The sequence below is a fragment of the Scardinius erythrophthalmus genome (genome assembly GCF_964197995.2).
Source record: "Scardinius erythrophthalmus genome assembly, chromosome: 24".
Classification (NCBI taxonomy): domain Eukaryota; kingdom Metazoa; phylum Chordata; class Actinopteri; order Cypriniformes; family Leuciscidae; genus Scardinius; species Scardinius erythrophthalmus.
In genome coordinates, this window is record NC_138244.1 from 26,673,250 (window position 1) to 26,729,898 (window position 56,649).

Genomic DNA, 56,649 nt, shown 5'->3' on the forward strand with positions numbered 1-56,649 from the left:
AAAGGTGCAATCATACACATTTAAAAAGCTATAAGTCATTCTTGAGAAAATTGAGAAATATGCATTTTATTGGGTTTTACAGTGTAGGTGTGTTGTCTTCCAAGGCGTCCTAGTGATCAGGTCTGTAATAGTTAAGGTAAACACATGCTACAAAACCGATTCATTAACATGTAAATGTTAAATGTGACCACTGACCAGTTATAGGAGTATTTTAGCAAAACGCGATCTGAGGCGCTCTCTAATAATTTCTGTTCCACTCGCCTGTTGCTACTCGCCTGTTGGTCGCCCCGTCCGCGATTTGATCTCATGAATATTCATGATAGCCCCACCCACTGGAACCAAATATTTCAGAAACCGAATATATTGTAACACCGTTCTCCTTCACAACGAACGCGACCAAAGACTGTTCACGCCGAATGTACTGGCTCGCCGCCAGTGGTTCGTGCGTGTATGTCTGTGACGCACTTTTAAATAAACTCGAACGATGTCACGCTTAGCCAGCAGTAACTCAGTTCAAAGTCCACTCTAATATCCTTGAGATGAACTATAAAGCTTAAATTTTTTCACACAATTCACACTTTCCAGAGAATTGTCTCGCCGACATCTCTTCTTCTTCTTCTTCTTCTTCTTCTTCGATTTTCTGGCGGGTAGCACCAACGTTAAGGTGCATTATCGCCACCTACTGTATTGGAGTGTGAACCAGAATGTAATAAAAAAAAAAATATATAAAAAAAAATAAAAATTCTCTTAATCAGCTCTGTTCTTTTGAGATAAAGAAATAAACTCTCTAAACCATACGTTATTATATTTTTAAGCTTTAAATCCTCCATTCCCTTCTTTCTAAGTTCATTTTCCATGATTTCTCGCTCATTATTATACTTTTGACAAACATAAATAACATGTTCTACTGATTCCTCTAGTCCACAATTTTCACATAATCCTGTCGGATGTTTATTTATTATGTATAATGTTTTATTCAGCATAGTATGTCCAACCCTTAATCTTGTTAAAATATTTTCCTCTTTGGTACTTCTTTTAGTTATCCTCACTACTCCTACTTCTCTTTGTATTTCATAAAGAGGACGTCCTGTATTTATTGTATCCCAACTATGTTGCCATTCTTTCTTAGTATATACTTTAATTACTGCTTTTGCTTCATCTTTACTAAGTGAGATATTCATGACCTCCTCAATTTCCAAAGCCTGTTTTGCTAAACTATCAACCTTTTCATTATGTTTTATCCCTCTATGAGCCGGAATCCACATAAATATTATCATAATGTTCATATTCTTAAATATATACAGATGTTCATATATCCCATTTACTATATCCTGTCGACTGTGAGATGTGAATGACTTCAATGACTCCAATGCCGAACATGAATCTGTACAAAGTATAACCTTTTTGATTTGAGTCTCTTCTATCCACTGTAGTGCCGTTGCTATTGCCATCATCTCTACTGTATATACTGATAAATGATCTGATGTTCTCCTATTAACAGAAATGTTAAAGGATGGAATACTAAAAGCAAAACCTGTTCTACCTGTATTAGGATCTTTAGATCCATCCGTATATACTGGGACAAATGCTTGATATACAGTTTGTAGTCTATCTTCAACAACAGCCACAATGTTTCCAGATTCTTTCATTACCTCTAGCATATCAAAATCTATGAGTACTGGAGGAAACAACCAAAGTGGAGTTATTGATAATGGTACTGTTGGAATATATGTTTTCTGACTTTAAATCGTTTAAATCAACTTCTTTGTCACTATTCCTTGCAAAACACTTCCGTTTAGATCTTTCCTTTTCCCAACATGGAGAGAGTACCTTTACTGTTGGATGACGGTCTTCTGTATGCCCCTGAAGATTTACCCAGTAGTTCATCATTAACTGCTTTCGTCTGATTTGTAATGGCATTTCACCCATTTCTACCTGAAGAGCAGAGACAGGAGTCGTTTTAAAAGCACCACAACAAAGTCTCAAAGCTTGAGCCTGTAACCCATACAACTTCTTCAACAAAGTTTTTGCTGCCGAGTCATAAACAATACTTCCATAATCTAACACTGACCTTATCAGTGCTATATAAACACTTTTCATTGCATCTCTACTCGCTCCCCATTCTGATCCTCTTAAACATCTCATCACATTTAAAATCTTTTTACACTTAGTGTCAATCCTTTCAATATGCTCATTCCATGTTAATTTTGCATCAAACCACACACCCAGAAATTTAAAAACTTTAACTTGTTCAATAGATTGTCCATACATCTTTATTTCTATATCAATACCTCTTTTCCTAGTGAACATTATTGATTTTGTTTTATCTACTGAAAACCTAAATCCCCATGCATATGACAATTTTTCTACTACTTCAATTGCCTCTTGTATTTTTCCCTTGATATGATTTATATTCCTTCCCCGTTTCCACAATGCCCCATCATCAGCAAACAATGAACGCCCCATGTCTCCATGAACTTGAGAAAAAACATCATTTATCATTATTGAAAAGAGTATTGGACTTATGATGCTGCCCTGAGGTGTGCCATTTTCAACCATATATCTTCCAGATAAAACTTTCCCAATTCTAACTTGAATAAATCTATTAAATAAAAAACCTTTAATCCAATTATAAATTCTACCTGTTATTCCTATCATATCAAGTTTAATCATTAAGCCCTCTTTCCAAACCATGTCGTATGCCTTTTCGACATCAAAGAAAACTGCCATCACTGATTCCTTATTAACTTGAGCTTTCCTGACATCTGTTTCCAAACATATAATTGGATCCATAGTTCCTCTTCCTCTTCTGAAACCACTCTGATGAGGTGATATCATTCCTCTACTTTCCAAATAAAATGCTATTCTCTCTGTAATCATTCTTTCCATTATCTTTCCTATATGTGAGGTCAAAGCTATTGGTCTATAATTCTTTGGATTTGATGGGTCCTTTCCAGGTTTCCTAATCGGAATAATCACTGACTCTTTCCATCCAGTAGGTAACTTTCCTTTTACCCAAACTTCATTATAAAATCCTAACAATTTTATAGACGCCAAAACACCCAAATGTTGTAACATTATATAGCAGACTTCATCCTTTCCAGGAGATGTTATTCCAGCTCTTGCTATTGCCCTCTTCATTTCTTCCATAGTGAACAGTGCATCCCTGGTACTATTAGTTTCTTTCCTCTCAGTTCTTCCAGAATAACCTAATTTTGTTAATTCCCTTCCTCTCTTTCCCTCCTCAGTTAGATTATTTGAGCTATGGACTTCAACAAGTGCCTTTGCTATCATTTCTGCCTTCTCTTCATCCGATACTGCTGCCTTTTCCCCCACCTTCATAACAGGGTATTTCCATTCTCTTCTGATTCCTCTCATGCTTTTAATCATGTCCCATACCTCTCCTACGGGTGTTGATCTACCTATTTTATTTCAAAACTTTTGCCAACTTTGTCTTTTTGCATTCCGTATAATCTTCCTTACCTTTGCCTGCATTTGCTTATATTTAATTAAATTCTGAAAATTATGAGTTCTTCTTAAAATTCTTAAAGCTCTATTTCTTTCTTTACTGCACTACATTCATCTGTCCACCAAGGGACCACCTTCCTCTTAATTTGTCCATTACTTTTAGGAATTGACTCATTAGCCGCTTCAATCAATATTGTTTCAAATTTTGTACTAATCTCTTCAATATCTTCATTTAAATCTATTTTCTATATTTCCCTCTCTCAAATAAATCTAAACTTTTCCCATTTAGCACAACCAAATATCCACTTCCCTATTCTTTTCTCTTGTTGTCTATTTTCCTGTAGTAATATTTCACAAAAAACTGGATAATGATCACTTCCTACTGTTGTTTCATAATTTACATCCCATTCACATATCCCTGCTAAATTACTTGACACCAAAGTTAAATCCAATACTGACATATTTCCTGTGTGTACATCCAGTCTGGTCCTTTTCCCATCATTTAAACAAACCAATTCCTTTTCCTCTAACAGTTGTTCAATTACCACACCATTTACATCTATTTTTGTTCCTCCCCATAATGTACTATGTGCATTAAAAATCTTTTATTTCCATCCATTCCTTCAATTTGTATTAACCCCTTCAGATCTGATTTCTTACACGGATTATAATAATTAATAATTATGAGCTCTCCTTCCTTCGTCAACATCTCTATGACTATGTATTTATGCTCATTTCCAATTCCAATTTCTCTAAAACCAATACCTTCTCTAACAAATGTTACACATCCACCCCCTTCTCCTTCCCTCCTATCACACCTAACACAATCATATCCACCTAGTCTAAAATCTAAATTTGGTCTCAACCATGTCTCCTGAATACAAATAACACTGGGTTTACTAGCTAGCTCTTCTATATATTTTTTAAATTCTTGTCCATTGGCCACCAAACTCCTAGCATTCCATTGCATCAAGAGGATCATTATTAGTATTATCCAACCCATGGTTGCTCCTGACTTGCTTGGACACTGAGATCATTTCTTACTTCCTCCCATGTCAATCCACTGATATTTAGATGATGAACTGCAGCTTTCACAATTATTTGTATTCTTTCTGTTTTAGATTTAATCTCCATTGTGGCATTAACTACACCTGCAATGAAAATAACTAGTTTCTTTAAGTCAACCAATACCTTTTCTTTATTTACCTCTTCTGTTTCTTTTGAGATTTGATTCTCCACTCTGTCTCTTTCATTTCCTCCTTCTCTTGGATTCACCATCCTCACCGCTTCTGCGTATGTAATCTTGTTCTGAATTCTTACCTGTTGTATTTCCCTTTCCTTTTTCATCACTTCACAACCCCCATAAGCTACACTGTGATTCCCTCCACAGTTACAACATTTAGGCTGTTCATGATTACATTGTCCATATTCATGATCTTCTCCACACCTAGCACATCTCCTTCTGCCTTTACAAACCTTGGCTGTATGTCCAAATCTTTGGCAGTTGTAGCACCTCATTGGCTTTGGAGTGTATTCTCTAACATTATAGCTCAAAAACCCTAACGTCACTTTTTTAGGTAGGAATTCATCTTCAAAATCAAGTACCACATATTCACTGTCTTTTCTCACCCCCTCTCGGCTTATTTGTATCCTTCGAGCATCTTTCAGAGTTCCTCCTTTTAAGTTTGATTTAATTTCATCCATTGAGACTCCTACCGGAACTCCCCAAATCACTCCTTTACTCCATTTACCTTCCCTTTCCACACGACTTATGTTTATTACTTTAAATTGTCCTATTTCCTTAATTCTTCCAGCCCTCTCCCTCTGCTCTTCATTTCTACAAACAATCAGTAGATTTCCATCTCTCAAAACCTTCGCCATATGTATATCTCCAATCTGATTTCGCAAAATTGTTGTCAACTTCACAGGACTCATTGATGATATTCCCTTCTCTTCACCAAATCTCAGTATCATTTTAAATTTCAAGTCTTGATCATTCTCCTCCACTCCTCTTTCACAGCTTCGATTACGTCTGGTTTTCTTTGCTCTAATCTCTTCAAAATGATTTTCTCTTTTCTCCCTCATTCTTCCGCTTCCTTGACTTGTTTCCATACTACCATCACTATCCACTATATCACCATCTCCCCATTCTGGTCCATTCACAACACAGCTGTGCTTACCCGCCACTGCTTTCTTCTTTTCATTTGACTTTCCCATTCTTATTATTTTTCCGCTTTTCCAACCTCCAGTTGATAAGCATGATTCTCTTCCAAGATCATCTATTAAATTTCCACTATTTTTAAAAATGTTCTCCTCTTTCAGTGCCTTGCCGACATCTCACATCTTCCTTTCTATCTCGTGCATTCTCTGCCTCTCCTTCCGCTTCTCGTCCCGCCCCTCCTCATATCCTGATACCTGATAGGTTCACAAAGGATATTCACAAAGTACCCATTCACATAATAAAGAAAGAAAATAACAGGCCCTAACAGTTAAGCCCAAGCGTGCCGCACAAGCCCTGAAAAGTGATGCCAAAATGACTTCCGGTTGAAAGGGAACGCTGGCTGATAGACTGTTGACACCGCCCTGGCCGCCCGAGGGGTCTTCACCGTCGTGGCCGCCGGAGGGAAAGTCTCCGCCCTGGCCGCCAGATGGTCTGTCGTCTCCGCCCTGGCTGCCAGATGATCTGTCACTCCCTGTCCCCGTTTCCCTCCTTGGACCTGGCCCTCCATCCCTCCCCCTGATCCTCCACCATTCCACCTCCCTCCTGGACTCTTGTTTTGTTGTTTATTGTGTCTTGGAGCGTCTGGTAGCCGCTCCGTAGAAGGGGGGTTATGTCACAGTGTCTGGTTTATGTTCCCTGGGTCACCACTAGATGTCCTCCTTCCCCACGGTGTCTGTCACAATTCTGAACTGCATTTCCCACAATTCCTGTCTGTCACTAATTGTTCATTGTCTTTCAGCTGTTTCTCGTCACCTTGTCAGCACTTGTGTATATATACCCTGTCTGTTTTAGTGTTTGTCACGGAGTCATTGTAAGATATCACACCACTTCTGTATTCTGTTCCTGCCTGTTCCTGTCTTTGTGTCTCATTGTTTGGATTGCTTGTTTGGATTATGACCCCTGCCTGGACTGGATTTTGAGTACGGATTTCCCCATTAAAATTCAATTACTGCATTTGGATCTACCTGTCTTCTGTTCGGTGTGGTTCGTGACAGAATGACTCCGTCACACATAGATCCAGCGGTATGAGTTTTCATGACTATTCCACAAACACTAAGAGGGAGAGGAGGCAGCTGAATGGGAATTCTTGAGCTGAAGAGGAGGAGCCGCGCATGACTTTATATGAATGTTTTGCGTTGGTTGCTCGTATCAGGGAGGAGAGTGCTGCGATCCCGGTTAATTCCGGGGAGAGAACAGCACCCAGTCACTCGCGGACACGAAGGAGAAAGAGGAAGACTTCCTCCATGCCAGTTCCGGGGGTCCTGAGTCCGGTGGTCCCTGTTCCGGTGGTCCCTGTTCCGGTGGTTCCAGTTCCGGTGGTTCCAGTTCCGGTGGTTCCAGTTCCGGTGGTCCCAGTTCCGGTGGTGCCAGTTCCGGTGGTCCCAGTTCCAGTTCCGGTGGTCTCAGTGCCGGTGGTCCCAGCGCCGGTGGTCCCAGTGGTCCCAGTGCCGGTGGTCCAGAGTCCGGTGGCTCCAAAACGCAGGAGGAGGAGAAAGGCTCCCTCCGTAACTGTTCACGTCACGTCTGTCCAGCCAGAGACTGTTCACGTCACGTCTGTCCAGCAAGAGACTGTTCACGTCACGTCTGCCCAGCCAGAGACGGTTCACGCCACGTCTGCCCAGCCAGAGACGGTTCACGTCACGTCTGCCCAGTCAGAGACGGTTCACGTCACGTCTGCCCAGTCAGAGACGGTTCACGTCACGTCTGCCCAGTCAGAGACGGTTCACGTCACGTCTGCCCAGTCAGAGACGGTTCACGTCACGTCTGCCCAGTCAGGGACTGTTCACGTCACGTCTGCCCAGTCGGGGACTGTTCACGTCACGTCTGCCCAGCCGGAGACTGTTCTCGTCGTGTCTGCCCAGCCAGAAACTGTTCACGTCATGCCTGCAGACCCGGTGTCCCTGGACAAGATGGCCGTACAGCCGGTGCCTGTGTCTGACCCGGTGATGTCTGTTCCTGAGCCCTCTGTGACCGCGACACTGGCCATTATGGCCACAGCCATGTGGTGTGTGTGGGCTACGCACACACTTGAGCCGGTGGTGTCTGTTCCTGAGCCGGTGGTGTCTGTTCCTGAGCCGGTGGTGTCTGTTCCTGAGCCGGTGGTGTCTGTTCCTGAGCTGGAGCCAGTGTCTGTTCCTGAGCCAGTGTCTGTTCCTGAGCCGGAGCCAGTGTCTGTTCCTGAGCCGGAGCCAGTGTCTGTTCCTGAGCCGGAGCCAGTGCTTGTGTCTGTTCCTGAGCCGGAGCCAGTGCTTGTGTCTGTTTCTGAGCCGGAGCCAGTGCTTGTGTCTGTTTCTGTGTCTGTTTCTGAGCCGGGGGAGTCTGTTCCTGAGCCCTCAGTGACCGCGACACTGGCCATTATGGCCACAGCAATGTGGTGTGTGTGGGCTACGCACACACTTGGACCGGTGGTGTCTGTTCCTGAGCCGGAGCCGGAGCCAGTGTCTGTGTCTGTTCCAGTTCCTGAGCCGGAGCCAGTGTCTGTGTCTGTTCCAGTTCCTGAGCCGGAGTCTGTGTCTGTTCCTGAACCTGAGTCAGTGGGGCCAGTTCCAGTGCCAGTTCCGTTGGTACCAGTTCCAGTGCCAGTTCCAGTGGTGCCATTTCCAGTGCCTGAGCCGTTGGTGCCAGTTCCAGTTCCTGCGTCGTGGCCGCCCGAAAGGTCTTCACCGCCGTGGCCGCCCGAGGGAAAGTCTCCGCCCTGGCCGCCCGATGGACTGTTGACACCGCCCTGGCCGCCCGAGGGGTCTTCACCGCCGTGGCCGCCCGAGGGAAAGTCTCCGCCCTGGCCGCCCGATGGACTGTTGACATCGCCCTGGCCGCCCGAGGGGTCTTCACCGCCGTGGCCGCCTGAGGGAAAGTCTCCGCCCTGGCCGCCCGATGGACTGTTGACACCGCCCTGGCCGCCCGAGGGAAAGTCTCCGCCCTGGCCGCCCGATAGACTGTTGACACCACCCTGGCCGCCCGAGGGGTCTTCACCGCCGTGGCCGCCCGAGGGAAAGTCTCCGCCCTGGCCGCCCGATAGACTGTTGACACCGCCCTGGCCGCCCGAGGGGTCTTCACCGTCGTGGCCGCCGGAGGGAAAGTCTCCGCCCTGGCCGCCAGATGGTCTGTCGTCTCCGCCCTGGCTGCCAGATGATCTGTCACTCCCTGTCCCCGTTTCCCTCCTTGGACCTGGCCCTCCATCCCTCCCCCTGATCCTCCACCATTCCACCTCCCTCCTGGACTCTTGTTTTGTTGTTTATTGTGTCTTGGAGCGTCTGGTAGCCGCTCCGTAGAAGGGGGGTTATGTCACAGTGTCTGGTTTATGTTCCCTGGGTCACCACTAGATGTCCTCCTTCCCCACAGTGTCTGTCACAATTCTGAACTGCATTTCCCACAATTCCTGTCTGTCACTAATTGTTCATTGTCTTTCAGCTGTTTCTCGTCACCTTGTCAGCACTTGTGTATATATACCCTGTCTGTTTTAGTGTTTGTCACCGAGTCATTGTAAGATATCACACCACTTCTGTATTCTGTTCCTGCCTGTTCCTGTCTTTGTGTCTCATTGTTTGGATTGCTTGTTTGGATTATGACCCCTGCCTGGACTGGATTTTGAGTACGGATTTCCCCATTAAAATTCACTTACTGCATTTGGATCTACCTGTCTTCTGTTCGGTGTGGTTCGTGACATTATTCATGTTTTCTATCGTAATGTGGAATCGCGCAACAATCATTGGACTGCTGCTGCTATCTTTGAGTGGTTGCAGGACCCAGGACTTACACAATTGTGATACTGTTATTTGCGTGGACTACGCTACAATGGCCATAAGGTACACTTCTCGCCAGCTGCTGAACCTTAATGGGAAACATGCTTTGGAGACTGAACCTCGCGCACTTTGCAATACCTATGGAATTCTTCGACCAAAACGCTACCTACATCGATCATCACGATGTGGGTACCTGGGTTCGTCACAAGAAAATGTATTTTATCCAAGAGCCTTACGTAAATCGCTGATAATGCCATGGAGACCAACAAGGGCTGATTTAAATAATTTGTCAGTTATACGTGAGGAGGCTACACTTGGCATGGCCGTTTCGGTGCAATTGTTGAAATTTGCACTGATAAATGTGCGCTCAATTAATAACAAAGCCCTGACTGTATGTGACCTAATCATGGATCAAAACTGGGATCTCATTTGCTGCACAGAAACCTGGCATAAAGAATCTGATGGACTACTTTTTAATGAACTGACTCCTGAGGGTTATGGATTATGTGATCTCCCGCGTTCAACGGGTAGAGGAGGTGGTATCATTGTGCTGTATAAACAGCCACTTGGACTATCTTCTGTGGATATTCCTTCTTTTACCTCATTTGAATGCCTTGCTTTGAGTGTCTCTTCATCGTCTACGGTCAGTGTGGCTGTGTATAGACCTCCCAAGGGTAGCAAAGAATTTACATCTGATTTTGCTGAATTAATATCGGTGTTGATTTTAAAATATCAAAAAATTCTTATTCTTGGTGATTTTAATATTCACATGGACAAAATAGATATCTCATCAACAAAAGACTTTACATCTTTATTAGAGTGCTTTGAGTTACATCAAGTTGTAGATTGTCCCACGCACAACAAAGGGCACATGTTAGATCTCGTGATTCAAAATGATACACTTGTGTCTGGGTTGTCTGTATCTGATTTTGGGCTATCTGATCACTTAGCTATACTATTTAACTTGGAGCTACCTGTTATACCTGCTACCACTTCCCGTATTATTCACTACCGTAAGTGGCGATCTATTGTGCCCAAAGACTTCTCTGACTTTATTCACTCTGCTACTAGCTGTATCCTACCATCTGATGCATTGGAAGACAAAGTAAATATGCTGCACACAATTCTTTCATCCGGCCTGGACACCTTTGCACCTTTGAAGTCACGTACTGTATCTTTTAAACGGTCTGCTCCGTGGTATAATGACGATCTGCGTGCAATGAAAACTCAGTGTCGCAAAATGGAGCGCAGGTGGCGCTCTACTGGTTTAACTGTGCATCATCAGACCTGGAAAGAAAGCTTGGGTGAATATAGGACTGAAATGGTATTGATAAGGTCTGCTCACTTTGCTCAAATCATTGCAAGTGATCAAGATAACCCTAAAAGGTTGTTTAATTCAATTAACAATCTTTTAAACAGAAAAAATAATTCTAATGTTTCTTCTTCTGTTCAATTGTGCAACAAGTTTCTTGTATTTTTTAGCAATAAGATTGAGGGGATAAGAGATCAGATTAATACTACAAAAACAACTGCTATCTCAAAACTAAATAGCATAGAATTTTCAGGTGTCTATCTTAAAGAATTTCTCCCGTTAGATTCTCAATCTTTGTGTAATGTGGTCTTAAAGATGAAAGCTACTACCTCTCATGTTGACCCCATACCAGCTAGGTTGTTTCAGTCATGTTTTACTTCATTGTGTTTGCCCCTTCTGAGTATTATAAATGATTCTCTGTCTTCTGGTGTTGTGCCTTCCGCACTTAAAATTGCCGCTGTAACCCCGGTTCCAAAAACAAATAGCTGTGACTTTGAGAATCTAGGAATTTTTCGTCCCATCTCTAATCTCTCTTTTATTGCTAAGATCTTAGAACGTATTGTTGCAACAAAATTGTTATCTCATTTATCTGTTAATGAACTCTTTGAGCCTCTTCAATCTGGCTTCCGTAAAATGCATAGCACTGAGACCGCTTTAGTTAAAGTCACAAATGATTTACTGATGGCTTCCGATTCTGGATGTTTATCAATACTGATTTTGCTTGATCTCAGTTTTGCATTTGACACTATTGATCACTGTACTTTACTTACTCGCCTGGAGTCTGTCTTTGGTGTATCTGATTCTGCCCTGAGCTGGTTTAAATCTTATCTCTCTGATCGCAAACAATTTGTTGTGCTGGGTGGCAATAGATCGGAGGTTGGTATAGTGAAATATGGTGTACCTCAAGGTTCAATTTTAGGTCCTTTGCTTTTTAGTCTTTATATTTTTCCTCTTGGCCAACTCTTGAGGTCTCTTGGTCTTGATTTTCATTTATATGCTGACGACACCCAGATATATATTCACTCAAAGCCGGATGTAAATGTAGCTGTTACTCACCTTTCTAACTGCATTACAGAAATCAAAAATTGGATGACTGTTAATTATTTATGTCTAAATAGCAATAAAACCGAGGTGATGCTCATAGGTTCGACTCACCAGTTACGCAAAGTAACATCTGTAGCTTTAAATGTGGACGGCTCAGACATAGGCTACAGTTCCAATCTAAATTAAAAAACTTGGGAGAAATTTTTGACTCAAACTTAACATTTGACCTGCATGTACGTAATACTGTTAAAGTTTCATTTTATCATCTTAGAAATATATCCAAATTACGACCCATGCTGCCTATTTCTGTAGCAGAAAAATTAATAAATACTCTGTTTTTTTTCTAGAATTGATTATTGTAATGCCTTGTTGGCGGGAGCATCTAAATCTATTCTGAACCGACTTCAGTGTGTACAAAACTCTGCTGCACGTATTCTGACTAAGACCAAACAAAGAGACCATATAAAACCTGTTTTAGAGACATTGCACTGGCTGCCTGTTGAATATCGTGTTGATTTTAAAATTCTTATGTTGACCTACAAGGCGTTAAATGGACTCGCTCCGCAATATCTTTCTGACCTCTTAGTACCGTACTTTCCTTCACGTAATCTTCGCTCAGGTGACGCTGGCCTTTTAGTTGTCCCGGTAACGCGCCTAAAAACAATGGGTGATAGGGCGTTTTCTTCAGTCGCCCCAAAGTTATGGAATTCCCTGCCCTCCCAGATTAGAAGTGCTCCATCTTTGAAATTATTTAAGTCATCCCTTAAAACGTATTATTTCAAAGAAGCATTTGGGTGAAACGTGATTGCTGTGGTTCTCCATGTGATATATTTTATTTTATTTTACGTTTTGTTTACTGATTTTAACTTGTCTTTTAGGTTTATAACATTGTTTGTATGCATGTTTTGTAATAGTTGTATACTATGCTGATTTTTCTACCGTGGTTTTATTGACTATGTAAAGCGCTCTGAGAATTGACTTTTAAAAGCGCTATACAAAATAAAGTTATTATTATTATTATTATTCAAAATGTCTCGATCGCCCCCTGGTGACTGGTCCTAGTATAGGTCATAAGCCCCGCCTCCCCGTGTTATTCAACAGGATGTGAGACCAACTAAACAATTAAATTACACTTCAAATATCTTTTTTCCAAACGTGGTTTCTTTTGCTGTCGTTTTTATCACGCTGATGTAAGTTCTGTTTCTAAAATAAGTTGGTTTTTAGTTAGTTACGTGATGCGGTGGTGTAACGTCATGATTGACAGCTGTGATTGACAGGTTCTCTGAGCGAAGTAGTCACTGAAGAACCAACGGACATTTTTTCGGGATCTTCGGAGGACTGAGGAATTTGTATTTACTTTATTTTAACAAGCCTCTTGTCGTACTGCAATCTTTTTTTTAAAAAGTGTGCTGAATCCCCTCTCCCTGAGTGCATTCTGCGAGAGTGAGGGCGGAGCGTTGATTTCGCGGCTTTAGGCTACTTCCTGCTCACGACTGCGCAGGTCTGGTCCCGAGATCGCTACTGCGCAGACTCAAGTTCCAAGATGTCAGTGCCATATCGGGACACTGGCGGCTTTAGTTCTCATCAATGGAAGAGAGCGAAGGGGCGTCGTCCATCTTTTTTTACAGTTTTTGGTTAAGCCCTGTTCACACCGCCAGTGACTTTGTCGCTGTATGTCGCTAGTCTCTGTACTGTGAAGTCGCTTGTGGGCGTTCGTAGTGCTGTCGCTCTAATGTTATTGGTAGACTGCACGTCTGGCCATATCTATACAAAATACCATCACAAGTGATATACAACTAGCCTATATCATTTTAATTTGACTAGGAGTTAGGCTCAAAAGAAACAGTATGCTGTTGGGAGAGTGTTGTTATATTACCACAGCAGTGGATTAAATCATTTAGCCTACTGGATTAACGATCGATCAATCAACAGATTAACTCATACTGTCATAAATTACTAAAACGTCATTCGAATTTGACAAATAATCAATTTTATTGTCCCTAATAGTCAACATAATGCAGGGGAAACTGTAAAATGAACTGCAGCAGTGCTAAACTTGCATCATAAAATTACAACACTCGAACTAAATGTGTGAATTAAACTCACTGAGACTGTCGACTGTTTCTTTTCCATGCATCATTTTATTATATCCATGTACTGTGGTTACAGTCAAATCATATTCACCTTATTTTCGAACGCGGAAGTAAACATGTGTCCAATATCCGGTTTTTGTGCGGCACTTCCGTTTCCTCGCTTCCCTGGGCTAAATAACATATCGATCGCGAAGGATTATGCAGAGTTGACAGAAAAATGTTACACATGCCGTAGCAGATGAATACTACAAAGAACTAAAGCCCCGCCTCACTCAGATAGGGTACCGGACCTGGTTGAAAACACTCATGCATCTAGCTGGCAGAGTGCCAAAACTTCGAGATGGTCCTCAATGCAGAGCATAAAATCCAGGGGGAGGAGATGGATAAAATCCAACTCCTCCCACCTTACATATACCTAAACCTACCCGTCTCCACCCCCTGATCCCTAAACCCACCCCTAAACCTACCCATCTCCACCCCTAAACCTACCAATCTCCACGCCTTATATAAGATCCGACTCCTCCCCTCGGATCTTGTGTACTGCATTGAGGTGCTACTGAAAACTTCACCGGCGCCTTCAGCCCCGCCCTAAACATAGTCGAGCCAACGCTGGACTAATATGGAGGTATTTTGTCATGTCAAATGTATTAATAATGCCATAAGAATGCAACCAAAGCATAGGATGGATAGCAATAAGTAGATGGCTATAAATAGTTGTAAATCATACAAAATAAATGCCATGATCATGCCATTATGCCATGATCACTAGATTTTATACAGGGGTTACTATAATGATTTTGTTTCTCCTTGGAGTTTTTATCATGGTTTTTATTGAGACTTCATAGCCCAGCCACTTTTCTGGTATCGGGTGGTCTTCTATAGGTGCTCACGAAATGAAAAGAACAAACATACGGTCGTTTTGATGGTTTCTTCAAATGTAAAGCTTTTAACCACAGGCGAAGGGATTCCTCAGGCCGTCGACACACTGGCTGCGTGGTGTGTCTGTTTTTATTTCGGCTCCCATGTTAACAGGTTAGAACGTGCACACTGCCTGCGTGACATGCGCGTCTCACAGGCGCGGAAAACGCGTGCATGCTATAAATAGAATCGACGCCTATTTTTCACGCGACACGCAAGCGTTTTGGAAGCGTTTCCAGACAAAATAGAATAGGAAAAGATCTTTGTATTTAATTTTACATGAATACATATTAATAAATTACATTTTGATGTTTGAAATTTTAGGTTTTGACAAATGCAGATATAAATGCAATGAAAAAAAAAAAATCGATTTTCTAATATTGCACCTGTCAATACAACGCAAGAACAATTACAGCGCTTTGCAACTATAGGACAGGAAGAGTTAAATAAACTTATCATTGCATCTAAACCAACAACGTGTTTATTAGATCCAATACCAACTAAACTACTGAAACAAGTGTTACCTGTAGTGGAAGAGCCTCTTCTCAATATTATTAACTCGTCTTTATCCTTAGGTCATGTTCCAAGAATATTCAAGTTGGCAGTTATAAAACCTCTTATTAAGAAACCACAATTAGATCATAATAATCTAGCAAATTACAGACCCATTTCAAATCTTCCATTTATGTCTAAAATACTAGAAAAAGTTGTGTCCGCTCAACTGGGCTCTTTCTTGCAAGAAAATGATATCTATGAAAAATTTCAGTCAGGATTCAGGCCGCATCATAGCACAGAAACTGCGCTCGTTAAAATCACAAATGATTTACTTTTAGCTTCTGACCAAGGCTGTATCTCAATACTAGTTTTACTTGATCTTAGTGCTGCGTTCGATACTATAGATCACACAATACTCTTAGATCGACTACAAAATTATACTGGTGTTCAAGGACAGGCATTAAGCTGGTTCAGATCATACTTATCAGACCGTTACCATTTTGTCTGCGTAAATGGGGAAAAATCGAAGATAACGTCAGTAAACTACGGTGTACCGCAGGGATCTGTGTTAGGCCCTCTGCTATTCTCAATATATATGCTGCCACTTGGAAATATTATAAGAAAACATGGAATTAATTTCCACTGTTATGCTGATGACACTCAATTATATATTTCATCACGACCAGATGAAAACGCTAAATTATCTAAATTAACAGAGTGTGTTAAAGATATAAAATACTGGATGACATGTAATTTTCTGCTATTAAATTCAGATAAAACGGAGGTATTACTTATTAGTCCAAAAAACTGCCCACAAAACCTCTTACAATACAACTTTAATTTAGAAGGGTGTCCTGTTACTTTATCCTCTACAGTAAAAGACCTGGGTGTTATATTAGACCGCAACTTGTCTTTTGAAAATCATATTTCATATGTTACAAGAACAGCCTTTTTCCACCTTAGAAACATTGCTAAGCTACGTAACATGCTATCTGTTTCTGATGCAGAAAAGTTAGTTCATGCATTCATGACCTCGAGACTAGATTACTGTAATGCTTTATTAGCTGGTTGTTCTGCATCCTCAATAAACAAGCTACAGTTAGTCCAAAATGCCGCCGCTAGAGTTCTTACTAGATCAAGAAAATACGATCATATAACACCAATTCTGTCGTCTCTACATTGGTTACCTATAAAGTTCCGTATCAATTACAAAGTATTGCTACTGACCTATAAAGCCCTAAATGGTTTAGCTCCCGTGTATTTAACGGAACTTCTATCGCCCTACAATCCATCGCGCTCTTTAAGATCACTAAATTCGAGGCTTCTGGTCATTCCTAGGATATCTAAGTCCACTAAAGGAGGGAGAGCATTTTCACATTTAGCTCCTAAACTGTGGAATGGCCTTCCTGATATTGTTCGAGGCTCAGACTCGCTGTCCCAGTTTAAAACTAGATTAAAGACGCATCTCTTCAGCCAGGCATTCACATAATACTTACATTTTATACTACAGTTGAATCAGATTGAATGCATTAATATTGCGAACAGCAGCTACGCTAATTATTTCCCATATGCTTTTCTGTTGTTATCTCGGGACGCTAGTCCCGAGGTAAATACAGATCGTCAGCTCCAGTTTGTATCCAGCCTCTCATGGAAACTACAGATTCTCCAACACCCGTGCAGAGACGACTCGGCGCCTGTGAAGAGACGACTCGACGCTGGCGATGTTTATGCCCTAAATCAATACATGATTAACTAACTGTATTTCTCTGTGTACATTTCTGAAATGCACTTTCTGTAAAGCTGCTTTGAAACAATATGTATTGTGAAAAGCGCTATACAAATAAATTTGAATTGAATTGAATTGAATACAGAACGAAATATTCTGTAGCCTGTTTTGCCGTCAATACTGCCGACGTTGTCTTTGCTGCTATATATATGTTTAACATTAAAGGCCTTCCACAACTCTCTCCCCATTATGTCGAATATAATCACCAATGAATGAGGATCATATGTCACCTAGCAGTGCCGCGTCAGACACGTTTCTGGTGTGCAAAGACATGTAAAACGCCACGCAACAGAAACGCCACGCAGCCAGTGTGTCTCTGGTCGTAGGGCGCCTGATTAAAATGTCAATGATTTCGATGATTAAAACACTCCTGCTCCAAGTAAACCTTTCTTTTGTATCAGTTTATGACAACCTCTAACTGCACAAACAATCCCGGTCTTCCCCGAAGCCATGACGATGAGTTAGTTGTTAGGAACACTTGTTTAATTAACCGATATGGTGAAAAGTGATCAGCGCGCCAGTGACCGGAAGTGCCTGACCGGAAGTCTCGCACAAAATATCGTCAACTGGCTGCGTCCGTATTTCCGTTAAAAATAAGGTGAATAAAACAGTGAAATCGCCCTCGAACTCTTCTGTCTTGCCTGCACTGACTGCACTCGAGACGGTGACGTGAGCTGAGCTCCACTGAAAGTCTTCTTTCCTATTGGTTGTCGCTCGCGAAAATCGCTTCTCATTTGCATAAAGTTGAAATTTCTGAACTTTTGTCGCGCGTCTCGTGTCGCTTGACACGCCCACATTCTGTCGCCAACGGTCACTGTCGCTCGTGTCGCCGGAAGTCGCCAGCGCTCCATTGAAATGAATGGGATCATGTCGCTTTGTCGCTGCGTGTCGCTGGCAGTGTGAACGGGGCTTTAGGTTATCTCTAAACACATTTTTCCACAGTACATTTTAACCAAACTTTATACATTTTGTATACAACTTTGTAGAAACTATTTAGATCTAAAACCTCTAACAGATTCCCACTTGGGCTACAGTTGTCTTTCAAAACAAAATAAAAAATGCAACAGTCAAAAAGCAGTCATAACTGGGTTACATTGTTCCTATGCAGTTTCTTTTTTTTTTTTCCAGAGGAACTAAATCATGTGACATCAGCCTTCTGTTGCCTCAGTCAAGGAGGCTCTTTGTAAGTGTGTGCATGTGTAGGCTTATGTATCTGGAAGTGTATTTGTAGGTTCATAATATCTTTCAAAATTCAAATAATTCCCTACACAGGGCTGTTGCCAGAGAATTGCGGAAGTTTAATTAATTAAAAAGAAGGCAAAATATGTCAGAGAAGCTTACATTTGGATTGAAATAATCTACTGACACTTGCTACCATGCCATTTAATACATTTACTTTCTTCCAGTGAAAATATCTTGAATCAAGTCAATTTTAAGCAACATATCTTTAACTAAGTACATTTTTCACAGCTGTTTCTATGCATTCCTTGGCATATACTGCAATTGTGAATGCATTTTGGTAATTGAGTCGCTCTGTCTGCCATGGCATTAACAGAAGCGCTTGTGTGAGTAAACACAAGATGACATGTCAACATACATCAAATTCCTGAGGATAAAATACGTCAAAGACTTAGTAATTTACAGTAGTTGAGGGTGAAAATAAACCAGTTTAGCAGAAACGTATGTAAAGTTTAGTCATGTGAGATCAGTCGATTGGCTGTAAACGCCAGCTTCACATATTCAATGAGCTCATGAAAGACCATAAATACAAACCGCATTCTGAACGACACCAAGTTTAGGAGCCCGCTGATTCAAACTGATCACTTAAACCTGCAAACTAGCAATGGGTTCTAAGAGCAGCAAAGCAGGATCTAAGAATAACAGGAACGGCAATTATAAAAGCAAAAGCCGTGGTCAGAAACGCCGCAAACATGTCAATGTTTATAAAATTACTAACAACTTTGATGGATTTGGAAACGGTGATGCTGGTCTTGGAGGCTTTGGAGACTTTAATAATTACGGAGGCTGTGATTTAACTGGAGGTCTAAATGGTCTGGGAGGCTGTGGAGACTGTAATAATTATGGAGGCTATGATTTAACTGGAGGTCTAAATGGTCTGGGAGGCTTTGGAGGCGTATATGGTCTGGGAGGCTTGGATTTGTCTGGAGGCTTCAATATGGGAGGCTTCGACATGGGAGGCTTCAACACGGGAGGCTTCGACATGGGAGGCTTCAACACGGGAGGCTTCGACATGGGAGGCTTCGACATGGGAGGCTTCGATATGGGAGGCTTTGATTATGGAGCCTGTGGTTTTTGAGTAAATTAGTTCAGACAGGTGAGGAATAATTTTTGCTTAATAATCACTCTATGCATTTCTTTCAAAATATGGATTTTTTTTAACATTTTTTTTTTACTCCATTGTGAAAGTCTAATTAATGTTTATTAAAAAGAAGTCAAAATATGTCAGAGAAGCTTACATTTGGATTAAAATAATCTACTGGCACTTGCTACCATGCCATTTAATATATTTACTTTCTTCCAGTGAAAATATCTTGAATCAAGTCAATTTTAAACAACATATATTTAACTAAGTACATTTTTCACAGCTGTTTCTATGCATTCCTTGGCATATACTGCAATTGTGAATGCATTTTGGTCATTGAGTCGCTCTGTCTGCTATGGCATTAACATTATTGCATTTCATAAATCTTTTTTAAGTACTTTTTGCGTTTTTTTTTTTTTTTTTTTTTTTGCGTACAGACGACCACGTTGTCAAAATGATCCCTGTTCACATGGATCTTGGAAAATGATTAAAAACGCTGTATTATACATGCCAGGCCAGTAGACTAATGTGCATGCTGTCACCGTTTTCACAAATTCCATTTTTCTGTAGTTCACATTCGGACAATGACAGCATCACTTTCAATAATTTGCACTTTGAGACCATTTTCAAAAGTTAGCATTTTTGCCCTCCAAAATGCTGTTGTCATGTAAATGAAAGTACTAAACCATAAGTACTTTCAGTTTTTTTGGGTAAAAAAAAAATAAATAAAAAAAAAAAAAATATTGTGATATTTAAACGGCCTTTTGGCTTTTTGACACATTTATATGCAAACACCATATAAAAGTGAATTTGGCATCCAATGTCTTAAAAATATTTATACTTGAAAACAAGACAACATTTTTTCCTCAGTGCATTTGGAGGCATAACAAACATTTAATTCAATACTGAATCTGTTCTATTCCAGGTGAACAATCTGTCTGGAGTGTATGGATTTGTGGAGACGCTGCGGCGCTCAGGACAGCTTCAGCTCCATTAAAGAACATCATCAACACAAAGACAACAGCAGTGCAAACTACAATCAATATCAGGACAACCTAGTGTCATTCTGAATGTTAAACATCATAAAGGCAATGTTATCCGTACTAACACAGTCCAGTTCCAGTTATTTTAATAAAATGAAAACAGTTTAATTAAATTAAGAAATTCTTTAACTTGTCTGATTATATATATTGTGTGTGAGAGAACTAATATACAGGACTAATAATACATAGAGGTAAACTGATTACTTGTGTTTTAGCTTTAATGTAAGCATTTCCCAAAAGTGACAAATTGTTAACAAGCCTGACAACATTCTAGAGCCTCAGTCTGAAGGTTTGATGATGTGACAGATTTTGTGTTCAATGTGTTGAAAACTAGCCACAGATTGTAAAGATTCAGTCAGATTAGAATTTACGCTCTATTCACTTCCATCCACGTGACCTCAGGGCAAAGAAAACAATTTCAAAGCTGCCGGGAAAGTGAAGTGAATGGAAAGTTTGATCATTCTTTAAGTTTTCTCTTGTGTGTGTGTGTGTGTGTGTGTGTGTGTGTGTGTGTGTGTGTGTGTGTGTGTGTTCTTAAAAGTGTTTATGTTGCAATCCAAATTGTTAAAATGTACTGTGCCTGTTCTAACAAAAAAGGGAAAAAATAGGGAACGAGTGTATAATATGACCAGTCTGTCTCATGATTTAATAGTCTAGACTTGTGGATTAAAAATGTTGAATTAAAAATGTGGAATTTGGTCTGCTCACTAAATGCTTAGAGATATGAGGTGAAACAATCAAAAAGAAGTTAACATGTAACCTTGCCATTTTCATGCATTCATTGACATATACATATGCTAAAGTGACTCCTGCAAATAAAACATTCATGCAAAGAGCAACTTGGGAGTCTTTAATAAAAATGTTTGAGGCAATTTATAGTGGCTTCTTGGACGGGTCGGGACGTCAAACCCACCTTAAGTAAGATGACAGTTATATGACACTAATAACATATTTGAATTTTCTATATGATGATTTTGCAACTTTGTGTTATTCTCACATATTGTTTATGAAACCAGTTAGCCATATGAGCTTCTCCAGTGCTGGAATGATAAACATGGAGGTCAAGAGCCTGTCGAGGGAGATATCATGTCGATATCTCTGTGAACATCCCTGAAATACACTGGGGAGATTGTTTTTCAGGCTCTTCACCTTTTACTCAAAATCACGTGACTAGTTAGAAGGAATTTACATTGTTTAAATGTCTTAAAGGAAATCGAGTCAAGTTTTTTAAAAACAGTCCATACAATGCAAGGAATGTTGAAACACTGGCGCTCAAAAAATCACACAACACTGCAATTCATACTCCAGTTGTTTAATTCATGTCTTCTGAAATGACGTAATTGGTTTAGGAGGGAACAAAACAAAATATAAGTAATTTTTTCACTATACATCTTGACATGGTCTTTCCCGGCCCTTCCACCATCAGCTTTGCAAAGAGCGCAGCGAGTGTTCAGTGACGTTTGACGGCAGGAAAAAAGTTTAAACACTTTCAATCTGAGGTCAGTTGTCCAGCAGAGCGGTGAAACACTGAAAATGCCATTAATGGTCAGAAGAGTAAAAGAAAACCTCTGGCGAAGAGGAGGAAATTGCAATATATTAACCAAAAGCTGCTCTTCCTGCTTTCTCAAAAACCTTGCTAAACCAATACAAACTCATACTAAAGACCTGTTCAGTTGAGATGTTAATTTTCTGGCCAAACCAGAAGCTAATTTGCTTTGGTTTGTAAAAGATGTTATACGTTTGAACTGTTCTTGCGACAGTTATATAGTCTCGACCAGCAGGTGTCGCTAGCGCTTGGTGAAAAATGATAAATGCTGCCTTCAGAGGACACATTCTGTCAGAATTGATAGTTTTCACTATCTGAAATCTCAGCTTAGTTCATAGAAAGCTCATGTAAGCACAGATTCCTTTGTATGTATGTAATTCACATCTGTTATTCATTACTGTGAGCTCCAGTGTTTTGCTGGAGAGAGCATTCTATTGTATGCATTATAACCTTACTGGACCCCTAGGCTCAGAAGGATATCTAACTGGATAATGACTATATATAGATTTGTTATACAACGTATATGATGTCATGTATGGTTTTATTGGCTAAAGCCAAATACTCCCCTCATATTCTTACTATATATTCCATATCTAGTATTGTGAGTTTGAGCATTGTCTCCCCAGCGCTGGTTCATTGTTCATACAAATGCCTGATTAAAGATGAAGACCAAAGGCACTTTGTTGGAATTCTTCATTTCTAACACATTCCAAGGTTGGAAGGCATCAAGATCTCCTGAGAGACCTTCATCTGATTGATTTCAGTTTTATTTTGATAAACATGACACAATAACATCACAACTACATGAAAAGAGCTTTTATTGTTATAAAAAACAGATTTGTGAGCATTAGGGGAACTGAAGGTGTTCGAATAAACACCTATGGTGGGTGATTAATTAATTATTGATCTCATTAGTTTGCAGATTTGCCCAATAATGAGTTAACGAGTCATCCAGGTGGTACAAATGGTTTTCTGTTTGGCTTTAAAAGGCCTGGTTTGAGACTTTAGCCTGTGCGGTTGAATTGGCTTTCTTAGTGGCTCAGTTTGTGTTATAAAATGGGTTTGATTAAAATTACTGTTTTGGTAGTTTTTTATCACCAGTTACTATGGCATGGTAAGTTTATTTTTGTTTGCTTTCATTATGTTTACTTGTCTGTTTAAAAAAAAAAAAGTCAAATGTGTTTCTCAGAATTCAGCTGCTTAGTCAAAGATGGATCCTTAAATTTATCCTTGAGTGGTGTTGGGAGAGCAGTTGGAGAAAAAGGTTTGTTGACCTTTTTGTTTCATTTTATTTATATATATTTATTTTATTTAGTTAATTTCTCTTTCTCCCTATCTCCAGACAATTCTAGCTCTGTCCAACTGCAGGGCACTTTTAGCTCTGAGGGGTCTTATTCTGTGAACGCCACCTTCAGCCAAGATGATGCTGTGGGGTCTGGTTCTGTGAACGCCACCTTCAGCCAGGATGATGCTGCGGGGTCTGGTTCTGTGAACGCCACCTTCAGCCAGGATGATGCTGCGGGGTCTGGTTCTGTGAACGCCACCTTCAGCCAGGATGATGCTGCGGGGTCTGGTTCTGTGAACGCCACCTTCAGCCAGGATGATGCTGCGGGGTCTGGTTCTGTGAACGCCACCTTCAGCCAGGATGATGCTGCGGGGTCTGGTTCTGTGAACGCCACCTTCAGCCAGGATGATGCTGCGGGGTCTGGTTCTGTGAACGCCACCTTCAGCCAGGATGATGCTGCGGGGTCTGGTTCTGTGAACGCCACCTTCAGCCAGGATGATGCTGCGGGGTCTGGTTCTGTGAACGCCACCTTCAGCCAGGATGATGCTGCGGGGTCTGGTTCTGTGAACGCCACCTTCAGCCAGGATGATGCTGTGGGGTCTGGTTCTGTGAACGCCACCTTCAGCCAGGATGATGCTGTGGGGTCTGGTTCTGTGAACGCCACCTTCAGCCAGGATGATGCTGCGGGGTCTGGTTCTGTGAACGCCACCTTCAGCCAGGATGATGCTGCGGGGTCTGGTTCTGTGAACGCCACCTTCAGCCAGGATGATGCTGCGGGGTCTGGTTCTGTGAACGCCACCTTCAGCCAGGATGATGCTGCGGGGTCTGGTTCTGTGAACGCCACCTTCAGCCAGGATGATGCTGCGGGGTCTGGTTCTGTGAACGCCACCTTCAGCCAGGATGATGCTGCGGGGTCTGGTTCTGTGAACGCCACCTTCAGCCAAGATGATGCTGCGGGGTCTGGTTCTGTGAACGCCACCTTCAGCCAGGATGATGCTGCGGGGTCTGGTTCTGTGAACGCCACCTTCAGCCAGGATGATGCTGCGGGGTCTGGTTCTGTGAACGCCACCTTCAGCCAGGATGATGCTGCGGGGTCTGGTTCTGTGAACGCCACCTTCAGCCAGGATGATGCTGCGGGGTCTGGTTCTGTGAACGCCACCTTCAGCCAGGATGATGCTGCGGGGTCTGGTTCTGTGAACGCCACCTTCAGCCAGGATGATGCTGCGGGGTCTGGTTCTGTGAACGCCACCTTCAGCCAGGATGATGCTGCGGGGTCTGGTTCTGTGAACGCCACCTTCAGCCAGGATGATGCTGTGGGGTCTGGTTCTGTGAACGCCACCTTCAGCCAGGATGATGCTGTGGGGTCTGGTTCTGTGAACGCCACCTTCAGCCAGGATGATGCTGTGGGGTCTGGTTCTGTGAACGCCACCTTCAGCCAGGATGATGCTGTGGGGTCTGGTTCTGTGAACGCCACCTTCAGCCAGGATGATGCTGTGGGGTCTGGTTCCGTGAACGCCACCTTCAGCCAGGATGATGCAGAGGTGTCCCGTTCTGTGAACACCACCTTCAGCCAAGATGATGCAGAGGTGTCCCGTTCTGTGAACACCACCTTCAGCTAGCATGATGCTGTGCGATCTATTGTTTTAGCCCCTGTCTATTTAACTTGACATCAGTCAAGATTTTGTGTAACAATAAATGGGTTTTGGAATGGGTTTCATGGTTTGGTTTGTCAACTCCATCTTTCTTTTAGATTTTGCTAAGGTTTTACAGCCACTTAGATTAGTTTGTGATGGCTTTATAGTCTTGTCAATTACAGGAGGCTTTTCTCTTGAGGTCCAGTTTTGCCCAATAAGTCCGTTAAGTACCGTGAACTTCTATTTTTCCAGTTTGACTTCTTTGAGGACTAGGAAAAAGTGACTGCAATGGTTTGCAGATAGTGATCATTCATAGATGAGTGAATGATTGAGTCCTACTTGCGGAAGTAGTTTGCCCAACATTATTCTAGTTTACTCCCCACGATATTACTCTAGGATTGGCTGAACGATGTGTTTGCTTATTTTATTTGCAGTTCACGAATGATGTTGCACAATTGGAATATAAATTTGAATTGGTTAGTTTTGCTTTCAGGATTTGTCGAATGTCTCTAAAGCTCCTCTGGGCTCCGTGAATGAAAGCTGTGTGATAATTAAAAACGCATTATATAATTATCATCTGAGTTCTGCCCATTAGAAAGTGAGTCCAGCAGGGGGCGACAGACAGGCTGTGAAAAAGCAACAGCTAACCTGATGAGGGTGAGCAGAAAAATACATGCTGTTAAAAATATTTCAACTTGAGAAATAATTTTTCTTAAGAGTTTTATCAGTGATCTTGTTATTTTAAGGGGGAAGAAGAAACATATTTCTGCCACTGTTTAAAAAAAGTGTTAACCACAAAGTCCATCAGTCTAAAAAATACTGTTATAGCAAGCAGCCATTTGGTTGCTGTTGATCTGATGAGCTACATCATGGTAAGAAAAAAACACTCTTAAATGAAAACTGATTATTGATATACTGTATAGTAGTCAACATTTTAAGTGGATCAAAACCTTTCATCAAAGTTATACATGAATTTTGAACAATTCCTGTTCTTGTTTTAGGATAACTTCGATCCACTTCAAATGTTGACTACTGTAGATGAAGCTCATATAACACATGTTCTCTATACTTTGATGTATTTTCTTTTGAGAAAAAAATAAGTTAGGCAGATCATTCATGTGTTTGGCCTGTTTTGATGAACATAAACTAAAAGCCGCAAAACACATTTTGCAGTAGCTCTTGGCTCCTTAATAATGGCAGAGAGTCTCTAATGGGTGCAATCGATTTTTATTCTTCGGGAATCAGCATAAGCACCATGAAAACTAGAAGTCAACACGCAAAAAGCTGGTTAATGAACCTTTGGCACAAATTTTCAAATAAATCCTCACTCCTTTTACAGTACATCATCATGCATTTGTGTATATGTGCAATGCACATCAGAAGACCTTTAAAGCTATTTAAAAAAACACATAAAACAACAATTTGCTCACTAAACACATGCAGCTTTCCTGGTGCAAGATACACAACAAAACAATTTCTAGTAACTGTCAATGTAGACATTTTACATCCTTAAAGCCTTTCATTCTCTTATACATGGAGCCAAATTTATACACACCTCGCTCCACTCACCAAGGGTGCAAACTTTAGACTTGCTGCTTTCCTAAATTAGCCGCGAGCTTGATGGTCTCTGAACTAAAACAGCGCACAAATGTGTGGACACAAGACAAAGCAACTTTACAAAAACGGAATTACAAAACGTAATGTTGCAGAGTGAACAGCACCAGGATTCTACCCTGACGTCAAAGTCATTAGTAAACAGTGCAAGATGGCAATGGATGAACACCAGTTGTTCGAAATGGCTTTGGCCCCGCTACAATGAACGAGTTAGACTTGGCTTTTTATCTAAAATAGCCTCAAACCCAGTCACATGAATGACCTGACTGTGAATTAATTACCTCTAGAGGCCTCCAGTGGCCACTTACACATTTAAAAATAAAACAACAACAAAAAACAAACAGTTTTTTGTCATTTGTTTCATTATTTGATAGAGCAGCATGCTGTTCGTGGCTGATTTCTTTGCTGTTTTCATCCTTCTTCAAAGCTGATGAAAAACTTTACAGGTCATTTAGGCAAGGCTAGTTTATTTATACAGCACATTTTGTACACTATGGTAATTCCATGTGCTTTACACAGAAAGGAATTAAAATAATATCAAAATAAAATCAAGGAAAATTAAGACAGTTATGAAAGGAATTAAAAGAGATATAAAGAGATACAGTTATAAAATAAATTAAAAGAGTAAAAAGATTATATATAGTCCTCGACTTTCACATTAAACTCACTACTCTACCACAGACTCGAACATCATCACCAGGTCCTCAACATTGTTTCATCTCTCAGTTTCCCAATTAACATTTCAGAGTAATTCATGTTTGTCTCTTACCCGATTCTCAGCGACATTTGAGTCCAGTTTAGAATCAAAAGATTCAGTTTAGATGCAAAAATAAAATACAGTGTATTCAGTACAGTGGCACAGTACTCATTCAGTAAATGCATAGCTAAACAGATGTGTTTTGAGTCTGGATTTGAATGTGACTATTGTAGGAGCACATCAGATCAGTTCTGGAAGCTGGTTCCAGCTGCGCTGGCATAATAGCTAAAAGCGGACTCTCCATGCTTAGAGTGAACCCTTGGTATTTCTAGCTGATATGATCCGAATTAGGGGTCGACCGAATTTTTTTATTTTTTAACATAATCGGCATCGGCCAATATCCAGTATATCAAGCCGATTATTAGGCGGGTGCATCTGTGGGCAGCCTAGTGTTGTTGTTGTTGTTGTTGTGGAACACGTGTTCGACACACACTGCACCTAGAGTCATTCTCCAGCAGAGTGAGCAGACCTCATCCAGTGCCTAAGGAAGGAGCTAAGTTCCTTGGAGAAAACTCCTTTATATTTAATTAAAACCTTTTGATATGTTACTGCCAACTTCGAGAAAAAATATGAATTGAGCGTAGTTGAGGTTGCATTAGCACAGCAGAAGGGTTGCGATCATGTCACAATAAGTAAGCAAGAATTTTGCGAATCTGAGACTTTTATTTGTTCTGTTTTGTGTGTCTTATATTTGAGAGGGTTGTCACTCAATGTAGAGAAATAAGTAATAAAAAAGTGACCAACGCACTAAAGGACTGGCTTTGCTTTGCTAGCGCCGTCGCTAGGGTTGGGTATACAGACAGACCCGGTGCTAATACGGCACTGGTGCCTTATCGACCGTTATTTACCGGACCGAATATCAATGCGGATTTCTGTGGTTTATTTCAGTGCTACTCTTATGCCTGTGCTTCTCTTGGATGCTCTGAAAACGGACGTTAGAAACGTGACGCTAGTCAGCAGTTAACTTTAGCATACCGTTAGCTAGTAGCTGGATTAAACACTGTTAAAATGCTGGCCAAACAGTGTAATGTGTGACTGTATTTCACTGTAGACTAGGGGTGGAACGGTACATGTATTCGTATTGAACCGAAATGGTACGGGCGTCACGGTTCGGTGTATAAATTTACATGGAAAATGCATGGTATAAAAATAAATAAAACTTGCGTGCAAATTAATTCATGTAATGCGGAACTACTGTTAGATACGCGGGTTCTTTGGGGACACCTAATCTGTAGCTCCGCCTTTGCTCTGAAGCAGGCTATAGGGGAAAGTGGAGTGAGTTGTGCCAGTTTTTACTCAAAGTAAGGCCATGGCAGTAATGCCTTCAACTTAAAGGAGAACTCCGGTCAATTTTAACATTGAGCTCATTTTTTTTGTACATTTGGAGTGCTGTCAATACAGAGAACAACGACAAAAATCGGTGTTGCCTACACCAAGTCATGGGCGAGGCTAGCCCCTTTTTAGGGGTGCTTCAGCACCCCTAAAAAGGAGCTCAGCACCCCTAAAACTTGGAGTAAGAAATGTTGTTATTCTAAAATTTTTGTTCGTCTTTGACAAGGTTAAATAATGTCCAAAACATACTCCGTAGTTTGTGGTTTAAAATGTAGCCTATGTGTTAAGGATGAAAATGAAACCATCCCCGCTTAGCAAATGGTGTCATCCTCTTCTCTTCTACTTCTCCTCTGTACCTGCACTGCTCAGCACGCACGACCGTCATCCAGCGCGAAACACACGCAGAGTGAGAACCATAGGCGTCACTAGGCCCTTTTTAAACTTCTGCCTAGCCCCCCTAAACATTTGTGATTAAGTGTAGGCTACACAAATTCGTGTTCGCAGAAGCTGCTGAGCGCGAATTTTAGCAGCACGACTGACGCTTCAGTTTACGGTCAAGTGCGAGTTAAGAAGATGTAAGTAGCTAAACTAAGCATTTTATATTTGACAGTTTTTTAGGTCATAAATGTTAAACGAATGACAAAAATAATTAGAAAACTAATAAACTTTTGTCTAATTTCGCCATTTTGAGCTGAAAATAGGCCTATATAACGTGTAATTATGTCATTGTGAGGGGACAAGAAACATTAACAAAGCCGTTTTCATAGGCACAAGATTAATAATGCAAGTGTACATGTTGAGAATTAATATAATACAATTTGTAGCCTTCAGTAAATTAAAAAAGTTCAGCTTTAGGAGGGGAAGAGACAGGGCAAGATCAGGAGACTGAGAGATAAAGACAGAGTAATGGAGATGAGGAGAGAGCAGGATTTAAATCTATTTCTTATCCCTTTTTGGCCTTCAAACGTCTTGAAATGCATATATCAGAGAAATAAAAATGTTTAACCCCATAACAACCTCAAATTTATGACCTCTTTGATTATAAAGCCCTGTCTACGGCCATGTATTAGGCCTAGATCAATAATGAATGTGTACATATTGTGAATGAATTTAATAAAGTTAGTTACCTAGCTTTCCTGGTAGCTTTGTCTGAGAAAATGATTCATAAATCAACCTATCAGTTGACCCTATGTTTACTTTCTTCACTGACAGACAAAAATGAAAAGCCTATATCAGTCAAAGCTCAGCTTTAGGAGGGGAAAAGACAGAGCAAGATAAAAACAAAGAGAAAAAGAGTGTGATGCTGATGAGGAGGTGAGAAAAATAAACATCTGCCCGCACATGGTTTTAAAGCTATTGTTATCCAATTTTTTTGGCCTTCAAAACATCTTAAAATGCACATATGTAGATCAGAGAAATAAAAATTTTCTCGGGGGAGCATGCCCCCGAACCCCCCTAAATACCTCACATTCGGGACCTCAGTGATTATAAAACCATGCCATATGCATGTTAACTTTTTTTTTTTTAAATCATACCCTCATTGGGGGCTGAGCCCCCCTAAAATGAAAATCCTAGAATCGCCCCTGCACCAAGTTATTCTATTTTTAAAATTTGCACCCTGTTGACTTCAATGGGGCAAGTACTAAACCTGCTTTTAGCCTCTTAACATCCTTGATGTGTCATTACAAGTGCACAGAAAATGTGAGTGATTCCTTCAGAGTGAACACGAGTGAATCTGACTGCAGTAGATGTGAAAGAAATGTATAAAAATGATGTTATTTAAGCCAGCGCAAATACCTGTGTTTACATCCTGTTTTCGGGTGAAGTCCAAAGTAGTCGATTGCCGAGTTCACACGCATAGGTTTAGTACCTATGATCATGTGCGTGAACTCGGCAATCACCCGAAAACAGGATGTAAACACAGGTATTTGCGCTGGCTTAAATAACATCATTTTTATACATATCTTTCACATCTACTGCAGTCAGATTCACCCGTGTTCACTCTGAAGGAATCACTCACATTTTCTGTGCACTTGTATATATGTTTCTAGAACAGTGATTAAAATGTTGAAAATTGGCTGGAATATGTTTTTCTATATTAACTCTGGTGGTGATGCACTCTAAAAACTTTAAATATGTGTTTGGTGAAACATTTTTACACTTAGAATATTAATTAGATTTTTAAGCAGTGAAATAAAATATATACACTGTATTAACTGAGTAAATGTAAGTAAAACTAATTAAATAGATCTGAGTAACTGCATTTGGTACATTAACAAATAAAACTGAGTAGAAATAATTGGGGGGGAAACATTTAAAAAAAAATATTTATGAGTAATATTAACTGTGTTTATATGCCAGTAATAAAGTTTTTTATTTCCTCTAAACCTTTGTAAAAATATTCCATACAACCACCGGTATAACTAGCCCATTAAACATTGGACGTCAGATAGACGTGCAGATCATGTCTATATTGGGTCCGTCGGTTCATGACCAATTCTGGACATCTATTCGACGTCCAAACTAGGTCCACTATTTGGATGTCCAACCATGACCCAACTTGGACGTCATATTGACGTTCAACATTGGACATTTGAACTGGGTAATTTTTTTGGACGTCATTTGGACGTCTATGACAGGTGCAGGACATTTACATGATTACTATATAATTTTTTTTTATTTACAAATATCAACATTGTTATTATCAACATGATTAATACATATGAATACAGATTACTTTTAATTATTTAATTAACTCAAACAGTAGAGCGTTGGTGCTTGTAACGCTAAGATCATGGGTTCGATTCCCAGGGAAAGCAAGAACAAGAAGAGTGTGTGTGCGTGTGCACGTGTGCATCTGCCTGTCGTCTCACGAGGAGAAGCCTAAAGAAGTCGCTGTTTTGTTTGAGCGCGATTATTGTTTGGAAAAGACTTATCTAATAAAAAACACTATCCACAGCAAGCCGACCCCGTCTCCTTCCTTCTTCCCACAAATGAACTTGTGGACGGACGTCAACATTAGACGTGCGGAAGACGTCGAAAAAAGATGTCACCTGGCGTTACAAAACAACCCCTTCAAAGGACTAAATTTGGACGTCCAAAAATTACATGAAAATGACGTCACTCCGACGTCCTATTGCGCAGTGGGAGGCTACATGACATTGGCCTTTATTGTCGATGAGTAGCCTACAGCAATATAGGATATTTTATACTATATTTTTAACACATACAATATTGCCTACATTTAAACTCATGTAAGAAACATTTTCGAAGTAAAACTTAAACATTTAGGCCTAAACATTCAAGTAATTCAAGTGTAATCAACCGGTCTGTTATCCAGTATCCACCGGATCAGCGCTGGTTCCCAAGCCGGAGATGGACTAGCCTCTCCGGGTGAACTTCTAACTTTACACTGCCGTCCTGCTTTACTCACAGCCGAAAGATGACATTTTATCATCCAAATTAGTTATATTCATTATCTTTAGTGTGTTTTTTATACAATCATGCGAAAAGACAGGCGCGAGTCGACACTCGTTTAACTCGTTTAACTCGTTTACTTTAAGGTGAGTAACATTGCGTCTCTGTATGTTCTTTCGCATTAAATAAAATTATTTAAAGGACATTAATGATTATATAGATAAAATAAAACATGTACACACCTGAATTTCACAGAGGAAATGCACCAATTCTGCGCCGCTGAGGAGAGGAGAACTGTTCTGGAGACTGAAGAGAGTTCAAACAGCGTGCGCCACGCTCACTCAACCGTTGAGCATAGAGTCCTGCACAGGTTCGGGTACCCAACGGGTGACCCGCAAATTTTGCTGAAACGGTTGAGAAATATCCAACTGTGTCGGATACGGGTGCGGGTCGGGTCGGACACGGGGGAAACACGGGTCTTTACACGGGTTTAAAACGGGTTTAAAAAAAATATGCATATTTGTAGGAACACATCTACAACAATATGCCTGTATTTCAAGTTGATAAAATCATTTAAAATCCACATCAGCTTATTTGTGCCCACGCCACGCGCCACGCCCTCCCAGGAATCTATAGCCTAATGCAGGGTTCACCAATCTCGGTCCTGGAGGGCCGCTGTCCTGCAGAGTTTAGCTCCAACCCCAATTAAACACACCCGAACCAGCTAATCAAGGTCTCACTAGGCATACTAGAAACTTTCAAACAGGTGTGTTAGAGCTGGTTGGAGCTAAACTCTGCAGGACGCTGCCCTCCAGGACCGAGATTGGTGAACCCTGGCCTAACGCATAGGTTACTTTCACTTTAAAAAATTCCTCATAACAGCGCGGAGGAGTTGAAGAAAAGAATAGCTAGTGGAGATTGTAAAGTTGTCGACAATACGTCATCAAAAATAAAGTCCAGTGTGTGGGAGAAATTTGGAGTTATCTGAAGAAAATATTGTGAAAGGCTTTGCTGCATGCATTTTCGTGTTGGATAGCCGCAAATGTGGAACTTCATCACTGAGGAAGCACGCAGATAACTGTGGTAACAAAGCAGTTCTATCGAACAGTATTTTTTCAAATTTAACACTGTTAAGTAGGCCTATGTGTGGTGTGCAGGACGTGTTAGAACCCAAAATTGTCAGATGTAACCTAGGCTAGATGAATTGCGTGGAAGATATAGTGTTGTAGCCGCATCTGTTCGATTGTTAAAATGTTATAAAGCTACTCAGTTTTGTGGTAACGTTAGCCATGTTCTTCATGTACCGGTCTTTTGACAGCTTCGGCTGAAGTTGTCCTTGTGTTAATTGTCCTGTAATAACTTCTGTATGACCTGGCAATAAACATTTTTGTAATTGTGTCTATAATGTGATAGTCTAAACTGATTTTATTTCGGGTGCGGGTCGGGTAGCGGTTCTATTTTAAGCGGGTTGGGTCGGGTGCAGATTTTAATTAGTGCTTCTGTCGGAAAACGGGTCGGATGCCGTTTTAAGCACTGCGGGTACGGGCGGGTGCGGGTTGACAAAATCGGATCCGTGCAGGACTCTGGGATGTGATGCAATTTCACTATTGTGTCGAGTTTTGCATCTCATATTTCTAGGAAACACAAAAATGATAGTGTTGTGCATGTAGATCCCTGTAATGTAGAAAGGTGTGTTGCCACAGAATCTTTTACTCCATCTGTGCACCCTCTGATCATTCTGATGATGAGCCAGAAGAGACTCTTGCTGTTGATGATCCCTTTTTCTGCAAAATATCACACTCTTCTATCTGAAACTGCAGGCTAAACTACTGTTGCCTGCTACTACAATACAGACTAGTATTGAGGGATATCAGGATGTCCATGATATCAGTCTGACAAATTTGCTTAATAACTTAAGTGACAAACTAACTCTCCTTGGAGTCCCAGAGGCCACAATCAATAACATCATGGTGGAACTCAGAAAAGAAGACCTCCTCACTGCCTGTAACAGTGGGCCTTTGAGCACGGACCAGAAAAGAAAGACAGCTTTTAAAAAACATTTTAATTATGTTGAGCCTGTACCTCTGTTCTTAGGTAACAATGATAAAGCTAGGGAATTGTTTGCCCAGTATGTACCTATTCAAGAAACATTGGCTACACTTTTTAAAAGCAAGTCTATTCAAGAACAGTATGCAGCAACACGTTCCCGAACATCATCTTTTCCAGGACATTAATGATGGGAAGGCAGCTCAGTGCAACCCTTTACTTAAAATAGAGCCATCCTCGCTTGGTCTTACTCTATCAGGATGCATTCGAAGTTGTCAATCCACTTAGCTCTTCAAGAAAGAAACATAAGATTGTAGCAGTTTATCTAACTCTGACAGATATTTTGCCTCATAACAGATCCACCACAGATCAAATGCAACTTGCTCTCTTGTGCAACGAGCAGGCCTTTAAATATTTTGGGATAGACATGGATTTGAGCCTCTCATAAAAGATCTGAAAGCTCTTGAGGAGACTGGTATTGTGATAGGTGATGGGCAAATTGTCAAAGGTCGACTGTGTGCTATCTCAGGTGACAATTTAGGGTCTCACAGTATCGGCGGTTTTGTTGAGAACTTCATTAAGAGCCATTACTTCTGCAGATACTGTGATGTAGAAAGAGCTACTTTCCAGAACTGTCTTCTATCGTGTGGCAACACACGAACAGAACAGTCCTATCAGAATCATCTGCAGGAATTGGGCACCAGTGGCAGAAATTCAGAGTGTGGCATTAAGTCAGATTCTCCTTTTAACCAACTATCCTTCTTTCATGTTTGCCAGCCTGGGCTGCCCCCATGTCTTGGACAAGACCTTTGAAGGCATTGTTTCGAGTGACCTTGCTTTGTTTATTGATTATTTAGTTGAGGAGAAACATTTCAGTTATCTACATCTCAACAGGTGCATAGATCAGTTCAAGTATCAGGGGAATGATGCCCACGACAAACCAGCTGATGTTTCACCAGGTAGCAATAAACTTACTGGACATGCAGCCCAGAACTGGTGTTTCCTTCGTTTGCTACCCGTCCTGGTGGGAGATAAGATTAAGAATCCATGTGACAATGCTGTTTGGCAACTTGTGCTGCAGCTTAGAGGAATTGTAGAACTCATTTGTGCACCAGCAATCACAACAGATCAGGTCGCTTATCTTAAGATACTTATTGAGGATTACATATACTTTTGAAGGCAGCACTTTCCTGATCAGCCCCTGAAGCCCAAACACCACTATCTGCTTCATTATCCACAGCTCATTGCCGAGTTTGGCCCCCTAATTCACCTTTGGACTCTCAGGTTTGAGAGTAAGCACTCTTTCTTCAAGAGATGCGCTAAAAAATTACACAATTTCAAAAACATCTGCAAGACAGTTGCTGAGCGACACCAGCTCTTCCAAGCCTATTTGAGTGCAGGCGAAATGTTCCAGCCGAGTGTGTTATTTGATAAGGGCACAGCATTCTGTAAATGACTACAGTGACAATATCAGAGAGGCTGTTGTTGGTTTGAATTTGGAATTTAAAGATAGAGTAGCATCTCATGCGGTGACAGTGAAGGGCACTTCATACAAAAAGGGCATGTATATCTTGTTGGGGAAAACTGAAGAAGAATTGGAAGTCGGCAAGATAGAGCTGATCATTGTTCATCATGGCTCTGTGTCTTTCATCTCAGAAAAATATTTGTTTGTGAAGTTGAGCGACATTGGTGTCTATTGCGCATTAGGGACAGCCCAAGAGCAGTTTGTTTGTGTGAGGCATGATGATCTGCTTGATTATTATCCTTTGCCAGCCTATGAGATGTGTGATATGCCAATAATCTCTCTCCATCACTCCTTTGCAGAAACATACTAATGCGATGATTGCTGCATCAGAGGAGATCAGTAAGGCTGTCCTGGCTGCTCTTCCAGGGCTCCCCCAGATACTTTGACATCCTTGATGACAGGCCTGGAGAGCCTTTGTGTGCAGAGCAGAGAGGACCTCTACTATTTGATATATCTATATATATATATCTATATCCAGTAGAGGGAGATTCCGTTACACTTAAAGAACAAAAATTGTTATGTTAGCTATTCAATTAAATATTGTGGGAGAGGGACATGAGTGAAGTCCAGCCAGTCTTTGAGGATATTTTCTCCATTCTTTGTAAATAATTGCATAAACTTCGTATATTTTATATTGTCTTTAAAAAATAATTTTCACTTGTTTTGTCAGCTAGAAATAGCATAATGTAGCTACCATTCTACAATAGATTTCACTTTCTCCTGCAAGTTCAGACTAGCGGCATGGAAAATGTTGAAAAAATAAATAAATAAAATAATGTAAATATTTTTGATTCAAGTAGAAAATATCATAGTGGGTGTTAAAATACAACATTAGTGTGTCTGGATCATAGGGTTCTGATGATCAAAATATTTTATCCAGATTCCTCTTCAGCCCCGTCTCCCCCAGGAAGTCCAGATCCCTCCTCAGCCCTGTCTCCTCTGAGAAGTCCAGATCCCTCCTCAGCCCTGTCTCCTCTGGGAAGTCCAGATCCCTCCTCAGCCCTGTCTTTTCTGGGAAGTCCACAAACCTCCTCAAACCTGTGTTACCCAGGTACGCCCATCCAACGCCAGAGGACGATGTCTGCCATCAGCACACACACCATGGCCTGTGAATTTTAAAATTAACTGGGAGAAGATGCCTTCAGAGGTACAGTCAGCTATCGCAAATTCAACTAGACCAAATCCAGCAGCGAGAAGAGCAATGGTCAGAAGTCTTGTTGATCAAATGAGAGAGCACAATTCTAACCCAAAAAGAGGGATCTGTGCACAGGTCGCCAATTATATAGTTCGGAAGTACCTCCAATGTTTTGGTGATGTGAATGGTGATGATAATGTAGCTGCAGCTTCTCTTCTACAGCAACTCAAAACTAGAATTGAGCATGTAAATAGAAATAATTGCACGGCTCAGGCAGAAAAGGCCCTCTATTCCAGGAGTGAGGAGCCAGGAAAGAGGTCCCATGGACCAATATGTTTGTGTGCGGTGGCAACCCGAAGAACTCCCAGGTGGGGAGAGGAATGGTTTCAAGAGATGAAAAAGCAAATAATGCAGCTGTATGCCCAAGTTGGTATGGCAGGAGCGGAGAGAGGAGGGCTCCAGAGATGGCATGAAAATACTTACATTCTGCAGCGTCGTGATCTCAATGCTGATCCTTCACCCAGCATATCCAAAATCAAGGACGACTGGCCATTTCTGTTTTCCCTGAAGGGCCTGTTCTCTCACTTCAGTGAGCTGACTGGTATTTCCATCCTGGAGAAGCTGCCAGCAGCCATTGAGCAAAGGAGCAAAACTATAATTGATTAGGCTTCTTCAAACAACACAAGACAACAAGTGTGGGTGAAGTCTTGGATGCATATGATGAAGAATGGCAGCAAGGCCATCTGCATTCTACTTTCCCACTTTAAAGAGAATGGCATCTTTCACAAGGCTGATGTGAATATAACTTGCACCTACACGCACGCACGCACACACACACACACACACACACACACACACACACACACACACACACACACACACACACACACACACACACTTGCTTGTTCTCTCTTCCAAAAGTTATTTTGTAAATTGCTCCTGCAATACCATTGTGTTAGCAATATAGTCTCCACACAGACTATCTATTCCAAATTCTTAAACTATTCCATAGACAGTCTGAAGATGTGCGGTTGGCGGTTATAGCCGCGGACTCCGCGGATCGGGCGGATGACGTGATGAAAAATTATATTTTAATTAAATTCGGGCGGGTGGCGGGCGGTTGAACCAATCAAATAAAAAATATATGTATACATTGTTAGATATTTTTCTCTTACGAGAGGTTCTCTCGTATTGCGTAAGTAGCTTACGCATCGGGAAAGTCTTCTTTCTTCGAGATCTGAAGCCAAAAAATTATCCTTAATTTTGTATTCATTGTCAACGCAGTGCAGCAGCCGACAGACCTAGGCAGGCTGTATAAGCGTGCTCATTGGCTGCTCGGCTGCAACTGCTTAAGCCTATCGGTGAGCGCTCTGAACGCGGCAACCAATGAGGGCGCTTCGCGCCCTCCACACCCTTCTAACCGTCAGAATGGGTGTGGCCAGCGTGTATATATTCAGCGCTCACAGGCTAAAATTCTGATTTTCTTGTCTTCAGCGACGCTCTTCGCATCGCTGGATCTTGAGAGCCGCCGCCGTTGAAACCAGCGACCGGCAAGCTTAGGACAGCGCCTGAGGAAGCCGGCCGTCTTCGCCGCCTTCAGCCATCCGTGCCTGCTACGCTATCCGGCGACATATCCTTTACATTATTACTGTTTCTGTGTGTACTCTAAAAGAGCACGAGGCGTTTTTGTAAAAACGCCTCGTTTTTGCGGCTCGTGCCGCGCCCCGCTCAGCTACGGAGACCGCCACCTCTCTGCGCTCTCCGCCTGGGCCGCGGGCACGCCGCCACCGCACTCTCCGAGTGCGAAGAGTTTTCAATGTCGACCCTGCGGGCTCGACTTGAAGCTTTCGACCAAGCTGTCGCTCCGCCTGTCCCTGCCGGGCCGCGCAATAAGAAGCGCCGCTCGCAGCGACCACCGGAGACTGTTGTGACTGAGGAGCTCGCCGGAACCTCTCCCTCGAGCTCTCTCTCGCCCTCTCCCTCCCGGCCGCTCAACCGCCGGCTCTGCCCGCGCCGCCGCCGCGTCAGGAGATGAGGCGAATGTGATAGATACCCGTACTCTCCCTCTGTTCGAGCCGTGCAATACGCCGCTCACAAGGGATGGCAGAAGCGGACGGTCTCGGAGCGAGTTTCCTCTCCCTCTGTTCGAGCCGCGCAAACTAAGCCGCTCACGAGGGATGGCAGAAACGGACGGTCTCGGAGCGAGTTTCCTCTCCCTCTGTTCGAGCCGCGCAAACTAAGCCGCTCACGAGGGATGGCAGAAGCGGACGGTCTCGGAGCGAGTTTCCTCTCCCTCTGTTCGAGCCGTGCAATACGCCGCTCACGAGGGATGGCAGGAACGGACGGTCTCGGAGCGAGTTTCCTCTCCCTCTGTTCGAGCCGCGCAAACTGCGCCGCTCACAAGGGATGGCAGGAGCGGACGGTCTGAGCTCTCCTTACGTTACAAGAAAGCTACTCCGTCCTCGCGCGTCACTGGTGAAAGGGGAACAGAGTGTTTTCGTCCCGCCGTGGCCTGGACTATAACCTCCATTCTCACACATTTCTCAGTCCCCTCTTAAGTTCAGGCGACTGGAATTGTTACTATTGCAGTATACGAGCCTGTTATAAATACACGCTCGCCTGCAATCAAACGCCGTCACAAGACATATACTAATGTATTCTCCCCTGTGGCTCAGTGGCGGAATCCTAGACTGTCAAGCCAGAGACCGGGGTTCGGTCCCCGCTCTCGCGGCAGTTAAAGTTTATGCTGTTCGCTTCTCCGAGCTCGCGGCCAGTTTTTCTTACATACAGAAAACAAGCCCGCTCTCTCCCTCGTTGGGCCGCGCAGATTGCGCCGTTCAAGGGATGACAAAGCGGACGGTCACGAGCAGCGTTCAGCGTGCACGCCTCACTCACCGGCGAAAAGAGAAGAGAGTGTGTTAGTCTCGCTATGGCTGGACAACCGCCAATCCTCACACATTTCTCAGTCCCCTCTTAAGTTCAGGCGACTGGAAATATTACTATTGCAGTAAACGAGCCTGTTTTAAACACACGCTCGCCTGCAAACGAACGCCGACGCGACACATGAGGTCGCTTTTTATATGCTCACGCTAACTGAAAGCCTATGTGTTTCCCCTGTGGCTCAGTGGCAGAATCATACGCTTTCATGCGAGAGACCCGCGTTCGATCACAGCTCTCGGGGAAAATAAAATTTATGCTGCTTGCTTCTCCGAGCTCGCGGCCAGTCTTTCTTACTTACAGAAAGCGAACCCGCCCCTCGCACCACACCTTCTCAGGGTGCTCGAGTATTTTTTGAGCGTCTAAACACGAGAGAAGAAAAGACGGTTAAATCCCGCAGCCCTGCGGCTGGACCACCGTCGAAGCTTCAAATTCTCGCGCAAATTCGCTCGAGGGACTGGTTTATATCTCTTGATCTAAAAGACGCGTGCTTTTCAGATCCTGATAATACCCCGTCACAGGCCATTCTTGAGATTCGCCTTCGACGGTCAGGTATATCAGTACACGGCCCGCCTGTCGACACAGCGCGCGCGCTGCATTCGACGCCTGGCCGCGTCCCTCCGGCCGGGCAGCACCGTACCTCTCAAAACATTTCAGAGGCTACTGGGTTGTATGGCCTCAGCCGCAGCAGTGCTTCGGCTGTGTCTTTTACGAAATCGCCCGCTACAATGCTGGCTGAATGCCCGAGTGCCTCACAGAGCATGGGCTTCCGGCGGTATTCGCATCAGAGTGACTCAGAGCTGCGTTTCAGCTCTGAAGCCCTGGTTAGCGGCCGACTGGTACCAGCGGGGAGTGACAATGGGAGCTATCTCACACCGCAAAATTATCTCAACGGACGCTTCCACCTCAGGCTGGGGCGCTCTGTTCGAGGGCAAACCGGCTTTTGGCCTATGGTCAGACCGGGAAAAATGCCTCCACATAAACTGTTTGGAGATGATAGCGGTCGAGAACGCGCTCAGGCGCTTCCTCCCATTCATACGGGATCACCATGTGCTAGTCCGCTCGGACAACATGTCCGTGGTATCCTATGTGAACCGACAGGGCGGTGTCAGATCCAGGAACCTGTGCAGGCTGACAGAACGCCTCCTCGTGTGGGCTTACCGCTCGCTGCGCTCGCTGAGAGCCGCGCACGTGCCGGGCCACCTGAATGTCGGTCCAGACAGACTGTCCAGGGACAACATTCCCCCGGGAGAATGGTCTCTGCACCCCCAGACAGTCCAGTTTCTCTGGCGCCTATTCGGCAGAGCGGAAATCGACCTCTTTGCGTCGAAAGACAATGCTCAATGCCCGAAGTTTTATTCGAAGAGCGAGGACGCGCTGTCCCAGACATGGCCCAGCCTCCCGCTGTATGCTTTTCCTCCGATCTCCCTGTTGCCACAGGTCATTTCGAGGATCAGAGAAACGCACCACTCAGTGCTGCTTATAGCCCTGCGATGGGAAAACCAAACTTGGTACCCAGAGCTAGTGAGGCTGTCGCACTCACCCCCATGGCCGATCCCGGTGAGAAAGGATCTCCTCTCCCAAGCCGCTGGATCGATCTGGCATCCCCATCCAGAGCGCTGGTCGCTGCATGCATGGGTGATCAACGGATACCCGTTGACCTGTCAGAAGGGGTCGTGAACACGATCACGCAGTCGAGAGCCCCCTCCACGAGACGGCTCTACGCGTCTAAATGGTCGGTGTTTTCTAAATGGTGCGCTACTCAAAACCTGGATCCGCGCGCATGCGGGGTTCCGCGGGTGCTCTCCTTCTTGCAAGAGCTGTTGGAAAAGGGCAGATCCCCTTCCACGCTCAAAGTATACGTGGCCGCTATTACAGCGTTCGCTGAGACGACGCTCGGCCGGGCAATGGGAAGGAATGAGCTCATTATCCGCTTCCTCAGAGGAGCTAGACGGATGAATCCCCCGCGGCCCCCCTCGGTTCCCTCGTGGGATCTGTCCTTGGTCCTGGCGGCCCTAAAGGCTTTTCCCTTTGAACCGCTTGAATCCGCGGATCTAAAGTATCTGTCGCTTAAAACCGTTTTTCTGATAGCTCTGTCTTCAGTCAAACGAGTGGGTGATTTGCACGCGCTATCTGTTAGCCCTGCATGTCTCGAGTTCGGGCCGAATGACTCGAAAGTCATTCTCAGACCGAGGCACGGTTACATCCCCAAAGCGATTGGAACCCCGTTTAGGGCACAAGTTATTTCCCTCTCGGCTCTGCCAGCATCCGATAGTGGGGACAGTGATAACCTCCTATGCCCTGTCCGGGCGCTGAGAGTTTACATCACGCGCTCCGCCGCTTTCAGGCGTTCAGAGCAGCTCTTTGTTTCCTTCGGCGGACGCACCAAAGGTCTTGCCGCCTCGAAGCAGAGCTTGTCCAGGTGGATAGTGGACGCGATAGCAGCAGCAGCTTATGCCTCCAAACACCTGCAGTGCCCTCTGGGCATCAGAGCCCATTCCACTAGAGGCATGGCCTCGTCGTGGGCCTGGTCCAGCGGAATTTCTATCCACGACATTTGTATGGCGGCGGGCTGGGCCTCCCCATCAACATTCGTGAGGTTTTATAACCTGGAAGTTCCTGCCCTACAGGCAAAAATATTGTCGGTATAAGTGACATGTATGCTCTGCCCAGCTCCCGTGTGCAGACTACGTTCATATGCTGGCGCTATTCTGGTAACTACTCAGGGTGAAGTGTTTGACTCAGACCGGCTGATCCGTTCTGTTTCCTATTTCCTGTTACGCGCTGTTATCGGTGCTGGCCCGCGCTGCTGGCCGCCCGCATTATTTTCTGCCGCACGGGAATTTTTCTCTTCATGTGAGACCGACTATGTCGTTTTCTCCTACCCTTATGAGTGCTTATGTACTGTATGGGCTCGCTCCGCCGGCCCTACTGTTTGTACTGCTATGTTTATAGACCGGCCGCGCCGCTCTATTTCATATGCTGCATGAAGTGCATGTACTACGCTGGCCCGTCTCTCCGACCGGCCACATTTCCCAGCAGAGTGTTTTCCCCGGTTCCCCTGGGATTCATGGGCTGGATGCTCGGCGCACACGGCGTTGACAAAGGGTTCCCGATGCGTAAGCTACTTACGCAATACGAGAGAACCTCTCGTAAGAGAACGTACTCGGTTACTAACGTAACCTCGGTTCTCTCTAGAAGAGGAAACGAGTATTGCGTAACCTGCCGTGTCGCGCCACGAGCTTTTGCGCTTCAGACTGCGAAAACCAGAATTTTAGCCTGTGAGCGCTGAATATATACACGCTGGCCACGCCCATTCTGACGGTTAGAAGGGTGTGGAGGGCGCGAAGCGCCCTCATTGGTTGCCGCGTTCAGAGCGCTCACCGATAGGCTTAAGCAGTTGCAGCCGAGCAGCCAATGAGCACGCTTATACAGCCTGCCTAGGTCTGTCGGCTGCTGCACTGCGTTGACAATGAATACAAAATTAAGGATAATTTTTTGGCTTCAGATCTCGAAGAAAGAAGACTTTCCCGATGCGTAAGCTACTTACGCAATACTCGTTCCCTCTTCTAGAGAGAACCGAGGTTACGTTAGTAACCGAGTACGTTATCTGACTATACCTACATCCAAAAAAATCGCTTTTGGAATTTTTTGCAAAGCACACTTTGAAATAGTCAAATTTTCATCAGGCAGTCGAGTCTATGCAGACTGCTTGTTATTATCAGAGATGGTAACACCGGCGAAGGACGTACGTGACAAACTCAAAAAAGGAGAATTAAAAACAAAGGAAATAAAAGGTTAGCCTATCCATCATTTTTTTTTTTTACCAAAACGCTATAAATCCATCAATTTTTTCCAAAAATTGATGGTTTGTCTTTTTTACAAAGTCTTTTGTCATTTATTTTTCGTGTTTGCATTTATGAGGAAAAAACAATGTTACGTGACAGTTCTCCATTACGGACGTGACCGCTCTGAGAGCGGCACTAAAAGACATTCAAACTTTCACAGAGACCTCAAACAGAAAGCACAAAGCCCTTCTTTAAAGCGAATTTCATTTGGTATTAACTGTATCTTAATTTTAATCCATGTTTCATTAACTAACCATGTCCTGGATTTAATAATTAAAAAGTAGGGTAGAGTGGGGGAAAACGCCCCCCCTTAAGGAAAATGTGGCATTACAGTGAAACAAAACATAAATGTGACTAGAATTGCCATCCCGGTTTTGAGTGACTATGGCAGGAGTTATTCACCAAATATTAAAATTGCTCAGCCTTCTTAATTTATTTAGCATTTTGACTGAAAATATTTTTGTACAAAGGGGGCGTTTTGCCCCAGCGGTGGGGTAAAACGCCCCCCAAGGTGGGGTAAAATGCCCCCTTTCTTACAAACCAGTTTGCTTCATAGATCAACAGCAAAATTAACAGACAATAGTTTTTAATCTCTAAAAGTAAAAGGCAAGTAATGTATAAACATGTATATATATTAATATTTATTTCAGCAATGTCCAAAATAGCCAAATTTAACTACCTTCCATCAGTGAGCTAACTTTGCTAGCAAGCTAGCTAGTTAATGTTCACTTGAGGTAATTTTTTTATGTTTTGTTAAAATATTTTGATTTTACCACCTAGTTATACTGCATTAAGTGTAAAACAAAGGATTTGATTGACAGAAATATTTTATTATAGTAATTATGATAGAGAGAAACTATGCTCCCTGGGGGGCGTTTTAGCACTTTTATGATGGATATTTTTTGGACTATTTTTTTAGCTTCAAACTGATGGTTGCAATCCACTGCCATTATAAAGCTCAGAAGCATCAGGGTGTTTATTAATATAACTCTGATTGTATTTGTCTAAAAGAAGAATGTCACATGCACCTGGCTTGAGGGTGAGTAATAATGGTGTAATTTTCATTTTAAAGTCGGAGTTCTCCACTGTTGCTTAGTTACCTATGATCACACGCGTGAACTCAACAATCGACTACTGGACTTCGACCGAAAACAGGTATGTGCGCTGGCTGAATTAACATCACTTTTATTCATATCTTTCACATCTACTGCAGTCAGATTCACCGTGTTGAAGGAATCACTCACATGGCTGGGCACTTGTAATGACACATCAAGGATGTTAAGAGGCTAAAAGCAGGTTTAAAACTTGCCCTATTTAAGTCAACTAGATGCAATACAATACGATATGTTATGGTAAGAATGATGGAAGACCAGGGTGAGATGCAGTTTACAGTCTTTAATGAATAAAGGAAATAGTCCTCAATGAATAATTAGAACACAAATCACAGGCATTAATTAGAGCCAGAACAGAAACTGCCAGATGACTGGATCTTAGGTTAATAACATAATCTTCCACGAGGGCAGAGACCAGGGACCCCGAGATGCTTTCAGCCAGTCAGGTAGAGTGAGGACAGCAGTGAGGGTTAACAGCCGTGAGAAGGCGCTGAACAGGTACTCTGCAAACAGGCACAGCTGGATAATACACAGTCTGTAGGCAGTATAACTCACAGAAGAATAACTGGTATCACTTTCCACGGACAGGACAGGACAGGACAGGACAGGACAGGACAGGGCAGGACAGGACAGGAGCACAGACATCTCTCGCGTGAGATCATTGAATAATCTGACAACAAGACAGGGCTGGAAGAGGGAATAAGAAGCTGAGACAATCAAGAGAAAAAAGGGAACAGGTGAGAAGGAACGAAAGGGGAAACAGCTGTAAGAGATAATGAGCGGAGGAGAGGATGTGTGTGCGTGATTGTGTGAGTGAGTGTGCGAGTGAGTGTGTGACCACAAGAGGGAGACAGAGAAAGAGGAAAAGAGACCAGGATCATGACAAATATACAGTACATACATGCATGCATACAATGACATTATTTAAGAATAACAATGTAAAAGCCAATGTAATTCTGAATGTTGTGAATATTAAAAACATCAGAGTCATTTTCTTTTGTGAGCAAGTACGAATAGGTTACTTAGGTTTTTTTACACAGTATTTGTCATTATTTAAAAGACATGAAAACTTTTTTTTCCCCTCTCTCTCTGTTTTCAGAGCTTTTTGTGGAATCAGCTCCCAGACGGGCAGCAAAGCAGAGAAGAGGCACGGGCTTAACACACCTGTTTGCACCTTGCTTAGAAAACTCCTGGACTTTGAGTTGATGGGCTAGTACCATGAACAACTTTCCCAGTTCAAATCTGGCTGGACACCTTTGTTCCATATCACCATGTTCCCCCTGATGATAGGCTGTCTGGACGTCTAGAAGGGAGCTTTTCAGTGAAACTTTATTTTTGTTTGTGTTTGAAAAAACAGATTGGATAGTTTTGTAATATGTGGTGATGCACAGTTTGTTAATAAAAACAGAAAAGATACCATTAAATTACTGTTTTTTTTTATATTTACAAATAACAGGATATATACTGTAAAATGAATTACAATATTAAATTGTAATTCTGTCCTGTGAAATTACAGGAAATTCCTGGCAACTGAGTTGCAGTAAATATACAGTAAATTGTAATAAATTACAGCATTTTACTGTAATAATGCTACTATAATCACAGTACAACTGCTGTATAAATACAGTACTTTATTGTTAAAGTAAACAGTAAAAATTCTGTATTTGCTGTAAATTTACTGCAATTAGTTGCCAGGAATTTCCTGTAAAATTATAATAAATTTTTAACAGTGTGAGTATGTAAGTAAGTAAGTCAGTACATTTTATTTATAAAGCACATTTCAACATAGCAGAGCTATCCAAAGTGCTGGACATAGTCATGAAAAATAAAATAAATAAAAGCACAGTAATGTAAGGACCAAACAAAACAAACAGTGAAACAAGGATATTAAATATCAAAACGCCAGAGAATAGAGGTATGTTTTCAATTTTGATTTAAAAACGTTGATGAAAGGTGCAAGGTGGATTTCCAGAGGCAAATGATTTCATAGACGGGGGGCGGCAACTGAGAAAGCTCTATCTCCCATTTTCTCCCTTATAACCGAGACTCTCAACGGAAAAGAAACGAAAACAAAGAGAAAGAAAATTGAGATGAGAAGTAGTTAGATGGCTTGAATGAAGCTGTTTAACCCATGTTCTTCTGATCTTGATTTGGGTTATTTCGTCTGCTCATCTGCATGGTTACTCGTCTGTCTGGTTACTCCGCCATGGCTGCTCCATGACTGTCTATAGTAAAACTCTCCTAATGCATTCTGGAGTCATCTCCTGCATTCTGGAATCTTCTCTAGCGAAATTCTAAGGCCTTATTCGGGTCGAATTGTTCAGTTATTTTGGGTTGAATTTTCTAATTTTATTAAATGCAATGTGCTTCCGGATTTCTCTTTGTTTTTTAAGGATATACTGTTTGGCTTCTTTAATATACAAAAAGCTAAATTGAATGAGTATTTTATTATTCTGTTATTGCTCCTTGCAAAATTTCACATTCACCATAGTAAATTCACTCATCAGAATCCCTTATTCATTGTTTTTCAGTACAACAACAGGTCCAACAGTACATCCAAAACATTTCATCATCTAAGAATTTTAAAGCTCTTAAGACAATAAACTTACTTCAACTTTTGTAATTCATTTCATTTCAAGTTTTCTGTTCTTTTTTTTTTTTTTTTGTATATATACACAGGCTATAACCAATGTATATGTATATGTGATGCTTTGCTTTCTTTATCTTTATCATTTCGTTGTATGTAATTTTTACATTTTTGCTATGTACTTATATTTTTGATACCTTGGCATTAATAATAATAATAATAATAATAATAATAAATAAAAAAAAAGGTGAGCCATTTGGGACAGAGCCTAACATTATTACTCTAATAACCCACTTCTCAAGCAACTCTTGCAATGGGTTGAACTGGAATGTCCAAAGTCTCTATCCACTATGGAGCAGATTTTTTTTTTTCCTGTATAAATTTATTTTGATACCCCATGCAAAGACGTATGAAAGCTGTGCAAATCAGGGCTATACCACCAAATATTGATTTCTTAACTTTTCTGAAGTTAAAACATTAGTCTTTTGTTGTTTACATTTTTTGTTTTAAGATAGTCGCTAGATAGTCGATAGTTTTTTTTAAGTCTGTTGCTCCCCCTTTTTCCTGTCTGTTTGTTTGAATGGATGTTATTTTATTTTATTGTTACGTTGGTACAACAATATGGTACAACAAGGTTTATTGGAGTAACAAATATAGGAAGTGTAAAATAACTTTGTAAAACAAACAAAATACCTCTAACTATATGGACCCATCTACACCTACCTCAAAGAAAGAAACAAAATAGTTCCCTGACTCCCTCTCTACTTTAGACAGGAGAAACCCATAGCAAAGAGTATAGAAGTAACAAGAGGCGAAACTCCGTTGCAGTTTTGAGAACAGCCACTAGGTGGCGCTTCGGTAGCGCGGCCGCCATTTTGGACTGAACCAACGGCTTTACCGTTAGCACAACTACTGTACAGCATTAACATTATGTCTGGAAATAATTGGAAACAAAGAAAACAGTGTTCTGCCATCAACTGCAATAACTACCAGTGTACAACCAATCAACTAGCATTTCATAGATTCTCCAAAGATCCAGAGAGGTAAAGTAGAAAAGGTTTTATTAACTTTAAAGTGAGATAACGTCAACGATAACAGGTGCTGTAACGTTAATGTAACCGCAGTAACAGTTTGCTAATGTTATGTATTTGGTCGAAATTGTCAAGACTCGAAATGGGCTTTTTAAATTGCATACTTTAAGAGATATAGGAACACCTAACCTGGCAAATGACCGCTTTATTAATTCATTGTTATCACTAAATTAACCCTTTAACTGTCACCTTTTTTTCGCATAAACATGAAAATCACTATCCAAACTTAAATGGTTGTAATTCAAGAATGCTTTGGAATTTAGACCTTTGGTTGGTCTTGTTTTAATTTGTCAGATTATTGTTGAAGTGAAATAAATTATTAAAGTGAAACAGAAAAAAGTTAAATAAGTTTGAGTACCGTATTTTCCGGACTATAAGTCGCACTTTTTTTCATACCTTGGCTGGTCCTGCGACTTATAGTCAGGTGCGACTTATATATCAACATTACCAAGATGTACTCGTCACAGGATCGCTCACTTGCCGAAATTGGGGGTGACATTACCGTCTACGGCCACGAGAGAGCGCTCTATGCGCTCTAGGCTACAGCTAGTTCCCTTACGAGAACGTTCTCTCGTACTGCGTTGCAAACGCTAGGGGAAAACTCCTTTTCTCGAGAATATTGAAGCCTTTATTTTAAAACGCATTTGCTACAGCACAGGCTAGAGCATCAGACCCACGTGAGTGAGCTGATAGGCTGTGCTGTGGGCAACTGCACGAACCAATGGCGGATAGACAGAAGCGCGCGAGCCAATCAGGGCGCTTGGCGCTCTGTCACTGTCAAGCGCGCGAAACTACACGTGACCATAACATATAAATACAGATAGAATACGCCATTTGACAGATTTAATCTCCTTCAGCTCGACTCACCTCGTCGCTGATTTTCTCCGGTCGTAAGAAGCCCTCGTCGTGGAAAAGCCGTCCAGCGGAACAGCTTCGCATCCCGGCATCTCGCCAGCTGAGCGTTTCCCTGTGGCATCCGACGAAAAATTATATCCTTTTCATTGCATATTTATCTAAAAGAGCAAACCGCTGTTTTCACAGCGCGGCATAATGCCTCTCTCCATCTGTGAGAGCTGCGGGGTCTCCCTGCATGCATCCGACGGACACACCCAGTGTGCGGCCTGCCTCGGCCCTGAGCACGCCGAGGCAGCGCTCATGAAAGGCGGCTGCCAATTCTGCGACGGGATGCCTGTCTCCGTTCTCCGTTCAAGGCTGTCTTCGACGGTGACCGATTCCGCCCACCTTCCGTCTTCGGCGCCCCACGAGCCCCGTAGGAAGAAGCGACGCGATCAGAGGCGTCCTGAGCGCGGTGAGTTTAGCGAGTGCACGCCGGGCCTTTCTCCTCGTGCCTCGCCCACGCCTTCTTCGCCTGTCCTGTTCTCTCGGAGCGAGCAGCGCCCCTCGTCTGAAGCGGCTGGACTCGTCTCTTTCGGCGCATCTCCGGATGACGTCGATGACGCACTTTCTATGGCAGCATCTGAGAGCGAGGATTGGTCGGGCTCCGCGGACCCCGCCCCCCCTCTCAGCTAGAGTTTTCTGATACTCGAGCGAGCATTGACGCCGAACTTCTCCGTGTCATGTCTCGCGCTGTTGACGAGTTGGGACTCGATTGGCTTTCTCCAGCTGAGCCCGCCAGAAGCCGCCTCGATGAATGGTACCTGCCGGGGCGCCAGCAGGCCCCTCGTCAGCGCGCCGCTCCATTTATGCCTGAGGTTCACGAAGAGCTCACAAAATGCTGGCGCGCACCCTTTTCAGCGCGAATGCGCTCATCCGCCTCTTCTACGCTCTCCACTGTTGACGGCGCTGAAGAGAAAGGATATGTGTCTCTCCCCCCACTGGAGGAAGCGGTCGCTGCACACTTATGCCCCCCCATTGCAGGTAGTTGGAGGTCTAAGACGGTGCACCCTTCTAAGCCGTGCAGAACTACTTCGGCCATTGCCAGCCGCGCATACGCTGCCGCCGGTCAAGCCGCCTCTGCACTTCACGCCATGGCGACGCTTCAAGCCTTCCAGGCCAAACTTCTCCGTTCCATGGATGAGTCAGGCCCGGACCCAGACACATTTAAAGACCTCAGGAGTGCCACGGATCTGGCACTGAGGGCCACGAAGACCACCGCTCAAGCCCTGGGCCGCAATATGGCCAGCCTAGTGGTAATGGAGCGCCACCTCTGGCTAAACTTAACCGAGATAAATCTGCCTTCCTCGACTCGCCCGTCACAGCCTCAGGTCTCTTCGGCCCATCTGTCAGCGGCTTCGCCGATCGCTTCACTGAAGCTCAGAAGGCTTCCAGCGCCATGAGACACTTTCTACCAAAGCGCTCCAGCTCAGTCCAATGGCGCCCCAAGAGCACGCCGCGACCTGAGAAAGTGGTGTCCCAGGTCCTCCAGCCCCGCCCAGCGGCTGAGACCAGTAAGCACATGAAGCCAGCGAAACGGTTCCCGTTCCCTAAGCGCCAGGGCCCGCGGCCGAAGCTGACGCTCGATCACGAGCCCAAGAAGCCGTCCTAACCGGCACAAAGAGGGGTCACTGTCCCGCTGCGGCCGGACCAGCCCCAAAAATCGCTCGACTACTGCTCACGGCTCCCTCTTCAGTTCAGGCGGCTGCAGCAGTTCTAAATGCAGTTCATGGGCCCGTCACATGTCACGCACCCCTGCAAACAAACGCTGTTTTAACAGCGACCCACACAAAGCACAAATCGAGCATAATTTCTCACATGCATACATGTCAGTCCGAGCCCCCCACTCTGGGTGTTCCAGATATGATAATGCCTCTAGCTCTGCGGGCTCTAGCTTGGCAAGCTATCCCCGGAGTTTCAGTATGGGTGATGAACATCATAAAGCATGGTTACTCGCTTCAGTTCGCCCGCAGACCACCGCGTTTTCGCACGGTTATACAAACCACGGTAAGGGGCACATTGAGTCATGTCCTCCGCACCGAAGTGTTAAGTCTGCTGGCGAAAGGGGCCATCGAGAAGATCCCCCATTCTCTGAGCGAGTCAGGTTTTTACAGCCGATACTTTCTTGTTCCAAAGAAAGACGGCGGCCTGAGACCCATTTTAGATCTCAGACATCTGAACAAGGCTCTCGTGTCACGGCCGTTCAGAATGCTCACGACCAGACATATCCTGGCGCAGATTCGCCCAGGCGACTGGTTTTTCTCAGTAGATCTGAAAGACGCTTACTTTCACATTCAAGTGAACCCCCACCACAGGCCATTCTTGAGATTCGCCTTCGAGGGGCAGACATACCAGTACACAGTTCTTCCATTTGGACTGGCACTAGCGCCTCGTACATTCACGAAGTGCATGGATGCAGCTCTCTCCCCCCTGAGACAGCGGGGAATGCGCATCCTAAACTACCTCGACGACTGGCTCATACTGACCCAGTCAGAGGCGGAGTCACATACTCACAAAGCCTGGCTCCTCAGCCATCTAGAATGTCTAGGGCTCAGGGTCAATGTTGCAAAGAGTGTTCTGTTGCCCAGCCAACGTATCACGTTCCTGGGAACAGTTCTCGACTCCGTACTTATGAGAGCATGGCCCACACCGGCCCGTGCTCTAACGATTCAGCAGCTCACGGCATCGTTCATAGAGGGCTCTCTTGTACCCCTCAGAACGTTTCAGAGGATCCTTGGCCTGATGGCCTCTGCATCATCAGTACTCCAACTAGGCCTACTGCGTATGCGTCCTCTTCAGCTGTGGCTGGCTCCTCTGGTGCCACCCCACGCCTGGCATTCAGGCCACTTGATTATCAAGGTGGACCAGCGCTGTGTTCAAGCCCTGGCCCCTTGGAAAAACGCCAGCTGGTACCAGCAGGGCGTAAGCATGGGGGTAGTTTCAGAGAGGAGGATGATTTCAACAGACGCCTCCAACTCCGGTTGGGGAGCTCTGTACGAGGGCAGGTCTGCCTCCGGCCTCTGGTCGAGCTCGGAGAAACGCCTACACATAAACTGCCTCGAAATGAGAGCAGTTTTTCTAGCCCTAAAAACATTCCTCCCATACCTGGCGGGACACCACGTGTTGGTACGGACGGACAACATGTCGGTGGTCTCTTACATAAATCGCCAGGGCGGCCTCAGGTCCCGCAACCTGTTTGCCATAGCCTCACAGCTCTTGCTATGGGCTCACACCAATCTGCGCTCGCTCAGGGCAGCTCACGTGCCAGGCACGTTGAATACAGGAGCAGACATGCTCTCTCGGGGCAGAGTTCCCCCAGAGGAATGGTCTCTCCACCCTCAGACAGTTCTCCTACTCTGGGAGGTCTTCGGGAAGGCAGAAGTAGATCTTTTCGCCTCAAAAGACAACTGTCAATGCCCAATCTTTTTCTCAAAGAGCAGGGATGCGTTGGCCCACGACTGGCCCAACCTTCCTCTCTATGCGTTCCCCCCGGTCTCGATGCTCCCTCAGGTCATCGAACGGATCAGGAACACGAAAAGCGCAGTGTTATTAGTAGCTCCTCTCTGGCGGACCCAGGTTTGGTTCCCAGAGTTGATGCAGCTGTCTGTAGCAGACCCGTGGCCAATCCCAGTGAGGCGCGACCTCCTGACTCAGGCCAACAGGACAATCTGGCATCCCCGTCTCGACTTATGGGCCCTACATGTATGGCCACTCAACGGGTACCCCAGAACCTCCCAGAGGGCGTCCTGAATACTATAAAGGAAGCTAGAGCTCCGTCTACCAGACGCCTCTATCTCAGTAAATGGTCAGTGTTTTCCAGCTGGTGTTTAGCTCGAGACCTCGACCCATACACTTGTGAAGTACCAAGAGTACTGTCTTTTCTACAGGAGATGTTGGACGCGGGTCGCTCCCCCTCCACTCTCAAAGTGTACGTGGCAGCCATTGCTGCTTTTCACGTATTGGAAGCCGGGGCCTCCTTAGGAAAAAGCGACCTTATAGTTCGCTTCCTCAGGGGCGCCAGGAGGCTTAACCCGCCTCGGCCACCGTCTGTTCCGGCCTGGGACCTCTCCTTGGTCCTGCGGGCTCTTAAGGGACCTCCCTTTGAACCACTTCAGTCAGCTGATCCTAAGTCTCTCTCTCTGAAAACCGCCCTGCTTCTAGCACTGGCGTCAGTAAAGAGAATAGGGGATTTACAGGCGCTGTCTACCAGCGCTTCCTGTCTGGAGTTTGGTCCTAATGACTCCAAGGTCATTCTTAGGCCAAGACATGGATATGTTCCTAAGGTGCTCTCAACTCCGTTCAGAGCCCAGGTTATATTTCTGTCAGCTCTCCCCTCCTCCGAGGAGGATAGCGATTCTCTCATGCTTTGCCCAGTCAGAGCTTTGAGAATTTATCTGGAGTGTTCGGCCTCTTTCAGACAGTCTGAACAGCTCTTTGTGTGTTTCGGGGGCCGATCCAAGGGCCTCCCGGTCACTAAAACCACACTGTCCAGATGGATAGTTGACGCCATTGCCCTGGCTTACACCTCACTGGGCCTCTCTTGTCCCATAGGTGTTAGAGCTCATTCCACGAGAGGTGTTGCCTCTTCGTGGGCTTGGTCAAGTGGTATTCCCATTGAAGACATTTGTGCGGCGGCCGGCTGGTCCGCTCCGTCCACATTTGTGAGATTCTATAAGCTGGATGTCCCTGCTCTGCAGACATGCGTTCTTTCTGTCTAGACTCTGGCTCTGTGGATCCAGACTAGTTTTGAACCATGGTCACTTGGGTATTCCCATCTATAGCATATGTGCGGCGGCCGGATATCCGCTCCGTCCACATTGTTGAATTATAGCTTTAATGCCCTTGCTTGTAGCTACAGTTCTTCTGTCTAGACACTGGCTCTGTGACCCAGTCTAGTTGATATTGAACACACGGTTTTCACTTTGTGGGCTAAGTGACTGGCTCTGGCCAGATCCGATGAATTATAACTTTAATGTCCCTGCTTTGCAGTTACAGTCTTTTCAGTCTAGACTCTGGCTCTGCTGACCCAGGCTAGTTTGATATTAAACACACGGCTATCACCTTGTGGGTTAAATGACTGGCTCTGGCCAGTCTTTATTACGGATAATTGATGGGCCCGATGTTCGGCCTCTTTTTATCCTGGCTATTCTGTACTTCCCGGAACTCTGGTGAGTCAGAGCGGCCAAAAGATTAATAGCACGGCGTTTTAAATGGAAACGTTCCCATAGCGTTTGCAACGCAGTACGAGAGAACGTTCTCGTAAGGGAACGTACTGGTTACTTTCGTAACCTTGGTTCCCTTAGAGATAAGGGAACGAGTACTGCGTTGCCTTGCCGTGCTATTTTTCTTATGGCAGGTTTGTCGCTTCAGTCGATTATACCTGTCAAATGGCGGATTCTATCTGTATTTATATGTTATGGTCACGTGTAGTTTCGCGCGCTTGACAGTGACAGAGCGCCAAGCGCCCTGATTGGCTCGCGCGCTTCTGTCTATCCGCCATTGGTTCGTGCAGTTGCCCACAGCACAGCCTATCAGCTCACTCACGTGGGTCTGATGCTCTAGCCTGTGCTGTAGCAAATGCGTTTTAAAATAAAGGCTTCAATATTCTCGAGAAAAGGAGTTTTCCCCTAGCGTTTGCAACGCAGTACTCGTTCCCTTATCTCTAAGGGAACCGAGGTTACGAAAGTAACCAGTACGTTTTACCCCTGAAAAAAATTAATGAAAATAACTGAAAAACTGTTAAGTGAAATATTAACTTAAAGAGAACTAAGAAAGACAGAATGCAAACAAAATGCCCCCAAAAAGAAAATCCTATTCTGCAGATTACAAACTGCAGGTAGTAAAATATGCAGCCGAAAACGGCAATCGAGCAGCAGAAAGAAAGTTTGGAGTGAGTGAGAAACTTGTGAGGGACTGGCGAAAAGCTGAGGTTACTTTAACTGTAATGAAGAAAACAAAGAAAGCTAATCGCGGGCTGAAAGCAAGATGGCCAGAGCTGGAGGAACGAGTCCACAGATGGGTTCTTGAACAACGCGCTGCCGGGAGAGGCTTGTCAACGGTGCAGTTGCGTCTCCACGCCCTGGTAGTTGCCAAGGAGATGAATATAAATGACTTTGCAGGCGGACCTTCTTGGTGTTACCGCTTCATGCAACGCAACCGCCTCTCTATCAGAGCACGGACAACGTTGTGTCAGAAACTGCCAGCAGACTTCCAAGCTAAGGTCGACAGTTTCCGTGAGTTTGTTAAAAAGCAGGTAACTGAACACGTGTCACCGGATCATATTATCAACATGGACGAGGTCCCCCTCACATTTGACATCCCCATGGGCCGAAGTGTCGCAGAGAAAGGGCAGAAAAGTGTGAATATAGTGACAACTGGTCATGAGAAATCACATTTCACAGTGGTGCTGGCATGTTGTGGAGATGGATCGAAATTGCCACCGATGGTCATTTTCAAACGGAAAACCATGCCCAAAGACGAATCTCCCCCCACAGTTGTCGTGGCCGTGAATGAGAAAGGGTGGATGAATCAAGAAATGATGAACATTTGGCTTACAAAGTGCTACACTAAGCGTCCTGATGGCTTCTTTAAAACACGCAAAGCTCTGCTTGTGATGGACAGTATGCGAGCGCACATAACGGCACAATTCAAAGATAAAATAAAAGCTTGCAACTCCATTCCTGTCATCATCCCTGGAGGCTTAACCAAAGTACTCCAGCCACTCGACATCTCTGTGAACCGGAGCTTTAAGGCAGTCTTGCGTCGCCTGTGGGAGGAGTGGATGGTGGATGGAGAGCACAGCTTCACGGCAACCGGGAGGATGCGCCATGCAACTTTCCAGCAAGTCCTTGGATGGATCGACACAGCATGGACTTCAGTGACAAGCGAAACCATCCTGTCGGGATTTAGAAAGGCAGGAATAACTGGAACTGATGCCGAGTCTGACGACAGCCCCGCAGAAGAGGAGACGGCGCTTCATCTTCCTCCGGAATTGGCGGAGTTGTTCAGAAGCGACACAGAGGATGAAGAATTCAACGGATTCAGTGACGTGGAATGAGATCGCGGGAGCTTGGTGAACTTGCTTTACCGATAACTGTTGGACTCGCTGGCTTGTTATGTTAATTTAGCCTATTCAGCCTCCCGGGTATGTTCTGCTATTGTGTAGCTAACTGTTAATGTGTTACGTTAACATACACCTATTCAGCCTATTTTCTGTGTGCTATTGTGTACCGGTAGCTGAATAACTTAAATGTCTGTTTAAATAACTTGTTATTGGTCTTGGATTTTGTTAAATCCATTTCTAAATAAATGCGACTTATAGTCCAGTGCGACTTATAGTCCAGTGCGACTTATATATGTTTTTTTCCTCGTCATGACGCATTTTTGGACTGATGCGACTTATACTCCGGAGCGACTTATAGTCCGGAAAATACGGTATATTAA

The 56,649-nt window shown here is 43.5% G+C and overlaps 1 protein-coding gene across 2 annotated transcripts; it reads left to right on the forward strand.

Moving 5' to 3' along the window:
• The first annotated feature begins 22,941 nt into the window (after positions 1–22,941).
• On the forward strand, positions 22,942–24,989 carry LOC308684771 (uncharacterized protein). Of its 2 annotated transcripts, none has more exons than XM_081356044.1 (3): positions 22,942–23,106; positions 23,182–23,256; positions 23,335–24,989. In XM_081356044.1, the coding sequence occupies exons 1-3, from the start codon at positions 23,049–23,051 to the stop codon at positions 24,894–24,896; spliced, it is 1,695 nt and encodes a 564-aa protein (XP_081212170.1). In that variant the 5' UTR covers positions 22,942–23,048; the 3' UTR covers positions 24,897–24,989. The 2 variants fall into 2 exon arrangements, with proteins under 2 accessions (XP_081212170.1, XP_081212171.1); XM_081356045.1 differs by having other exon boundaries at positions 22,984–23,106; positions 23,165–23,256.
• The last annotated feature ends 31,660 nt before the right edge of the window (positions 24,990–56,649 follow it).

Excerpts from the sequence above, each read along its gene's own strand:
- LOC308684771 (XM_081356044.1), top strand. The coding sequence starts at position 23,049 with ATGGGTTTGATTAAAATTACTGTTTTGGTAGTTTTTTATCACCAGTTA. Across the intron at positions 23,107-23,181 it reads TCACCAGTTACTATGGCATG|AATTCAGCTGCTTAGTCAAA; the intron begins GTAAGTTTATTT and ends TGTGTTTCTCAG. Across the intron at positions 23,257-23,334 it reads GAGAGCAGTTGGAGAAAAAG|ACAATTCTAGCTCTGTCCAA; the intron begins GTTTGTTGACCT and ends CCCTATCTCCAG.